The sequence below is a fragment of the Delphinapterus leucas genome, chromosome 8 (assembly GCF_059928025.1).
Source record: "Delphinapterus leucas isolate spDelLeu-1000000601 "Yukka" chromosome 8, BTC_Dleu_Yukka2, whole genome shotgun sequence".
In the NCBI taxonomy this organism is placed as follows: domain Eukaryota; kingdom Metazoa; phylum Chordata; class Mammalia; order Artiodactyla; family Monodontidae; genus Delphinapterus; species Delphinapterus leucas.
The window spans coordinates 78,398,205-78,470,293 of NC_143136.1; the positions used below are offsets into that span (position 1 = coordinate 78,398,205).

At 37.5% G+C, this 72,089-nt stretch overlaps 1 protein-coding gene across 4 annotated transcripts; it reads left to right on the forward strand.

Moving 5' to 3' along the window:
- Positions 1-444: 444 nt before the first annotated feature.
- On the forward strand, positions 445-51,571 carry STAM2 (signal transducing adaptor molecule 2). Of its 4 annotated transcripts, XM_022569724.3 has the most exons (15): positions 594-664; positions 1,816-1,984; positions 28,986-29,070; positions 29,999-30,074; positions 30,185-30,283; positions 31,416-31,562; positions 33,120-33,189; positions 33,726-33,912; positions 37,179-37,273; positions 39,312-39,394; positions 39,529-39,616; positions 40,599-40,653; positions 44,496-44,649; positions 47,215-47,384; positions 48,869-51,571. In XM_022569724.3, exons 2-15 carry the CDS (start codon positions 1,894-1,896, stop codon positions 49,098-49,100), a joined length of 1,632 nt encoding a protein of 543 aa, XP_022425432.1. In that variant the 5' UTR covers positions 594-664; positions 1,816-1,893; the 3' UTR covers positions 49,101-51,571. The 4 variants fall into 4 exon arrangements, with proteins under 4 accessions (XP_022425431.2, XP_022425430.2, XP_089772947.1 ...); XM_022569723.3 differs by lacking the exon at positions 1,816-1,984 and having other exon boundaries at positions 445-664; positions 39,315-39,394; XM_022569722.3 differs by lacking the exon at positions 1,816-1,984 and having other exon boundaries at positions 446-664.
- The last annotated feature ends 20,518 nt before the right edge of the window (positions 51,572-72,089 follow it).

Below are 72,089 nucleotides of genomic sequence, written 5' to 3' on the forward strand. Positions count from 1 at the left end.
TCTCGAAACCAGTGAGGCTCCATCCGTTTCCAGGGCAACGGGACTGTGACGCGAACGTAGCCGCGGGCCCTCAGCCGCGTGGGACTAGCCCATATCTTAGGAAGAAACTAAACTGGAGGGAACTTCGCCGTCGGAACCAGCAGCCCTACGCAGGGAATCCCACAACACCTCGCCCCCTGCAGAACTGCCGCCGGCATTGCAGCTTCCGGTCCTCTGGCGTCGCCAAGTTATAGGCTCGACAACTTCCGGCCTTGAAGGGCCCCCCTCCATGGCTTGCCGGGGTCCTAGCGATGGAAAGGTGGCCTCGGCGGCCGCCTGACCCCTACGGGGACTTCGGATCAGGGTTGCCGCCTCCTCCCGGAGGGCGGCGGCTACAGGGCCGCTGAGAAGATGCCCGCGGCTGGTGGGACCTCATACCGGAAGGAGAGGTCGGGGCGGAGCGCAAGGGCGGAGCGCGGACCTGGAGCTGGTCCGTCAGGCAGGAGTGGGGCAGGTGCGGTGGCGGAAGTGCCGGACGCGACTGGAGCCGAGCCGTCTAGGAAGCCGGGGCTGTGGGTACCCCAGCCCGGAGCAGCTGCAGAGACTCATCCTGACCGCAGCAACTCGGGCTCGGGCGCCGGCGAGATGCCTCTGTTCACCGCCAACCACTTCGAGCAAGATGTGGGTAAGTGCTGGGTCGGGGCCCCAAGCCGTTGTTTGTTGTGCTAGAAAGTGGGCGGTGGCGACTCCGGGGACTGGAAAGCCTAGCAAAGCGGGAGGAGGGTGCGGCGTCGCCGCTGCCTGGCAGCCGGGATTTTTCTGGGGGCAACCTCGGCGCGTCCCTAGCTGCCAGGGGAGTGTCCCCAGCCCACCTGAGGTTGGGGACCCCGAAAGAGGACCGTTCCCCTTGCCGGGCACAGGAATAGGGAGGAGCCTGGGGTTCTCTGGAGACCGAACTAATTGAGCAGTTGCGGAGTTGATGACACAGAACTTCCAGCTCCCTCTAGAGCTGGTTGAGTCTTGTGTCCCCCCCCTCCCCACTCCCCCGCCCCGCGGTTAAAAGTGATGCAGCAGACCCTGTTGTCCAGGGCAGCTCAGCACTTACAGAGACTTTAACTTGCCCCGGTTAAATAGGAAGAACCTATTTTATCTCGCTTATATATAGATGCGTCCAACCCCTGATCGCACGGCTTCAGGATTTATTTATGATAGTTGGAAGTGTTACACTATCCATGGATAGTGCAAGTTCTATAAGGTGTTCTGCCTTAGGGTATGAAAAGGAAAACCCCAGGATTTCAAAACAGTCCAGAACACCTGTTTTACTTCTTGGGGGGTCGTCAGTGACTATGGAGTGAGAAAAAGATGGATTGGGTATGAGAACTTAACTTGTGGCTTTAGAAAAACAGTAAACCAAGCTGGCTAAAATAAATATTTTTGTAGCAGTAGTTAATTCTAGGTAGAGTTTTAGGATTTAGTGGAATGAAAAAAACGCATGGCTGCAAATTGCCAGTTATACAGAATATTGCACCTGTTTCATAGTTACAATTTTCTAATTATGGGGAAAGTTTAGAAAGTGCCCTATTTTGGTATATTATGTGATTCCGAAAATGTGTTCAGAAGTCAAATATGATGTATAAGTACCTTCCTTTCGCAGAGAGCTAAAAAACTTTATAGATTTTGACCCTTAGATAGTCTTCAAATATGTATTTCCATAATTTCATTCAACTTTTTTCTTGGTAGTTTAACATTGCTGACTGCTATAAATCTAGGAAGCATAATGTTGAGGTTCACAGCGTCTGCTTTTGGAACACCTAATGATGTCTTCCTTTGCTGCAGTGAGACCTTCACTTTTTATTGTTGTGAAGACTTTAATTTTGTCATAGTGGAAAAAAAAGGCAAAATAGAATAAGACAAATGATTTTCAAACTTAACAACTGTGGAACTCTTCAAGGGAGATCTTTCCTGGAAGCCCATTGTTTTCTGATTGACAACTTCTCTGGTGAAAGTAAGCCAAGTTGCTTTTCTAAACCTCCCCCTCAGTGTCTCCTGAGGTTCCTACATGGTTTAGTGGATCACAGTTTAGTTCCACTGTAGTAAAAGAAGCACTGCTGTTCAGACATAAAAAAAAAAAATACTGTGTATAGATTATTTCATGGCCTGTGCCATCAGCCAAAGCTTCAAGTACTTGTTAAGTCAAGTATGAGTTAACTCAAGTATGACTGACTGAAGTCAGTTTCCAAAAGGCAGTTTAAGATAAAATAGAAAGTTTGATTGTAACCTCTTTTAGGCAAGTGGTTGGAATTAATAGAAAAAGTGGCATGAAATACTAAGGATTTCAAATTGGCTTTATACATCTATCATAGAAGAAGAATTATATATTGCACTTTTCAAAACTTAAAGCCCCTGTTAATTTGAAATACAGTAGTTAATATGACGATCAAGTCATTGTTTAACTTGAGATGCCCACAGGAATGGTCCTTTGCAGTGTCATTGTCCTTTTCATCTTTCTTTGATTCAGTCAGATTTTTATTACCATTGTTTCTTTTTTGTCATAGCTTTGTTTACCTTTCATTCAACAAACAGGCTTTGAGTGATTACAAAGTGTGTGTCAGACAGTGTGTATCAGACTTTGGGAGCACAAATTTAATAAATAAACTGGGTTCCCTCAAGGAACTCTCAATCTAATGGAGGACTCGTACACACATAAAAAGATAATTGTATTTTTTACACCATATTACGATACTAGAAATACAGGAGATGCTTTACATTCTCCCTCTATTTAAAACAATCATCTTCCCTGAAGAGAAGACAAGGACCTTCAGGCAGACACTTTATTTGTAAAAGTGTTGACACGATCCTCTCTCTTCCCCTGCTTTCCTGATAGCACTTACACCTGCAGGAAGTGACCATCTCTTACTATATGTATGGTTTGGTCATTTTTATAATTAACTGTAAAGTTGAAACTACATTCCTTTGGTCGATGCAGTCTCATCAGAGGGTGAACAGCGTTTCTGACATCATTCATGTGGGGAAGAAATCCTTTTCTCAGACCCTGAGACTCTGAGAAAAGGCTGTAGTGACTCAAGATGTCTAGGAAGGCACTCATAAGTTGATGATGGTATATGACTTGTCAAATGGTAGCCGGTCAAAGGCTAAGAGGTAAGGAACTCTGGCAAGTTCCTGTTTTTTTTCTTGGAGTCAGAACCTACAAATCCTGAAAGGTATGCTAGGTATGGTAGCATTAGAACTCTTTAAATATTTATTGGATCGCTTCTCGGCCTTTTGATCGGCTAAGATCAAGTGTAAATATTTATTGGATTTCTTCTAATATGGGTTTATTGTTTGTTTTGTTGAATAAAATTCCTTTGAAGCTGTGCTGAGAAAAAAAGAGAAAATATCCACACACATCCCCCCTCACCCCGGCCCTGATTCTTATCTTGAAGGGGAGTGTAGGTTTCCTAAGGTAGAGAGCCGGTTTGGGGCAGCCTTTTTAGGAGATCCCAAGGAGAAAGTAAAACATGAGGGACAGAGCCACAATAGGAAGATTTAGTGGTAGTGTTAAAAGGGCAGACAGATGTCATTTCCTTATATCCTGTACCGATTTTTCCAGTCTCACTACATTGATTCCTGAGTCATGGCTGTCTGTTCTGCTCCATAACCCCAGTTCTTATTTGCGTGTCTTTTTTCTCCTTACTCAAGCCAGGCAATCTTTCTTGCCAGTTTCTGTCTCTGTGCCATTTACTACTATTCACTGATAGATTTTTGCTTTTTTCAGCAATACTTGGTATCTCCTTTCTTACAGATAAACTTACTTGTGTCCCACAGAGCTGAGCTCAAATTCTACTTCTACAAAAACTCTTTTCACACAGTGGATTGAAGTATGAACTTTATCTTAAAAGGAGACTTTTCCAAGTAAAATTTGAATGCATGTATTGCTATGTCTTTGGCTTGTGTTTAGTCAAATAACTTGACAGTGAGTAGCTTGGAGTTTTTGATAATGGAATCGTTTTCTCCAATGAAATTTTACAAGAAACCCTAATATAAAAATAGATATTGGGCTACCCTGGTGGCGCAGTGATTGAGAGTCCGCCTGCCGATGCAGGGGACACGGGTTTGTGCTCCAGTCCAGGAAGATCCCACGTGCCACGGAACGGCTGGGCCCGTGAGCCATGGCCGCTGAGCCTGCGCATCCAGAGCCTGTGCTCCGCAACGGGGGAGGCCACAACAGTGAGAGGCCCGCGTACTGCAAAAAAAAAAAAAGATATTGATGGCACTCTGGTAATACAAATTTACTTTATACACTTAAATATATTACATTTACATAGTCATTAAGGCAATTCTTGAACACATGAGGTTGTTGCAAAAAATTAAAATTAAAATAATTTTGGTTTTAGGTGAGAATGACAGCTGTAACAGCCAGTTTTTTTCCTATACTTTCTTTTGCTTACATGGTACCAAAAATTTCTAATACCTAGTCCTAATTAAAATAGTTACAAATTTTAATTAATATATTTTGTAATTTTTTAAACAATGAAAAATTTTTAGCATAAAGTACAGAATATAACATAAACTCCTATTCCTGTCAGTCACCTCTGTCAAGTCCTAACATTTTGCCACACTTCATTCTTTTTTTTTTAAAGAAAACATTCAAAATACAGTGGAAATTATTACTTTTATTTATTAGCTACCTGATACTATTCTTTTTCCTCTCTTCTCAGAGTTAAACACTCTAAAAAGATAAAAAAGTCTATTTTATAATATATACTATACATACAAATATACTATATGTATTGTTTTGCATGTTTTTAAACTTCATAAAAAATAATATTCTCTGTAGTCATTTGCAGCTTGTCATTTAGCATTTTTTGTGAGAGTTATTCATGTTGATGTTTGTAGCTTTAGTTCATTAATTTTAAGAGCTATGTGATATTCCACATTTTTTTAACTCATTCTCCTATTAATGAACATGAAGTTTTTTGCAGTTTTTTGCTATCACAGACAACACTGCAGTGAAAGTTATTATCCACGTTTTCTTCTTCACAAGAGTGAGAGATTCTCAAGGGATTGTATCTTGAAGAGGAATTCTTTTTAAAAAATGCATATAGTGCAAAGTTGCAAAATGTTAAATAATACAGAATTGTTCTTCTAAGTGTTTGTGGGAGATTTTACTCCCACCAGCAGTGGAAGTGAAGTCCCTGTTGTTCCACAGTCTCACTGACGCTGGGTATTGTGAGACTTTAAAATTTATGCCAATTTGATGGGTGTGAAATAGGGCATTGTTTTCCATTTATTTCAGCTTCATTGCAGTTGAGCATCTTTTCATATGTCTCTTGGTCAGTTTTCTTTTTGTATAAATTGCCTGCTCCTTACTTTCATGTACTTATTATTCTGTTGGATTATTTTTTCTTATTGATTTTTAAAGTTTCACATGCGTTCTCTACTAATCTTTTGTTGTTTATGTGAATTGCAAATATATATCCTTGTCTGTTGCTTCTTTTTTTCTTTTTGTGCTGCCTTTTACTATTAAGAAGATTGAAGTTTCAGTTTAGTAATATTGTCTTTCTCCCTTGATTTTATTTTCTTGTTCAAGAAAAGCTTTCTCTCCTCCTTGAGTCTATAAGGATCTTGTTATGTTTTCTTCTGAAAGTTTTATTGAAGTTTTGATTTTCACAGTTAGGTCTTTAGTCCACCTGGACTTGGTCTTTATGTAAGGTCTAAGGAGAGATTTGATTGGATAGTCAATTCACAGTAGACAATTATCAGTTGCCTAATCACCATTTATTGAATTATCTATCCTTCCCCCACTAGTTTGGAGCACTTTCTCCTTCATATAGTAAATCCCTTTCCTTGTATGAGGTCTGTGTCTGTGCTTTCTGTTCTACACTGTTCTTTTTATCTATCCTGTACCAATACCACATTCTTAACGTCATTGGCCTTTATAGGTGGTAGGGCACGCCCCCTGTCTTGTTTTTCTTCATTTTTATACTCTTAGCTGTTTTTTGCCTTTTTTCTTTCATATGGGTTTACTATCAGATTAGTAAAATCATAAAAGGGAATTTCTTTTATGTTCTTTTAGAATTTGAGAAGACATTGTAGTTTATATTTTTGATTCATATGCACTGATGATGTTGATAGTTAATAATACACTTTTTATTTCCTGATAATAATGTTTAGTTCTAATCTTACTTAGATTATATAGTTGACCCTTGAACAACTAAGGGGGTTAGGGGTGCTGACCCCCTGTACAGTTGAAAATCCATGTGTTAACGTTTGACTCCCCCAAAACTTAACTACTAATAGCCTACTGTTGACTGGAAGCCTTACCGGTAACAGTCAGTTAACATGTTTTGAAGGTTATGTGTATATCTACATATATTTTATACAATTCATGACATACTTTTTTCTTAATTTTTTTGATATTTCTAGGCTACCCGGTTTGTCTGCAAGTTTTTTCTAATTGTTACAAATCTCCAAAAATTTTTCCAATATAGTTATTTTTAAAAATCTGCATATTAAGTGGATCTCTGCAGTTAAAACCCATGTTATTCAAGGGTCAAGTGTAATTGTAAAGTTAGGTAAGAGAGCAAGAGGATGATTTTTCTACAAGTAAGTATACACATACTACTATTGTCCCTTGAGGTGGAAGGGAAAGGGAAAGAACTTTTTTTTTTAAAATATTATTGCCTTATTAGGCTCTGTAACTTTACTTGATAGTGAATAAATGTTTATATTGAGTATAGGGATTGAACCTAAGAAGGTCTATATGACAGATATCAGACATTGCCCCCTGAAAGTTATTGACATTTTGAAGCTGCCACCTACTTATTTTTAGCTCATATTACTTCAACTTCATATAAAAAATTTGTTGGTACATGGTGGTGTAATTTTAAGAATTTTAGCCATTCTAGTGGCATCTCTTTGTGGCTTTAATAAGTATTTATTTATCTAATCTTTAATATAGTTATTCACTAAATTAATATCCTCTTTTTTGAAATATCTGTTTAAGTTTTTCACCCATTTTTCTTTTCACTTAATTTTCACAACTCCTCTTTTAAGCATGGCAGCCATTTTAATTTCCATTTTACAGATGAGAACATGGATTCAGATTTGAGTCAGAGCTGAGGTGAACTACCTAGCAACCTTAAGCTAATATGTAAGTTTCAGAGCTGGGAATAGAGAAGGTGGGCCTTCAGTGTTAGTGGGTGACGTGTGTACTCCACATGTGCATAATGATTTCCTCAGTCTGCAGAGGTTATGTGGTCATCTGCCCAACCTAACTGCTTTTGATTCTCCATCTGTGATGTTTTGGCGTGTTAGTGGCTACTTTGAGACTCATTTTTCCTTTTCCCCAGCTCTTATTGTGTCTTGCACGTGAAGCTTCCAGATAGGTCTGTTAAAATAGAAATTATACTTACTACACTTATTCTTCTGCCCTGTTCCGTAATGTAAGGGTGTTTGTAGAAAAGAGCATGCCTGTTCTGTGGAGTTGTGAGGGGGTATGGCTCTCAATGAACAGGATTACAGAGGGCATCTTGGGAATATCAGACAAGAAGAAAGTGAACTTGTAGGAATGTAAAGGCTGGCTCTAGACCTTTTACCTTTTAAATAGATGATTTACAATATTAGAAGGAAGTAAAAGATGATTTTGATTTTGTTTCTTCCTTTTTCCTATCTGCCCAACTCTCTAAACTCTTCCTAGTCCCCCCACAAATGTTGGTGGTAACATGTGAAATGAAAAAAGAGTAGCAGTCACTCTTCTGTATTCCACCAGAGCAAGAAGTTCTTAAATATGTACATTGTGTTATTAAATGATGCGGTAAATGGAGTTAAGTGTGGCATTGTGTCTGATTCTTTTCTTATAAACAAGAGTTGATCTTGCATTTGTCCTATTCAGTATGTTTAAAATGTTCATGCATAGAGAAACTGAAAACTAACTTGTTGAAAGAGTTAATTTAGCAGTTTTGAACAAAAATTGCACCCAAGAGGCAGATTAATAGAAAATATGCCCTGAGCCAGACTGCCTAGACTGAAATCCCACTTTTACTATTTAGTATCTGTATGATCTTGTGCTAGTTACTTTTCTGTCTCAGTTTGCTCATCTATAAAATGGGGCATCTTCATTGGATTCAATGTAAGTAGTTTAGCGTACGTAAAATACTTTGAAACTACTGTTATTTTTTTCTTTTTTAATTAATTATTTTATTTATTTTTGGCTGTGATGGGTCTTCGTTGCTGTGCGCGGGCTTTCTCTAGTTGCGGCGAGTGGGGGCTACTCTTCATTGCAGTGTGCAGGCTTCTCATTGCGGTGTCTCCTCTTTTTTGCAGAGCACGGGCTCTAGGCATGCAGGCTTCAGTAGTTGTGGCACACTGGCTCAGTAGTTGTGGCTCACAGGTTCTAGAATGCAGGCTCAGTAGTTGTGGCGCACGAGGCTTAGTTGCTCCGTGGCATGTGGGATTTTCCCGAACCAGGGCTCGAACCTGTGTCCTCTGCATTGGCAGGCAGGTTCTTAACCACTGTGCCACGAGGGAAATCATTGTTATTGTTTTTTAATTAATTATTACCTATCATTCATTACTCAGAGCTGTAAGTAGGCTTTCATTTTAGGAAAAGTAGAATTTATGTTATTGTTTTCTCCAGAGTAAACTGAAGATTTGTATCAATAAAAATTTTACCCAAACAAATCAAAGCATTAAATTGGGAGGAGGATTAAATGAGAAAATGTATGTTGAACCCAAGTACTCTAAAATGCTAAGTGTGGTTGTTGTCATTGGAGTCAGAGAAGCAGTGAAATATTTATAATCTGTCAGTTTGAAGTATTGGGTGTTTAATTTTAATTTAACTAAATTAACTTTTAGTTAATTTTAATTTAACTACAGAAGAATTGTGTGGTCTAGAAATTTAATAACAAATATGTATTTAATAGTGTAAACATGTAAGATTTATAAACTAGAAAAAATTGGCTGTTCTATATTTTCAAGTAATTATTTAGTTTATAATGAATTGGTACAAAGAAAAAGCATTTTTATATCTTTAGTAAAAGCTGTCAGCTGTGGTTTCCTGTTAGATACCAAAATGAATTTTACTTATTTACTTGCTTTCCATTTTCTAGTTTATTTCTTCTGGGAAAAAAAAAATTCTTTTTTTTTTTTTGTGCCAGTTTTCCCCTGTTCTTCTACTATAGTTTTAAGGTATAAAAATAGTTGTTTAAAATTAATACATAAGAAGTAATTTTTTCTCTAAGATCTAAGCATTGCTTTAGTCATAGCCCAAGATATTGATATATAGTATCCTAATTATAATAAAATTTTATGTTACCTTCTGTTATAGTCTTAATTATATGTTGTGATTGTTAATGTCCATGTGATTGGCTATTATGTTTGATCTAATACAAATACAGTGTATTCAGAGAACACACTGAGTCTGTTGTCCTAGATTATTTCTAGGTGTTGGTAGTTTTGTGCACATTTGAAGAAATATTTAAACTCTGCTTTAATGTACAGGCAGTCTTCACTTTACATAATTCCAACATGCATGAATTTAGTTACCATGTGTAATTAATTAACAACAATTCCCCAACAACAAGTCTTTAATAACCTGAGCATAGAGCCCAACTGAGCCTGCTTAGATTTTGAACTACAGAACTATGAGCTAATAATGGGTGGTGTTTTAAACCACTAATTTGCATTTGTTACATAGAAAGTTTAAAAACTTAATATACTGAGACTCTTCAGTTTTCTTAAATCTTTTTTCACTGTTCTTCAAATTTGATAACTTTTGTTGACTTTTCTTCATGTTCACTAACTTTTTTTTTTTTTTTTACATGTTCAGGTTTGTATCTGAGGTTATATTAACTGTATAATACTGAAACTTTCTTTTTTTACCAAATGACAACCATTTCCTCCATTACTCAAAATTGTATATGAACACATCCCATAGTAGTTGACAGTTAGGACTTTTGACGTAATTGCATTCATTCACTTGCTCATTCATTCATTCTTCAAACATTGAGTAGTCATTTTAATTTACCATAGATTGTGCTTATGTGTTTCCTTTCCCATGATAAATTAACTTTTGAGTAAGGATCACTTTTTAAAATTTTCATTTATTTTTTGGTACAGCAGGTTCTTAGTCATCCACTTTATACACATCAGTGTATACATGTCAATCCCAATCACCGAATTCATCACACCACCACCACCACCACCCCCGCTGCTTCCCCCCTTGATGTCCATACGTTTGTTCTCTTCATCTGTGTCTCAATTTCTGCCCTGCAAACTGGTTCATCTGTACCATTTTTCTAGGTTCCACATATATGCGTTAATATGCAATATTTGTTATTCTCTTTCTGGCTTACTTCACTCTGTAAGACAGTCTCTAGATTCATCTACGTCTCTACAAATGACCCAATTTTGTTCCCTTTTATGGCTGAGTAATATTCCATTGTATATATGTACCATATCTTCTTTATCCATTCGTCTGTCGATGGGCATTTAGGTTGCTTCCATGACCTGGCTATTGTAAACAGTGCTGCAATGAACATTGGGGTGCATGTGGTTTTGTTTGTTTGTTTGTTTTTGTTTAATACAGCAGCTTCTTATTAGTTGTCAATTTTATACACATCAGTATATATATGTCAATCTCAATCACCCAATTCAGCACACCACCGTCCCCACTCCCCCGCGGCTTTCCCCCCTTGATGTCCATACGTTTGTTCTCTACATCTGTGTCTCAACTTCTGCCCTGCAAACCGGTTCATCTGTACCATTTTTCTAGGTTCCACATACATGTGTTAATATACGATATTTGTTTTTCTCGTTCTGACTTACTTCACTCTGTATGACAGTTTATAGATACATCCATGTCTCAACAAATGACTCAATTTCGTTCCTTTTCATGGCTGAGTAATATTCCATTGTATATATGTACCACATCTTCTTTATCTATTCGTCTGTCAGTGGACATTTAGATTGCTTCCATAACCTGGCTGTTGTAAATAGCACTGCAGTGAACATTGGGGTACATGTGTCTTTTTGAATTATGGTTTTCTGTGGGTATAGGCCCAGTAGTGGGATTGCTGTATCATATGGTAATTCTATTTTTAGTTTTTTAAGTTTCCATATTGTTCTCCATAGTGGCTGTATCAATTTACATTCCCACCAACAGTGCAAGAGGGTTCCCTTTTCTCCACATCCTCTCCAGCATTTGTTGTTTGTAAATTTTCTGATGATGCCCATTCTAACTGGTGTGAGGTGATACCTAATTGTAGTTTTGATTTGCATTTCTCTAATAATTAGTGATGTTGAGCAACTTTTCATGTGCTTCTTGGCCATTTGTATGCCCTCTTTGGAGAAATATCTATTTAGGTCTTCTGCCCATTTTTTGATTGGGTTGTTTGCTTTTTTAATATTGAGCTGAATGAGCTGTTTATATATTTTGGAGATTAATCCTTTGTCCATTGATTCATTTGCAAATAAATTTTCCCATTCTGAGGGTTGTCTTTTCATCTTGTTTGTAGTTTCCTTTGCTTTGCAAAAGCTTTGAAGTTTCATTAGGTCCCACTTGTTTATTTTTCTTTTTATGTCCATTACTCTAGGAGGTGGATCAAAAAAGATCTTCCTGTGATTTATGTCAAAGAGTGTTCTTCTTATGTTTTCCTCTAAGAGTTTTATAGTGTCTGGTCTTACATTTAGGTCTCTAATCCATTTTGAGCTCTAATCCATTTTGAGTTTATTTTTGTATGTGGTGTTAGGGAGTGTTCTAATTTCATTCTTTTACATGTAGCTGTCCAGTTTTCCCAGCACCACTTATTGAAGAGGCTGTCTTTCTCCATTGTATATCCTTGCCTCCATTGTCATAGATTAGTTGACCATAGGTGCATGGGTTTACCTCTGGGCTTTCTATCCTGTTCCTTTGATCTATAGTTCTGGTTTTGTGCCAGTACCATATTGTCTTGATTATTGTAGCTTTGTAGTATAGTCTGAAGTCAAGGACTCTGATTCCTTCAGCTCCGTTTTTTTCCCATAAGACTGCTTTGGCTATTCAGGGTCTTCTGTGTCTCCATACGAATTTTAAGATTTTTTGTTCTTGTTCTGTAAAAAATGGCATTGGTAGTTTGATAGGGATTGCATTGAATCTGTAGATTGCTTTGGGTAGTATAGTCATTTTGACAGTATTGATTCTTCCAATCCAAGAACATGGTATATCTCTCCAACTGTTGGTATCATCTTTAATTTATTTCAACAGTGTCTTATAGTTTTCTGCTTACAGGTTCTTTGTCTCCTTAGGTAGGTTTATTCCTAGGTATTTTATTCTTTTTGCTGCAATGGTAAATGGGAGTGTTTCTTTAATTTCTCTTTCAGATTTTTCATCATTAGTGTATAGGAATGCAAGAGATTTCTGTGCATTAAATTTGTATCCTGCAGCTTTACCAGGTTCATTGATTAGCTCTAGTAGTTTTCTGGTGGTGTCTTTAGGATTCTCTATGTATAGTATCATGTCATCTGCAAACAGTGACAGTTTTACTTCCTCTTTTCCAATTTGTATTCTTTTTATTTCTTTTTCTTCTCTGATTGCCGTGGCTAGGACTTCCAAAACTATGTTGAATAAGAGTGGCGAGATTGGACATCCTTGTCTTGTTCCTGATCTTAGAGGAAATGCTTTCAGTTTTTCACCATTGAGAATGATGTTGCTGTGGGTTTGTCATATATGGTCTTTATTATGTTGAGGTAGTTTCCCTCTGTGCCCACTTTCTGGAGAGTTTTTATCATAAATGGGTGTTGAATTTTGTCAAAAGCTTTTCTACATCTATTGAGATGATCATATGGTTTTTCTCCTTCAGTTTGTTAATATGTTGTATCACATTGATTGGTTTGCATATATTGAAGAATCCTTGCATCCCTGGGATAAATCCCACTTGATCATGGTGTATGATCCTTTTAATGTGTTGTTGGATTCTGTGTGCTAGTATTTTGTTGAGGATTTTTGCATCTATATTCATCAGTGATATTGGTCTGTAATTTTCTTTTTTTGTAGTATCTTTGTCTGGTTTTGGTATCAGGGTGATGGTGACCTCATAGAATGAGTTTGGGAGTGTTCCTTTCTCTGCAATTTTTTGGAAGAGTTTGAGAAGAATGGGTGTTAGCTCTTCTCTAAATGTTTGATAGAATTCACCTGTGAAGCCATGTGGTCCTGGACTTTTGTTTGCTGGAAGATTTTTAATCACAGTTTCAGTTTCATTACTTGTGATTCGTCTGTTCATATTTTCTATTTCTTCCTGGTTCAGTCTGGGAAGGTTATACCTTTGTAAGATTTTGTCCATTTCTTCCACGTTTTCCATTTTATTGCCATAGAGGTGCTTGTAGCAGTCTCTTAGGATGCTTTGTACTTCTGCGGTGTCTGTTGTAACTTTTCTTTTTTCATTTCTAATTTTGTTGATTTGAGTCCTCTCCCTCTTTTTCTTGATGTGTCTGGCTAATGGTTTATCAGTTTTGTTTATCTTCTCAAAGAACCACCTTTTAGTTTTATTGATCTTTGCTATTGTTTTCTTTGCTTCTGTTTCATTTATTTCAGCTCTGATCTTTATGATTTCTTACCTTCTACTAATTCTGGATTTTGTTCTTCTTTTTCTAGTTCCTTTAGGTGGAAGGTTAGATTGTTTATTTGAGATTTTTCTTGTTTCTTGAGGTAGGCTTGTATAGCTGTAAACTTTCCTCTTAGAACTGTTTTTGCTGCATCCCATAGGTTTTGGATCGTTGTGTTTTCATTATCATGTGTCTCTCGGTATTTCTTGGTTTCCTGTTTGATTTCTTCAGTGATCTCTTGGTTATTTAGTAACGTATTGTTTAGCTTCCATGTGTTTGTGTTTTTTACGTTTTTATCCCTGTAATTCATTTCTAATCTCATAGCATTGTGGTCAGAAAAGATGCTTGATATGATTTCAATTTTCTTAAATTTACTGAGGCTTGATTTGTGACCCAAGATGTAATCTGTCCTGGAGAATGTTCCATGTGCACTTGAGAAGAAAGTGTAATCTGCTGTTTTGGGATGGAATGTCCTATAAATATCAATTAAATCTATCTGGTCTGTTGTGTCATTTAAAGCTTGTGTTTCCTTAGTAATAATCTGTTTGGATGATTTGTCCATTGGTGTAAGTGAGGTGTTAAAATCCCCCACTATTATTGTGTTACTGTCGATTTCCTCTTTTATAGCTGTTAGCAGTTGCCTTATGTATTGAGGTGCTCCTATGTTGGATGCATATATATTTATAATTGTTATATCTTCTTCTTGAATTGATTCCTTGATTATTATATAATGTCCTTCTTTGTTTCGTAACATTATTTTAAAGTCTATTTTATCTGATATGAGTATTGCTACTGCAGCTTTCTTTTGATTTCCATTTGCATGGAATATCTTTTTCCATCCCCTCACTTTCAGTCTGTATGTGTCCCTAGGTCTGAAGTGGGTCTCTTCTAGACAGCATATATATGGGTCTTACTTTTGTATCCATTCAGCGAGCCTGTATCTTTTGGTTGGAGCATTTAATCCATTCACATTTTAAGATAATTATCGATATGTATGTTCCTATTACCATTTTCTTAATTGTTTTGGGTTTGTTCTTCTAGGTCCTTTTTTTCTCTTGTGTTTCCCACTTAGAGAAGTTTCTTTAGCGTTTGTTGTAGAGCTGGTTTGATAGTGCTGAATTCTCTTAGCGCTTGCTTGTCTGTAAAGCTTTTGATTTCTCCATCGAATCTGAATGAGATCCTTGCCGGGTAGAGTAATCTTTGGTGTAGATTCTTCCTTTTCATCACTTTAAGTATATCATGACACTCGCTTCTGGCTTGTAGAGTTTCTCCTGAGAAATCAGCTCTTAACCTTATGGGAGTTCCCTTGTTTGTTATTTGTCATTTTTCCCTTGCTGCTTTCAATAATTTTTCTTTGTCTTTAATTTTTCCCAATTTGATTATTATGTGTCTCGGCGTGTTTCTCCCTGGGTTTATCCTGTATGTGACTTACTGTGCTTCCTGGACTTGGTTAGCTATTTCCTTTCCTGTGTTAGGGAAGCTTTCGAGTATAATCTGTTCAAATATTTTCTCAGGTCCTTTCTCTCTCTCTTTTCCTTCTGGGACCCCTATAATGCGAATGTTATTGTGTTTAATGTTGTCCCAGAGGTCTCTTTATTTTATAAATAAAGACAGTCCCAGGCTGTCTTTATTTCTTTTCATTCTTTTTTCTTTATTCTGTTCCGCAGTAGTGAATTCTACCATTCTGTCTTCCAGGTCACTTATCCGTTCTTCTGCCTCAGTTATTCTGCTATTGAGTCCTTCTAGTGTATTTTTCATTTCAGTTATTGTGTTGTTCATTTCTGTTTGTTTGTTCTTTAATTCTTCTAGATCTTTGTTAAACATTTCTTGCATCTTCTTGATCTTTGTCTCCATTCTTTTTCCGAAGTCCTGGATCACCTTCACTATCATTATTCTGAATTCTTTTTCTGGAAGGTTTCCTATCTCCACTCCATTTAGTTGTTTTTCTGGGGTTTTATCTTGTTCCTTCATCTGGTACATAGCCCTCTGCCTTTCATCTTGTCTATCTTTCTGTGAATGTGGTTTTTGTTCCACAGGCTGCAGGATTGTAGTTCTTCTTCCTTCTGCTGTCTGCCCTCTGGTGGATGAGGCTATCTAAGAGGCTTGTCAGGTTTTCTCCACTGATTCTTTCTGCAGTCTTCAATCTGTTTTAAACCCATTTAGTGAAATATTTTAGTTGAGATGTTGTATCTTCAGTTCTAGGTATACCACTTTTTTAAATAGATCTTTATTGGACTCTAATTGCTTCACAATACTGTGTTAGTTTCTGTTGTACACCAAAGTGAATCAGCCATATGCATGCATATGTCCCCACATCCCCTCCTTCTTGAGCCTCCCTCCCATCCTCCCTATCCCACCCCTCTAGGTCATCACAAAGCACCAAGCTTATCTCCCTGTGCTATGCTGCTGCTTCCCACTAGCCAACTATTTTACATTCGGTAGCGTATGTATGTCGATGCTACTCTCACTTTGCCCCAGCTTCCTCTCCCCCCATCCCCCCGCCATGTCCTCAAGTCCATTCTCTATGTCTACGTCTTTATTACTGCCCTGCAGGTTCATCAGTACCTTTTTTTTTTTTTTTTAGATTCCATATATATGCGTTAGCATATGGTATTTGTTTTCCTCTTTTTGACTTCACTCTGTATGATAGACTCTAGATCTATCCACATCACTACAAATAACTCAGTTTTGTTTCTTTTTATGGCTGAGTAATTTTCCACTGTATATGTGTGCCACATCTTACTTATCCATTCGTCTGTCGATGGACATTTAGGTTGGTTCCATGTCTTGTCTGTTGTAAATAGTGCTACAGTGAACACTGTGGTACATGTCTCTTTTTGAATTATGGTTTTCTCAGGGTATATTATTCTATTTTTATAGTTTCTATTTTTCTGCTGGGCACTCATCATCTATTCACTTATGACCATCGTTTGCTTTAAGTTCTTGAAAAAAATATATAATACCTGCTTTAAAGTACTTTTTTGCTAATTCTAACATTTGGATTATGCTTTTTTGTTTTTTTTTTTTTTTTGCTGTACTCGGGCCTCTCACTGCTGTGGCCTCTCCTGTTGAGGAGCACAGGCTCCGGACGCACAGGCTCAGCGGCCATGGCTCACGGGCCCTGCCGCTCCGCGGCATGTGGGATCCTCCCGGACCGGGGCACGAACCCGTGTTCCCTGCATCGGCAGGCGGACTCCCAACCACTGCGCCACCAGGGAAGCCCTATGCTATCTTTTTTATTGATTATTTTTATCTTGATTGTGGGACACTTTTTTGCACATCTAGTGATTTTTTTATATTACGCTGGTCACTCCTTATTCTTTGTAAGGAGGCTAGATTATGTTGTCTTCCTTTAAAAGAGTGTTGAATTTTGTTCTGTCAGGTAGTTATATTATTGGAGAATCTTTTAGGTTTTTGTCTGGCTTGGTTTTCTTTGTGAGGTAGGCCTATTTCAATATTGTACTAAATTTTCCGGTACCTTTACTCCTAAGGTGTTTTAGCCTTTCGGGGGTTTCAACTGATAGCCTGAAATGTTCTCTCTACTCTAGTTGGGTGTAGTATTAGTCTTCTTGGGCTGCCATAGCAAAATACCATAGACTAGGTAGTCAAGCAACAGAAATTTGCTTTCTCACAATTCTGGCAACCGGAAGTCCAAGGTCAAGGTCCCAGTAGGGTTGGTTTCTGGTGAGGGCTCTCCCCTTGGGTTGCAGATGGCTGCATTCTCACTGTGTCCTCACATGACCTCGTCTTTGTACGTGTGAGGAAAGACAGTGAGCTCTCTGGTGTCTCTTCTTATGAGGACACTAATTCTCTTGGATCAGGACTTCGACCTTATGACCTCATTTAACCTTAATTACTTCTTTTGTGTCTAGTCTCCAACTACAGCAATGCTGGGGGTTAGAGCTTCAAGGTGTGAATTTTGGGGACACAGACATTCAGTCTGTAACAGGAACTTTAAAAGACTCCTTGCATTGCACAACCTTTCAGCCTCATAGTAGGTGATCTGTGCTAGACCTCATAGAGCCTCACCCTGTGTGGATGTGGGTGTGGGTGTGTATAGCACAGCCCTTGAGCAACGAGGACCCATGATTAAATCCCTGTGCTCAGAAATCTGCTGTCTCCTAGCTGCTTTATTTGAGCTAGTCCTCCTCGTGTTGGGACAGGAAAGTGTTCCCAGGCAGAACACTGGGGCCATCGAGAGGCTCACTTCATATTTCCCTTCCCTCAAAGACCTCAGATGTGCACTGCTTGTTATTCATTTCCTGAACACAGTTGCTTTGTATATTTTGGCCAGTTTTATCCTTGTTTTCGGTAGAATAGCAAATCTGGCACCAGATATTCTGCCATGCTTGAAAGCAGACAAGTCATGAGTTTTTATTTTCAAACATAGTAGGAGAAGCTTTAAAGATCTCTTTTGGGCATTCTTGTTTTTCATAGTTAATTTTTTTTTTTTTATTACTGAAGAAGCCTATTTTATTAAAAGTTTTATGGGTAGACTTAGACTTCCCTGGTTGCGCAGTGGTTAAGAATCTGCCTGCCAGTGCAGGGGACACGGGTTCAAACTCTGGTCGAGGAAGATCCCATATGCCACAGAGCAACTAAGCCCGTGCGCCATAACTACTGAGCCTGCACTCAAGAGCCCACCAGCCACAACTACTGAAGCCCACACGCCTAGAGCCTGTGCTCCGCAGCAAGAGAAGCCACCGCAATGAAGAGTAGCTCCCGCTCGCCGCAACTAGAGAAAGCCCGTGCAGCAAGGAATACCTAATGCAGCCAAAAATATATATATAAATAAATAAGTTTATTTTAAAAAAATGTTTTATGGGTAGACTTGAATTCTTTTTAATGCTGTGTGTTGAACATAATGGACTTTGTAGAGGGTGACTCTTTTGTTCTTATAGGTATTGATGGACTGATTCTTTATGATATTGTTAGAATCTTTCTGAAGTATTTCACTGTGTATTTGAAGCTCTCTATATACAGTAATCAAAACCTGGTGATGAAATGTTATAGCTTACACCCACCAAACCCTAGAAATTTAGCATTTAGGCCCCAGGAGGGCTCTTTTAACTCTCTCCCCCTATATGAATTTGACATAGGATAATGTGAGATATGGCCCCAACACTGGGCAAAGTGACATGCTATAAAAGAATGGTTCCTTAATTATAATAGTTAAAATTTTTCCAGGAGTTTAAAATACTCCTAAGTACATAATTTAACTGTTACTTCGTTCACTTGAAAAATGAAATCCTTTTTGGCAGGCCATTATAAAGTCTTTAGATTTTATACTTTTTGAAAAGAGTAATTGTGAGTCCTGTATTTGTTGAAAGTAAACTATGCTGGATAGAGTAAGTCAGGATTTTTCCATTTTCTGTAAGGATTACATCAAGTAAAAACAATTCTGTTTAGATATTTTTGAAATTGTTAGAAGGGTTTTGAGGGGTATTGAAAAGGCTTCACATTTAATTATGTATCACATGGCCAAAATTGAAAAAGCAATCATTAAAAGTTGAGTTCTAGCAGAAATAGGTAGGTTATTGGATGGTCCAAAATCGGACTCATTTGCATGTGGGGGGTGGGCATGAGTGGGTGTGAGTGTGTGTATTTGTACTCATACACATATGTACTGGCAAAATTTGGTAATTGATTATGCTGGCTTCTCAGATCAGAGAGGAAAGGATAGATTCTTAGATGTTGGAACTACTGAAAATAATTTATAAAAATACTTTTCTGTCCATGCCTCACTCCATGTGCCAAATGAAATTTCAGAAAGATTAAGGATTTGCCTGTAAATAATATATATACAGAAAAATATACGGGTGAATATTTAATCTCAGGTAGTTATAACATTGCCAAATGACATTTAAAAAAAAAAAAGATCAATCTGTACAGCAAAAACAAAACCCCATCGATTATAAGCAGAGAGAAGAGTTGAGCATGAAGCTGGCAAGTCATATGTAATATATGTGATTTGTTCTTCAGACTCAAGGTAAAAAGTTAGTCACCTATATATCACTGTACAAGAAGTCCTTTGCCTCCCTCTCAGGCATTCCCTTCCGCACTTACCTTGTCTACCTGTTGAAATTCCCAGAGGTATTGTCATTCCTCTTTAGTAAACAAGCAGAGAACTGGAACCTCCCTCTTAAGCCCCCGAGTGCTGTTGCCTGTTGTTGCCACAGGGTGTTGCTATTGAAGCTTGATCCTGTGCAGCCCCTTGATGTCTGCTCAGAGGTGAAGCTCTTAACTGGTCCAGAAGTTTGCACAGACTTCACTGGGGGCACATGGGGCCTCTTAAAGGCTTTTAGAGTTCATATAATCAGAAGTTCTGCTATTGTTTCCCACTTTACAGCCATTGTACCAGGGTTATAGGATATGAAGGAGCAATGAGCATCATTCATTCATTAGACAAATATTTACTCAGCACCTGCTATGTGCACCAAATACTGTTTTATGAATTGGAAATAATAATAGTGAACAAAACAAAACAAAAAATTCCTGCCATAATGCAGTCTACATTCCTTCTGAGGATTGGGTGGAGGAAGAGTAACAGTGGCAGAGACAGACAGTAGATAAGATTAAGTGTGTATGCTATGACACATCTTACAGAAAGGCCTATGCATGAAGTCCTGACCTCTTTTAATTATTTTGTATTTATTCTATGTGGGACATCAATATGAATGGTAACAGTAAGTGTATCAAAGAAGAGAGGCTGAGTACTTGATGTATTTAAAATTATAGTTTGCTGATGACTTCTCACTAGCTTGTATAGGCACTTTGTGGCCACACTGTATACAGTGGTGCATCATGCAGCTATTAAAAATGTTAGTATAGGGCTTCCCTGGTGGCGCAGTGGTTGAGAGTCCGCCTGACGATGCAGGGGACACGGGTTCGTGCCCCAGTCCGGGAAGATCCCACATGCCGCGGAGCGGCTGGGCCCGTGAGCCATGGCCGCTGAGCCTGCGTGTCCAGAGCTTGTGCTCCGCAGCGGGAGAGGCCACAACAGTGAGAGGCCCGCATACCGCAAAAAAAAAAAAAAAAAAAATTAAAAAAAAAAAATGTTAGTATAGACATATATTTATGAACATGGAGAGATGTTTATTATAAGTGGAAATGCAGGTTAGGAAATGATACATTTAGTATGATCACGGTATCTTATCTGATTGGTAAATTAGGGGGTAACTGGCCCTACTGATGCCCTTTGTCAGCATAGCAGCTAGCTAGTCTTTCCACAGCCATGAGTGATTTCTTCATGGAATAAGTTGTGCAGGGGCTCACCCCTGAGGGAGAGCTCTTTTTCTTTCTAGTGCTAACATGTCCACCTCTGGGGCTATTTAGCAAGCCCATTTGTCCAGCACACCTAAAGCTTCTATTAGTAATGACAGTAATATTTTATTCTTTGTTTTGTTTCTCAACTTGTTCATTTGGCAGGGAAGTGGTTATCAGTTTTTGGGTGCTCTCTTTGGACACCTTATACTTATAAGCCTATTTTGTTTAGTTTTACACATATTTTTATTATTTTTCCATATACATATATAGGAAGAAGTCTGGGAAAATATGCATCATAGTTTTCCAAGAGGTTTGTAGAATTAGAAGATTTTTGCTTTCTTTTTTTTCTTGTCTGTACTTTTGAATTCACTGGAATTATTAGATATGTAATTAAGAAATAGTTAAGCATTTTAAACCTCTGAAAAATATAGCCTGGTCTGACTTTCCCTGTAGAAGAGTTAGTCATCTTTTTACAAGGAAAGAAGCTGGACCTGAGTAGATATGTTTCCACCTACAGAGCTTGGTGCTTGAGTCTAGAACTTATGGTAGGCAAAAATATATTACTTTTCTAAAGTCTCTGACTTGTCATTTCATCACATATGTCAGAATAATTGCCTTTTATCCTTAAATTGTGTTAGGCAATTTGCATGATTTTTTTTTTTTTGCGGTACACGGGCCTCACTGCTGTGGCCTCTCCCGCTGCAGAGACCGGGGCATGAACCCGCGGGACCTGCATCGGCAGGCGGACTCTCAACCACTGCACCACCAGGGAAGCCCCCAATTTGCATGATTTTTAAAAGTTTGTTACAGCATTTAATTGAGGTCAACTGGATTCTGTATTTTTCTTTCCTACTTGCAAAGTATAGCTGTTTGCTAATAAGCCTGTTTATTTTTTTGGTTTCTTTTAGTATCCCTTGCCTTTAGAAAAGGAGCTACTCTAGATTCCTACCATCCTTCCTGTTTATCATAGTGATAATAGTACCCTTATATGTATATAGTACCCAGGTTTGTCTGTATTTGAAATCATAGGATGTATTTATTGAAAGGGGAAAAGACATAAAGAAAATGTTTCTAAAGTGCTAGTTTTTATATCCCCACTTCTCTATACTAGTAGAAAAAAATTGTATTGTTTCTCTTGATATTAAAATTGTAAAAGAGTAAACATGCTACATAATTAAATTATTATAGTTTGACCATGCTTTTTAAAAATTTACATTTTTAATTTTTATTTTGATCATGAAATATTTCAGACCACAAAAAAAGATACTGAGAATAAAATAAAGAATTTCTGCATACTAACTTTGCAACTTAATAAACAAAAGTTTACAAATACAATTAAGTCCCTGTGTACATTGTTTTAATTCCCCATCCACCTCCAGTTTGGTGTTTATCATTCTTGTGCATATGTTAATATATTTACTGTCTGTATATGTATATCTAAAGAATAGAGCATACTTTTAAATGTTTTTTTAAAACATAAAGTTTTAATTTTATATGAAACATTCATATATTGCTAGTAAGAATGTAAAATGATACAGCTGCTTTGGAAAACTGTTTGCCATTTCCTAAAAAAATTGAACAGTTACCATACAACTCAGCAGTTCTCATAGGTATATGCCAAAGAGATATGAAAACATATATCCACACAAAAACTTGTACACAGATGTTCATAGCAGCATTGCATTATTCAAACTTAGCCAAAAAAACCACAAAGAAAACCCCACCCAAATGTTCATCAGCTGGTGAATGGATAAATAAAATGAGGTATATCTGTAGAATGAAATATTATTCAACATTGTAAAAAGGAATGAAGTACTGATACCTGCTTCAACATGGATGAGCCTTGAAAACATTATACTAAGTAAAAGAAGCCAGTTACAAAAGACTGTATATTTTATGATTTCATTTATATGTGAAGTCCAGAAAACGTATAGAAACAAAGTAGATTAGTGGTTGTCTAGGGGGAGAATGGGCTGTGATTTCCCATGGTTAGGGATTTGTTTTTAGGATGATGAAAATGTTCTAAAATGAGATAGTGGTGATAGTTGCACAACTCTGTGAATATACTAAAAACATTGAATTGTACACTTTAAATGGTGAATTGTATTGGGATGTGCATTATATCTCAATTTAGCTGTTCTAAAAGTTCATGTGAATGTTATATATAAGCTTTTTAAACTCAGCATAAGCCAAACAAATCATCATTTTGAGATTTACAGATTTTTGGACAGTTCAGTTCTTTATAACTCATTTTCACGTTCTGTTATATGAATTTACTGTATTTTCTTAATCCATTTTCCTTTTTGCTCTTAAAAAAATGCTTCAGTGAGCAGTTCACTCCATGTTTCCTTATATTGTAACACATTTTTAAGGCTTTCTTTGAAGTAAGAATTTGGTAGAATTATTGATCATTTGAAATTTATTTAGTATTTAATTATTTAGAAGACATTTTATTGGTGTACCTCAGCACATTTAATTATACAACTTAAAATTGAAATTAATAAAAGTACTCATTGTCTGAAATCTTTCTGTGCAACTTTTATATTTGGCAAAAGAAAAGGTAAGACTTCTCAATCTTAACTACTGCGCCTTTCTTGGTATTTTTATTTTATTTTATTTTACTGTAGTTGAACTGAAGTATAGTTAATGTAAAATATTGTTAGTTTCAGGAGTACTACATAGTGATTTGACATTTGGGTGCATTATGAAATGATCACCATAATAATAAGTCCAGTAACCATCTGTGCCCATATCAAGTTATTACAGCATTATTAACCGTATTCCTAATCCTGTATTTTTATCTCTGTGGCTTATTTATTTTAAAACTGAAGTTTTAAAATATTCCCCTGATCTATTGCCCCCCAACCCTGCCAAATCCCTCACTTCTGACAACCACCCACATTTGTTGAGTCTGTTTTGATTTGTTTCATTTTGTTTTGTGTTTTAGATTCTATGTATGAGTGAGTTCATGCAGTATTTGTCTCTTTGAGTTATTTTACTTAGCATAATATTGTTTATATCCATCCATGTTGTCACAATGGCAATTTTATTTTTTTCATTTTTTTAGAATATTACTGAGTAATATTCCATTACATACATGTATATACACACACCACATCTTCTTAATCCATTCATCTTTTGCTGGGCGCTTTGATTGCTTCCATATCTTGGCTTTTATAAATAATGCTGCAGTGAACATTGAAGTACATATATCTTTTAGAATTATTGTTTTTATTTTCTTTGGGTAAATACCCAGAGTGAAATTGCTGGACCACATGGCAGTACTATTTTTAATTTTTTGAGGAACCTCCATACCATTTTCCATAGTGGCTTACCAATTTACAGTTTCACCAGCCATTCACGAGAGTTCACGTTTCTCCGCATCCTTGCCAACACATGTTATTTGTTGTCTTTTTCATGATAGTCATTCTGATAAGTGCGAGGTGGTATCTCATTGTGGTTTCGATATGCACTTCCCTGGTGATTAGTGATGTTGAGCATCTTTTCATGTGTCTGTTGGCCATCTGTAAGTCTTTGGAAAAATGTCTATTCATTTCCTCTGCTCATTTTTTAAATTGGGTTGATGGCTTTTTTTGACGTTGAGTTATATGAGTCCTTGGTGTATTTTGGATATCCCTTATCAGATATATCATTTGCAAATATCTTCTCCCATTCAGTAGGTGGCCTTTTTGTTTTGTTGATAGTTTCCGTCACTGTGCCAAATCTTTTTAAATTTGATGTAGTCCCATTTGTTTATTTTTGCTTTTTTTTCCCTTGCCTGAAGAGACATATCCAAAGAAAACTACTAAGACTGATGTCAGAGAGCATTCTGCCTATGTTTTCTTCTAGGAGTTTTATGGTTTCAGGTCTTAACATTTAGGTCTTTAATCCATTTTGACTTTATTTTTGTATATGGTGTGAGAAAGTAGTCCAGTCTGATTCTTTTGCATGTAGCTCTCCAGTTTTCCCAACACCATTTATTGAAGAATTTATTTCCCCATGATATATTCTTGCCTCCTTTGTCATGGATTCATTGATCATGTAAGTGTGTTGTTCATTTCTTGGCTCTTTATTATGTTCCATTGATCCATGTGTCTGTTTTATGTCAGGACCATACTGTTTCGATTACTGTAGCTTTTTAGCAGTTTGAAATCAGCTAGTGTGATATTTCCAGCTTTGCTCTTCTTTCTCAAGGTTATTTTGGCTATTTGGGGTCTTTGTGATTATGTACAAATTTTAGAATTATTTGCTTTAGTTCTGTGAAAAATGCCATTGGTATTTTGATAAGGATTGCATTGAATCTGTAAATTACCTTGGGTAGTATGGTCATTTTAACAATATTCTTCCAATCCAAGAACACAGGACATCGTTGTTTTCAACTTCTTTCTTCAGTTCTTGTAGTTTTCTAACTATGGGTCTTTTACCTCATTGGTCAGATTATTCCTAGGAATTGTATTCTTCTTAATGCAATTGTAAGTGGGATTATTTTCTTAATTTTCCCTTCTGATAGTTTGTTGTTAACATATAGAAAAGCAACATATAGTATATTATTTGCAAACAGTGACAGTTTTATTTCTTCCTTTCTAATTTGGATTCCCCTTATTTCTTTATCTTGTCTGGTTGCTGTGGGTAGGACTTCCAATACTCTGCTGAATAAAAGTGGCAAGAGTGGACATCCTTGTCTTTTTTCTGATCTTAGGAGAAATACTTCCAGCTTTTCACCATTGAGTATGAGGTTGGCTCTGGGTTTTTCATATATGGTCTTTATTACTTTGAGGTATGTTTCCTCTATACCCACTTTATTGAGTGTTTTTATCACAAATGGATTTTGAATTTTGTCAAAAGCTGTTTCTATTAAGATGCTCGTATGATTTTTATTCTTCACTTTGTTAATGTGGTGTATCGTATTGATTGATTTGTGGTTGTTGAACCATCCTTGCATCACTGGGATAAATCCCACTTGATTGTGGTGTATGATCCTTTTACTGTATTGTGGAATTTGGTTTGCTAATATGTTTTTGAGGATTTTTGCATCTATACTTATCAGTGATATTGGCCTATAATTTTCTTTTTTTGTGTGATTTCTTTGTCTGGTGTTGATATCAGGATGATGCTGGCCTGGTAGAATGAGTTTGGAAGCGTTCGTTCCTCTTTAGTTTTTTGAAATAGTTTGAGAAGAGTAGATGTTAACTCTTCATTAAATATTTGATAGATTCACCTGTGAAGCCCTCTGGTCCTGGACTTTGGTACTTTGGTTTCTTGGAGGGTGTTTTTGTTTGTTTGTTTGAATTACTGATTCAATTTTATTACTGGTAATTGGTCTGTTCATGTTTTCTTTTTCTTCCTGATTCAGTCCTGGGAGATTGTACATTCTAGGAATTTATCCATTTTTCCTAGGTTGCCCCTTTCACAGGCATACAATTGTTCATAGTAATTTCTTATGATCCTTTGTATTTCTGCATTGTCAGTCATAACTTCTCTTTTATGTCTGATTTTATTTGGGCCCTCTCTTTTTTTCTTGTTGAGTCTGTCTAAAGTTTTATCAATTTTATTCATCTTTTCAAAGAACTAGCTCTGAGTTTCATTGATCTTTTCTATTGTTTTTTTAGTCTCTCTTTCATTTATTTCTGCTCTGGTCTTTATTTTCTTTCTTCTATTAACCTTTGCGTTTTGTTGGTTCTTCTTTTTCTAGTTCCTTTAGGTATAAGTTTAGGTTGTTTATTTGAGAGTTTTCTTGTTTCCTGAGCCTGGCTTCTGTTGCTATAAACTTCCCTCTTAGAATGGCTTTTGCTGTGTCCCAAAGATTTTGGATCATTATGTTTCCAGTTTCATTTGTCTCCAGGTACTTTTTAAATTTTTTCTTTGATTTTTTTTCAGTGGCTCATGGTTATTTAGTAACATATTGTTTAGCCTCCATGTGTTTGTGTTCTTTGCAGTTTTTTTCTTGTAGTTGATTTCTAGTCTCATACCACTGTAGTCAGAGAAAGATGCTTGGTATGATTTCATTCTTAAATTTATTGAGAGTTGTTCTTTGACCTAGCATATAATCTCTCCTGGAGAATGTTCCATGTGCACTTGAAAAGAATGTGTATTCTGCTGTTTTTGGATGAAATGTTCTATATATGTTTGTTCCATCTGCTCTATTGTGTCATTTAGGCCAGTGTTGCCTTATTGATTTTCTGTCTGTATGATCTGTCCATTGATGTAAATGGGGTGATAAAGTTCCTTACTATTATTATATTACTGTCAATATTTCCATTTCTGTTTGTCAATATTTGCTTTATGTATTTAGCTGCTTGAATGTTGTGTGCATAATTTACAATTGTTGTATCTTCTGTTGGATTGATCCCTCTATCATTATGTAATGTCCATCTTTGTCTCTTGTTACAGTCTGTTTTAAAGTCTGTTTTATCTGATATACATATTGCTACCCCAGCTTTCTTTTTGTTTCCATTTGTATGGAACACATACCTTTTTCCATCCACTCACTTTCAGTTGGTATGTATCTTTCCATCTAAAGTGAGTTGTTTGTATGCAGCATGTATATACGAGTCTTGTTTTTTAATTTATTCTGCCACCCTGTGTCTTTTGATTGGAGCATTTAGTCCATTTACATTTAAAGTAATTATTGATAGGTTTGTACTTACTGCCATTTTGTGAATTGTTTCTGGTTGTTATCGTAGTTCTTTTTTGTTCCTTTTTCCTTTGATCTCTTGTGATTTGATGACCATCTTTAGTGTTACATTTGGATTCTTTTCTCTTTTTTGTATGTATATCTATTGTAGGTTTTGGGGTGGGTTTTTTTAGTAAATCTATTTATTTATTTTTGGCTGCGTTGGGTCTGCATTGCTGTGCACAAGCTTTCTCTAGTTGTGGTGAGTGGGGGCTATGCTTCATTGTGGTGTGCAGGCTTCTCATTGCAGTGGCTTCTCTTGTTGTGGAGTACAGACTCTAGGTGCATGGGCTTCAGTAGTTGTGGCACACAGGCTCAGTAGTTGTGGCTCGCAGGCTCTAGAGCACAGGCTCAGTAGTTGTGGCGCACGGGCTTAGTGGGATGTGGGATCTTCCTGGACCAGGGCTCAAAACCATGTCCCCTGCATTGGCAGGCAAATTCTTAACCACTGCGCCACCAGGGAAGTCCTTATTGTAGGTTTTTGATTTGTAGTTAGCATGAAGTTTATACATATCAACATATAGATATATATCGAGACATATACATATATATATAATCATATGTATATTTTTTGACTTGATGACTTCTTTTTTTATTAACTTATTTTATTTACATACTTGGCTGCATTGGGTCTTCGTTGCTGTGCACAGGCTTTCTCTAGTTGAGGCAAACGGGGGCTACTCTTTGTTGCGGTGCATGGGCTTCTCATCGCTTTGGCTTCTCTTGTTGCAGAGCACGGGCTCAAGGCATGTGGGCTTCAGTAGTTGTGGCACACGGGCTTAGTTGCTCCACGGCATGTGGGATCTTCTAGGACCAGGGCTCGAACCCATGTCCCTTTCATTGGCAGGTGGATTCTTAACCACTGTGCCACCAGGGAAGTCCCGACTTGATGACCTTAAGTTCAAAAACATTCTAACCCCCTTACATTTCCCTACATACACTTTTAATTTTTTTATGTCATATTTTACAATTTTTCATTTTTTGTATCCCTTAATTACTCTTGTGGTTGTAGATGAATTTACTATTTTTGTCTTTTAACCTTCCTACCAGCTTTGTAAGTAGTTGATCTACTACCTTTACTGTATATTTGCTTTTACCAGTGAGATTTTTCCTTTCATAATTTTTGTATTTCTAGTTGTGGTCTTTTCTGCTTAGAGAAGTCTCTTTAACATTTCTTGTAAAGCCAGCTTAGTGGTGCTGAACTCTTAGCTTTTGTTCATTTGTGAAACTCATCTCTCCTTCAAATCTGAGTGATATCTTTGCTGGCTAGAGTATTCTTGTTTGTAGGTTTTTTCCTTTAATCACTTTAAACATATTGTGCCATGTTCTTCTGGCCTGTAGAGTTTCTGCCAAAAAGTCAGCTAATGGTCTTACAGGAGTTCCCTTGTGTGTAACTGGTTGCTTTTCTCTTGCTGCTTTTATGTCTTTCTTGGTATTTATTGTTATGCAAGACATCCTTATTTTTGTGTGTGCTTATCTCTTATAGAAAAGGCCACAAATGAGTACAACACTACAGAAGATTGGAGTCTTATTATGGACATATGTGACAAAGTTGGAAGCACTCCTAATGGGTAAGATGCCCAGTCATGCCCACTGAATGTCTAGGAACTTAATAATCTGTGTCTCTTATCCTGATGTAACTTTGGAAGGAAAATGGGATTTTTACTACTTCCTTTTGGGGGATAAAAGTAAAGACATGCTGGTGGCTGGATTTATGTGATTAACCTCATCCTGAAAGAACAAATGAAAAGAATTGACCAAAAATTTGAAATATTAAAACACATAATTAAAGCCTTGTTACAGCATGGACACACGTTAACAATGAATAGACTTAATTATTTAGGGAATTCCCCTGTGACTTAGACATGTTTAATAATGAAGTAGGTAAATATAATAACATAAAACATATATACTAAAAAGACCTTTCAATAATGAATAGGTAAATGCAATAAATCATAATGAAAAAATGAATATAAATAATGGTGCTTTGGGGATGGAATGGAGCAGTCAAGCTGAACTGATTATACGTTAGAAGTTTAGAAGACTGATGAAAGCATTTGTTTTAACATTACAGCTTTTCAAAGTGCATTCATGCATGTTTATACTTAAATCTTTTGAGACTGTATATCTTGCTAGTTTTTTTTCCCACAAGATAAGAATTTGCTGTGTGAAAGCTCAGTCTGTCTTGAAGAAATGAAAAGGTAATTTATATGATATTGTTCTCTTGTGTTGACTGACCTTTTTGGAAATGATTCGGCTCTTCATTTTTGATTTTGGAATGTACAACCTTTGCAACAAGTTTTCTTTTTCTTTTTTTTTTTTTAAGTTCTACAAGTCTATGAGCAAAACATTGTGTAAGATCATTTTATAGATTGAGTCCTTTAATGAAGTGACATTTGCAGGTGTATATATAAGGTATTCTGCTACCAAATAAGTTTAAATTTAAAAGTAAATGTTTGAATTGAAATTCTGAACACTTAACCTTCTTCATTTTTTTAGAGCAAAAGATTGCCTAAAAGCCATAATGAAAAGGGTAAATCATAAGGTTCCTCATGTTGCTCTGCAGGCGTTAACTGTAAGTGAAAGTCGTGTTATTATTTGACCCAAATTTTAAATGTGTATTTATTTCAGTTAAGTAAGATAATATCTCGACATTTATATATTGATTTTTATTTTAATTAATAGCTTCTTGGGGCTTGTGTGGCAAACTGTGGAAAGATATTTCATTTAGAAGTATGTTCCCGTGATTTTGCAACAGAAGTACGTGCTGTGATAAAAAATAAGGTAAATTTTAAAAAGAGAAGAAATTTGTCATTAAAAAATATATATGCTGTGTTATTTTAACTATATAAAGCATTAATAGAGTTGTATAGTAAGGGAAATCATTTTAAATAGATTTGAAATGAAAAAAACTTTCTGTTCTAAAATTTGTTGTTTGCATTTGTAGCACCAAAAACTGTTTTCCTCCCCAAATCATATATATTAGTGATAATAGCTGATCTTTATTGAGGGTTAGCAGTCACTGCTTTAAGCATTTTATGTATGCTACCTTTTTTAAAGCTCTTAACAACCCTTAGAAGTTAGATTCCCTTATCATTCCTATTTTATAGATGCAGAAACAGACTTAAGAGAAGTTAAGTAACTTGTCTAAGGTTATGCAGCTACTAAGTGGCATAGTTGATGTTCATATTCAGGTTTCTGTGACTTCAGAGTCCAAACTAGCTACCATTCTGTCCTGATTCCCATTAGAGATGGTGAGCAAAGGGGCCCTTTATTTTAGAGCAGGGTGGAGAGGGTCTTCTTGATGGGGTTGTTATTAATTTATTTCTGTTAGAAGCTCTGAAGCACTATTCTCAAGCTATTAGTGGCAAAAATATCAGAATTTTAGTTTAGTTGATATGAAAAGCTTAATCTAATATTGAGAATATTAAGAAAACATAAAAGAAATAACCTCTGAATATAATAGATTCATTGTCATTGTATAAGGCATAAACGTTGATGTTCAAAAAGGGTAATTTTCTGGGCTTCCCTGGTGGCGCAGTGGTTGAGAGTCCGCCTGCTGATGCAGGGGACACGGTTTCGTGCCCCGGTCCGGGAAGATCCCACATGCCGCGGAGTGGCTAGGCCTGTGAGCCATGGCCACTGAGCCTGCGCGTCCGGAGCCTGTGCTCTGCAACGGGAGAGGCCACAACAGTGAGAAGCCCGCATACCACCAAAAAAAAAAAAAAAAAGTAATTTTCCAAGAAACAACTGTATATTAAAATGTAAATAAGCATTTATCAAGTGCTCATTTAGGCTAAGGATTGCTAGACTTTTGTTGATGTTCATAAAATTAGAGAATTTTGGTGGTAATTCTCTTTGTTAAATAATTCAAGTACTTATTTTAACAATTTTTTTCTTTGCCTTTCTTTAAAAGGCTCATCCTAAAGTATGTGAAAAACTGAAATCTTTAATGGTGGAGTGGTCAGAAGAATTTCAGAAGGACCCTCAGTTTAGTCTGATATCTGCAACTATTAAATCTATGAAAGAAGAAGGAATTACTTTTCCTTCAGCAGGTTCTCAGGTAAGAGATCATTCAGACTCATGGTTGACCCTATACTATTTCGAAGATATATACCTTGGGTAAAAGCTGGAAAGGTTTATCTTAGTCATCATTGCTCACCTGCACTCTACATGAGTCTGTGTAGCATAGTGCCTTATATTGAGTAGACATTGTAATTGTCAAGTGAATTACTTCTACAAATGAGAACTTTGAGAAGTGAATCATCCATAAATAATCTGTTTAATGCTACTCTGAATGTAGAGTCATGCAAAAGGCATAGATGTGTGAGAGAGTCCTTATGTTCAAGAAATTTATAGTCAATATGGAGGGTAACTATATACATGTGAAAAATAACTAGTTATAATTGACAAATATGGATGAGGGATACACAAGCTAGATGCCAGGAGGGAGAGGTTAACTACAGATTGGGATGGTGAAGAAGGTGAAGAGTAGAATTTTTAGGCTGGAATGTATTTCAGTATGTAGAGAGGAGTAAAGAGGTCATCGAGGAAGGAATGACATGAACCAGTTCATGGACTTGAGAAAGCTCAAGACCTGTTTGTTGAAGAATGAATATGCCTGGAGTGAATAGTGTAGTTTACATATAAGATGGGGTGAACTATAAGATGAGAAATTTATTTGGGGATGTAGGGGGTAGCTTTAGTAGGACAGGGGTGGGAGCAGGGATGATGAGTCACAGAGTAGGTTGTTTTTTTTAGTCTGTGGGAGAAAAACACTGTGTCTTGGCTTTTGCTCTCAGTGCCTCTTCTTTTCCAGGATGTGGGCTAGGCAAAGAGACTAAGAGAAGTACTGTATATTTTTTTTAAATTTTGGACTGTAGACTGAAGACACAAAAAGAACCTTTATAGCTGACCAGGCCTAAGGGTTCAAGGTAGAATTTTGAGATAAAAACCTTATAAGTAACAAAAGTCTAGCATTTTCCTGCTCTGTCCTTTCTGCAGGTCATTCTCAAAAATCTGTGTTAAAGAACTGGTTGATGGTTCAGAATCCTGGACATCTATCTCTGTCTTCCATGCCTTTAACTTTAACCATGACCTTCCTTAGTCCTCTGCTATGCCTGAAGAGCCACCACCATTCAAACACAATGAGTAGTAAAAGGGGGCTTAACGTGTATGCCTAGAGCTGCACCTTTTGTCTGCGTCCTCCCTCCTCTTCTCTTCAGTCATTATCATGGCTTCTTGCTTCTACTGCTCGCATAGCCCTGTGCCTCTAGCAGTATAGCACCTCTCACTGAATGAGAGACCTTGGACCACTGAGATCAGGAAGTGCAATCAGGAAAGATTCATATTTAAGTACTTTCTGTATGCCAGGTTCAGTGTCAGATACTAAGGTTTATGCAAAATGTAAGCTGGTTCGTGCCCTTTGTGATTTTTTAATGTTTTCTTGAAAATTCTGATGTTCTGTTTTAGTGCTTGAAAACAACTACTTAATATTATCACAAAGACCTTCACTTTTAAGTGGAACTTAATTAACTTTTTAATTAGCATGAGCGAATAATCATAGAGCTTGTGTTTTCCTTGAAAAGGTAGTTGTGTTCATTTTACTCATACATTACAGACTGTCTCAGTTGCTGCCAAGGACGGTACGTCATTGAACAAAAACAAAGAAGATGAAGATATAGCTAAAGGTAAATAAAGGATCATGCACGTGTAATTTAGTGTTGCTAATCTAAAAACTAGTGGAGTCTGAAAAGTAAGAGAAACAATTGACGAGATATAAGATTAATTGAACTCATAAGCGTTGTCAGTAACACGTATTTAATGTCCTACCTTTGACGAGATTACATTTCACCTTTTCTTTAATGCCAAAGTTATGAGTCAAGCACAGAAATATGTTCATGACTTGTCCTATATGGAAAGCTACCCATATTATAATGTCACAATCTGTTTGCTGTAAAAATAATAGCTGCTATATATGACAGACTGTGATAATAAGGAATGAGCAAAAACTTATTTTAAAAAATGTCATGGTTCTCTGCCCTGTCCCCTCTCCCCTTCCTGCCCCCACAAAAGCTAATTGTTTAGCGTTCAACTGGACAAATAAGATATTCACTTGATTTATTCTTATTAAATAGTATATTATGTAATATTTCTTATTAAAGTTTTAAAAAATAAGAATTAATTCTGGCTGTCTTGTTTTTTGTATTTTAATTTTTCAAACTAGCTATTGAATTATCATTGCAAGAGCAGAAGCAGCAGCACACAGAGACAAAATCTTTATATCCATCTGCAGAAATTCCATCAAATAATAAAGTTGCAAGGAAAGTGAGAGCTTTATATGATTTTGAAGCTGTGGAGGACAATGAACTCACCTTTAAACATGGTGAAATTATTATTGTTTTGGATGACAGGTATGTTTTAAATATTTCTGGAATATTTTGAAGTTATTAAGTATAATACCCTTAATTTAGAATGCTGGATATTCAGCTTTTGACTTTGGTGTATTTAAATCATACTAGAACCTTTTCTACCTTAGTTATTTTTTTCTCAAACTAGACTGGGTAGTGTGAGTTTCTTATTCTTTTGTTAAATTTGGTAATAAAGTATTCTTTAGATCTTGGATTAAAAATGTATTAAATAATATTGTTTATTATCACAATTGGGAAACAGAAATATTCAGTCATCTGAATGCATTTACGTTAGGAGTTGTATGTACTAAAATTACTGGCAAAAAAAAACTTTAGGAAGAGATATAGTTATATTACCTTTGATCAGTGCAACCAAAAACTATACTCAGCTCCTCCGCAATTCTTAATCTGCTACTGCCTCTCCCTCACAATTTCTCTATCACTTAAAGTTGTAATAAAGAATAGATCTGTCTGTATTGGGCCTAAGTCTATTTTACTTTGCTTTTAAAAGAAAATGATGAAATTTAGCAAGAGTGAGACCTAATAGCTTGTTGCTATGAAGAGAGATTGCAAATGTATTTGGTATCCATTATAAATAACTTAGTAAGGATACATTAGTATATTTTTAAATGGGTAGATACACAAAATCGTTTTACTTTGCTACAGTAAATATTTATTGAGAAAATGTTATGTAAATAAGCTGTGTTTATAATAAAAAAGTGACCGAGGGCACAGTTCTTTCTTCATGAAACCTAGAATAAAGTAAGGGAGTTAAAGTTAGAGGTAATTAGGTGGGATGCAGGTTGTGAATGCCGTAAGAGGTAACATTGGGGTCCAGAAGAAAGCAGAATCACACCTGGTACAAGCATCTAGGAAAGAAGGCTTATCCAGGGGGTCTATTTCAGGTGTTTGGAAAGGAATAGACAAAATTATCATTTCCAGTTTCTGTGGCTGTCCATTTACAAGGTCCAAGAGAATCAATGATCAAACTGTTAAAACTGATAAGAGTTCATCAGGTTGTTGGATATAAGCTCAGTATACAAAAATCAGTGGTATGCTTTAATCACAACTATTTAGAAAATGTAGAAAAAAATGTCATTCTCTATAGTCACAAAAATTATAAATGATTGAGGAATAAATAAACCTAACAAAGGTACATAAGGACTTTATGGAAAAAATTATAAAATTCTTTGAAAGATACAAAGGAATATAAATATATGTAATATATTTATGTAAATATAAATGGAGAGAGATACCATGTTTATGGTGAAGAAACCTTAATATTGTAAAGATCTAATTTTTCCAATGTTAATGCATAAACAGTGCATTTCCAATTAAAAGCCCAATAAGACTTTTTTTTTAGAGAACTTGAAAACATTTTAATTTTAACATTAATATGGAATTGTGAAGGTATACAGTAACATAGAGAAGGTACTTTCCCTGCCAAGTATCAAGGCATATTAACAAGCTGTAGTAAATAAATACATAGACTGTTGCAACAGGATGGAATCCAAAGATAGGCTCATGAAAGATAGCAGCTTGCTGTTTGAAAGATAGGCTATCATAAATCAGTAGAAAAATTGGTGTACTATTAAGTAAATTTTGCTGGGATGAATGGTTTTTTATGCAGTGTAAATAAAATTTGATTCAGCTTCACACAGTACATAAAATTTCATGCCAAACAAATTAAAGAACTAAACGTGGGAGAGGGATATAAAGGAAAACCTGAAACTATTAAACAAATATATAGGAGAATAGGAGTTCAAGGATAGAGAAAGATTTCTTTTTTAAAAAAGTGTAGGGACTTCCCTGGTGGTGCAGTGGATAAGACTTCATGGTCCCAATGCAGGGATTTGATCCCTGGTCAGGGAACTAGATACCACATGCATGCCGCAAATAAAGAGTTCACATGCCACAACTAAGGAGCCCACCTGCCGCAACTGAGGAGCCCATGTGTCGCAACTAAAGGAGCCCACGTGCTGCAACTAAGGAGCCCGCCTGCTGCAACTAAGACCCAGCACAACCAGATAAATATTTTAAAAAATAAAAAAAAATTAAAAAGTGTAAACCATAAAAGGTTGCTAAATTTGATTATAGAAACAGAAAACAACATGCAATAAAAGAAAACTGTAAGCATATGTTAAAAGACAGTGACAGTTTGAGAGAAGGTATTTGCATAATGCAGACAGACAAATGCTAATCAGAATATGTACAGAACTCCTACATATCCATGAAAAGAGACAAATGACCCAGTGGAAAACGAAAAGTGCACAGAAGGTATGAACGAGCAGTTTACAGAAGAGGCATTTTGGATGCTCAGAAGAGCACAGCAGTGAGAGATGATTTCTCCTGTGTGACATCATGTGTTGATTGGACAGTTAACATGTGTGAGCAGAAATGACATTCTCACACACTGCTGAGGGAAAGGAGGATGGTGAATTGCCACAACCACTTTAGGGAACATTTGGCAATACTAGTAACGTGTTCTGTGGCCCTGCAAGTGCATGTCTGTGAATAAGCTAGAGAATTGTTGCATGTACGCCCTAAATCTAGAATGATTATTGCCCCAATCCTCATAAGGGTGAAAGACTGGAAATAACCTAAATGTCCGCCTGTATGGGGATGGATAAATCAAATATGCCATGTTTGTGTGATGGATCTTTGAAAGGAATAAGCAAGAGCTGAAAGTATTGACATAAAATTTAAAAGATCTATAATGACTAGTATTTATATCTATAGAGCTGACTATAGATATCTATAGGTATATAGATATCTATAGATATATAGATATTTATATCTATAGAGTTTACTATATAGATATTTATATCTATAGAGTTTGCTGTATAGATATTTATATCTATAGAGTTTACTATATAGATATAGTAAAAGAATAATAAATACACTTGAAGGAAGGTGACATACCAACTTGATAGTGGTGGTATGAAAGATGGATGTGAGTTTGGGACTTGGGGATGTTGATAAAGGAAACTTCAGTGTTATTTATAATGTTTTGATTTTTTTTAAGGCCCAGAATCAAATATGACCAGTTGCTGATTGGTTCTAAATTTAAGTATGGGAGTATGGATGTTTTGTTTTATTTGTGCTTTTTTATAGTTCCTATTAAGTTTAAGAAGAACTACATTTAAATATAGTGGGATTTGAGCTGGTATTTTCAAAGTAGGCTAAATTTAATTTTTATCTTAATTACTTTTGACATTAGTGTACTGAAATGTAGAGTAACAAGTGACATTTTTGTACTGTATTTTCAGTGATGCCAATTGGTGGAAAGGAGAAAATCACAGAGGAATAGGACTCTTCCCATCTAATTTTGTAACCACTAATTTAAACATAGAACCTGAGGCAGGTAAGTTAAGTCTGAGGGAAGGTTAAATCTATTGAAGTTTTTTTAAACTTGAATTTTGTGGTTCAGTTTGAAATATAAAGTAGATTGGCATTTAACTCTTGTTTTAAATCATTTATTTATAAGCAGTACAGTTTAACATACTGCTTACCAAATTAAGGCATTAACTTATCCCAGGTCAATTCCAAGAGTTATTTCCTTATCGTTATATTTTAAATCCTTTGAGAGCTAATGTACAGAGGTACAATTAAGGCATAAAATAAGCTGTGCTTGACCATGTAAATATTTAAATCAATGTAATTATAGTTTTAAGAGGCAGTATGTGTTTGTTCAGTACAAACAAATATTTGTTTTATTCATCGCTGAAGCACAGTATCAAAGCGGGCCGGGGGTGGGGTGGTGGTTGGGAGAACTGGTTGACAAGTGCTGAGTGTGATTACAGGGGTTAGGAGTACGCCTAAGTTTTAGACTTTTCCTCAGCTTGATTTGATCCTAGCGAACTCAGAACAATAACAAAGTCATGTAATCAAGGCAGTAGGTCCCTAGTTCAGATCTTTTGAACTTCACTCAGTTTTGCAGCCATAGACCGTTCCCCTCAGCTGCTGCCAACCATACAGGGAAAGCTTCCATTTGTTAGGCAGGCAGGGAGTTGGGGGGAGCTGGGTGTAAAGAATAGCTGATGATAACACTGATGATGGTGAGGATCAAAAATAGAATTGCTCAGTGGTGTTTAAGCACTCATTTGTCAGGTGTTAAGCCAAATCTTTTGCTTGCACTATTTCGTTTAATGTTCATAAGTCTGTGAGGTAGGTACTTTTGTTACCTCATTTTACAGATAAGGAAACTGATGCTGAGGTTATGTGGCTAGTAGGTGACAGCCAGGATACTAAAGTCAGCCAGTCTGCCATTAGAATGTACTTGTACTAACTGACTCACTGCTGGACATACTGCTTCTAATGCTTATAGTTCTAGAGAAAGAACTTAAATTGAAAGCTCTCTGCACTGTGTGTAACATCATCTTTGTATGGGTGGGGTGATGCATTCAATTAAAATGAAGTGTAGAGAGATGAATACTGAGTACTCTGCCACTATTTATACTTTTTATTCCTCTAGTCTGACTCTCTAAGTAGGTATGAAAATTGGAGACACTAGTTTTAATAACTTGATAGACCACGCTCAGGGAATCCTATACTATGGTGATTTCCCCTTGGCATAGGCTAGAGAGATTGAGCTGCAGTTTTAAAAGGAAAAAATATTTGGGGTTTTCAGTAAGTCCTCATGTTATGCTGAGCTCTGCTCCTTAGGGCATATTTGAAAGTTAGCCAAATATTTGAAATAACTGTTGGGACTTATAAGTTCTTTGGTTATATAAATTTTGATTATAATTTTTTTTACTAAAATTTACTTTATTAAAATATAGTACATTATAGCAGTACTCCAGTGAGCATTTAAATAGTTTTTTGTATATGTATGTTTGTAAGTTATTTTTCAGCCTTCTTTTTCCTAGGAAAAGTTTTTGTTTTGTGTTGCTTTAACCGTTATCAAAGTTAGGTTGAAATCAAGTCTATTTTTTTGTACATATAGAAAATAATTTTTTATAGCAAGGAAAGAGTGTAGAAGGAGTTCATAGATTTAACTCTGAAATTAGCTAATTAGATAATACTCTGTCTACTCTCTCATATATATATATTCACCCTAGTGATAACACTCAGTTCTCAGGAAAGTGTCTGTAATGACAGTTCCCATGAATTGCTTACTTGTTCCTCTATAATGTAAGTTCCATCAGGGCAGGGATTCTTATCTGCTTTATTCATTGGTGTATTTCCAATGCCTAGAACAATGCCTGGCACGTAGTAAGGGCTAAATAAATGGTTGTGGCATGAATGAGTGAACATATGTAATAATTTATATCGATTATGAAATGTGATGATTATTTAAAGGGTTTCCATTTTCTTATGGATAATCACAGGCTACTTATAAATTAATGACTAAAATACCAAAGTAAATACTAAGGAACTTAAAGTTTACTTTGTTTCCATAGCAGCTGTGGACAAATTGAATGTAATTGATGATGAAGAGGAGGAAATTAAGAAATCAGAGCCTGAGCCTGTTTACATAGATGAGGTAGGATCCTTCTTTTGTTTAATGGTTAAACTGTTGAGACTTAAAATGTATTATCCTTGAGAACACTTGGAAAGAGTAATTTTTATTATCATTGAAATTAAAACTCTTTGTAAAGTGTCCTGTTACTTTTTTAGGATAAGATGGATAGAGCCCTGCAAGTACTGCAGAGTATAGATCCAACAGATTCAAAACCAGACTCCCAAGACCTCTTGGACTTAGAAGGTGAATATTAGGGATTAATGTCATTTAATGTTTTAGCTATTTATAATGTCTTAAATTTCTTCTGCCTTGGGTTGCTTCCAGAGTTTAGACATCTCTGGTGGGAAATAGACTGGTGTAGTAAATGAGTAAACATATTACTTAGAAGATGTTGCTATAAAACTGCCTATCCTGTCCAGTGAAGAAGTCTTTGCTTTTCTGTAATATCACTAGTGAAATTTGCAGTCCAAAAAAGGACAGAATTAGAAATAACAGCATATTAATTGAGTCAAAATGTTCAAAACTCTTATTCCTCTTTTAATTCTCTTGTGTCATAATTTTAAATGTCAAAATTATACATGATCTGTGTTAACTTTGTAATGCAGTTATTTGATGCATGCTGATGTGTCTTTTTAGTCTCTAAGAAATCTGAAACAATTAAAACAAATGTCTTTATGCCTTTTTTAATCCATTGGGAGAAAAATCTCTGTGATAAATGGATAAATGTTATTAAATTTTTTTATGGAAGAAAGCCTGGTTATGAATATATAATATTGTGCTATTGTATCAGTGTTTACATTTGGAGATATATAAAATGTTTTATTTTGAAATGGCTTAAATAAATGAAAAATGTTCATATCTAATCTGTACTTAATTACATATTTTATACACTGTGACTCAAATTCCTTTTACTTTAGCTAATAATAGTTTTCTAGGTATTTTTAAGATTTTTGAGGTAACTCCAAATTTCAGTCTGCAAACTTAGTACTTCCAGAGAACATGGTGGGATTTCTGTTCTGATTTTGACTTTGCCTTGGTCACATGATATTAATGTTGGTGCTGAATAGTATTAAATTTGGTCTTTTATAGTCCCTTCTCTAGCATAAACTTAGTTCTCTTTGTATTTTGCATGGTGTTGCATATGGTGCTCTGTTGTTCAAAATTGTTGAAATTGACTTAAACTTGTTTTTAGTTTCAAGATTTTAAAATATTTTTGTATTTACAGATATCTGCCAACGGATGGGTCCAATGATAGATGAAAAACTTGAAGAGATCGATAGGTGAGATTCTTCATGCAGGAAATAACAAATATAGTTTTCCTAAGTTTACTTGTTTTTGGCAGAACTTTAAGCTAGGGAGTTTTTGTGGAACTGTTCCAATCTTTTGAAATTGTTTCTCAGTTTCCAAAACTCTTACAAACTAATAGCAGAATGGTACTTTTGATTTTGGTGCAGTTTTTTTCATGGCAATATATTACATGCAGAATGATAGACTCCAGCTCTTACAGTGCCAGTCTTCCTTTTCCTACTTGGGCTGGAGTTGAGAGATAATGAGTTGTGAAGAATAAAGCACAAAAATGGGAATAGGGATCTTAGGCAAGCATTGTTTTGTTATATAATGAGAAGTAGTATTTGTAAAACTTTCAAATGAAATTTCCTATGTGTTTGTGACTCTAAATCCAGTGTATATACCTTCTGTTCTCATTTTTTGTTCCCTGTATTTCTGTATCTCTGTTGTCCTTTTAATTTCATTATCCCATCTAGTCTTACACTTCCTTAGAAATAGTAGCCCTGCAAGACGGACTGTCAGGGTTTTGAACTTTTAACTTAGTTTTGCTCCTTCTCTTATTCCTCAGAGCTTTCTGTCTGAAGTCAGAGGGGGCAGCCATAGTGAACGGCAGACAAGGAAGAAGGCTTTAGTGTTCCACCATCCTCCCTTTCTGTTTACTGAACTTGTGTACAAAACAGCACAAGAACAGGAACTACTTTACTTCTTATCTGCCTTTACCAGAGAAGAGTAGTAGCAGCAAGATTTTTTCTAGTCACTGAAGATTATATTCTTTGTTCCCTGAGACTTTTTTTTTGTAAATTTGTTGTATTTTCTACAGAAATGAAAAATAAATCCCTGTCGCAGTAAATGAAATGATGGTAGCAGTTTCATCACATTTTATTGGTCTTATTTTGGAGAAAGCATTGAATATCTACCTATACATCTGTTACTTTGGTTTCATTGAAGGCATGTTAATGGTCAGTGAATAATCAAATGGGAAAGATTAAAAAGAAAGATAGTATTATCTTAGGTGTGGTTAGGGGTGCAATTATTATAAACCTTTCTGGAGCCTAAACATAGTCTATATCTTTTAACCCAGCAATACTAAATACATAGGGATATATGCAAAGATTTACCTCTTAGAGTGTTCTTCACAGTGTTATTTATAACAAACTTGAAAGTAACTAAAATATCTCTTTTTTTTCCCCTTAATTTTTATTTATTTATTTTTGGCTGCATTGGGTCTTTGTTGCTGTGCGCGGACTTTCTCTAGTAGCAGTGAGCAGGGGCTACTCTTTGTTGCAGTGCTCAGGCTTCTCATTGCGGTGGCTTCTCTTGTTGCAGAGCACGGGCTCTAGGCGCGCGGGCTTCGGTAGTTGTGGCTCATGGACTCTAGAGCGCAGGCTCAGTAGTTGTGGCACAGGGGCTTAGTTGCTCCGCGGCATGTGGGATCTTCCGGGACCAGGGCTCGAACCTGTATCCCCTGCATTGGAGGTGGATTCTTAACCACTGCGCCACCGGGGAAGCTCTAAAATGTCTTTCAATGTGAAATTGGTTTAAAAAGTATTCTACATCCATACATTCTGCAATAAAAAGCATTACCACTGATAAATATCTATTGACATGGAAAGATGTCATGCTATATAATGGAAAAAAAACCGAAGATATGACAGTATAATTTTATTTTTGTTGATAAAAAAGAATATCTTCGAGAAAAAGGTCTAGAACAATTAAAAATTAGAGTGATATTTTCTGATACAAGTTAATTTTTTGAGTGAAAGCTCACCTGTTAACCAGTTCTCTCTTCAATTTCAGTTCCTGAATGGGCCAGCTGGCATTTTCCATTCCATGCCCGCTAACTGCAGATGCATCTCCTGTTCTGGAAAATGCTTGCTGTTCTGCAACAAATTTTTATTGACTATTTACCTTTGTCAAACATTCAGAGATGAATAAAATATTGCTTCTTCCCTTGAATGGATCATTGTCAGTTTGTTTTTCCTTAAAAGAAAAACAACTTTACTGTCAGAATTTAAAATTTTACATTTCATTTCTGTCTGTCATTGTACAGAATGAAATTTGGTAGCATTTATCACACTAGGAAATTATATTGTGTAAACAATATAAATTAACCCCAAAAAAGTGTACATAGAGTTATTGAAGAGAGATCCATAGCTTGAACTTAACTATGTTCCAGGCTGTTCTAACGTTCTTTCCTTCTACCTTCCGAAAACCGTTTTCTACCACCTTAATCAAATTACCCTCTTCATTCTTCCCTTGTGTACCCTTCTCGTTCCTTTCACTTGCCTTAATTCACACTGTCCCACTGACCTGACTTAGTCTTCCTTTTTTTGCTTGGCCTCTCCATCCTTCCTCAGGTGCCAGCTTAAGTCCCAGCTTCTCCCTAAAGCCTTTTCAGTCAAATTAATCCCCTCCTCTAAACTCTTCTGTTCCCTACCTATTTCATTTAATTTTGCATTCAAATGTATGCTGTCTTACATCATTTGCTATTTTTCAGGTACTTAGCCTTGTCTCCCTAGTAAGTTGCAGTCTTTCTGAAGGAGAGGACCACACCTTCTGCCTAATTTCTCTGTCCCAGGATAGTGTTGGGCACAGTTTAGTAAAAATTTGTTTCTTTGGTATTATGTCTCAAATCCTGGAAGGTGATCTCAAATGTGCTCAGTCATCCTGCCCTTCTATGTTCTTCTGGTATTCATCAGTATACTGGGTTATGTGGACCAATTGCCTATGGTTACTTCTTAGTCACAAATTTGTCAGCATGGACACTAATTTCTGGAGCTTCCTGTATGATTTATAACTGGTATTTCTGAAAATAGAGTTTGACCTCCTTTATACAGTCACACATGCAAGAGAGGAAACAGCACTTTTTGTTTGTTTGAGACATAACAGTCTCTGATAGAGGAAAGGTGACAAGTCCTGACAGGACTCAATCCAGGTCATGTATTTGGGAGCCCTGTGTCTGGCTGCCTGTGTTTGCCTCTTGTCTCTCGAGTCTCTCTGTGTACATATTTAAAAAGCTACATTTAATAAACAGACTTGTGGGTGCTTTAGGCCAGATAAAGTGGCCGTTCAACTTTTATGAACTTGTCAGTTGCAAAGGGAGTTCTTTATTACTCCCAGGGTAACAGGCAAAACTGTACCAAGTCAAAAGGATTTGCATTGGAGTTCCTTGGGCAGATTTGAAGATGCAAATTTGAAAATGTTCTTATTTGGACCTGGTTTCACTCATTTTTTCAGAAGAAACCAGCAAACAAGCAGTAGAGACTAGTTCATTATATTGTTTTCATTTGCATTTTCAAGGATAATTATTCTTTTTTTTTTTTTTTAGTTAATCCTTTCATGAGTATGAGCAAATGAAAATGTGTGTGATTTTGTTTGTGAATATACTTTTATCTCAGTCATATTGTATTTCATAGCAGGCTCTGGGCCTTGCCTGAGGACTTTCTTCTACTAAGATTTTTTTAATTAAGGCTTGGACTCTTCCTAAATTTAGAAATTACTCTTCTTTGTAATTGAATTTCCAACAGAGACCTGTAACATAAGAAACAACATTCTCCTAGCACCAAAATTATGAATTGATTGCATTTTACGAGGTGTGGAAAGGAGTTCCCCTAATATTATGAAGTCATATCAGCCTAGACATTACATGAATTAAATAATTCCTCCTCCCATTTTCCCTTTTTGAATATACATTCATATATATAAAGAACCTTTTAAAATATGAGTAGAAAATGTGGTAAATTTTTAAAAATACTTTATGTTGCTAAAAATTAAAAATATGCTTAAAATGCTTAAAAACTTTGAAGAGTATTAAAGTGCTTCCCTTCTATGTTAGGAAGCATTCAGAATTGTCTGAGTTGAATGTAAAAGTCTTGGAAGCTCTGGAACTATATAACAAGTTGATGAATGAAGCACCAGTATATTCAGTCTATTCAAAGATCCATCATCCAGCACATTACCCACCTTCATCAGCTGGAGTTCCAATGCAGGTGAGCATTTTTGAGAACATTTTTCAAAATTTAAGAAAAGTTTTAAATTTAAAAAAAGAAAGCTTTAAAGCATAGTATTAAAATTTCTATGGTCTCTGAATAACATTATAAAATTCATCTTTGTCAAAAAATGTTGGCTAAACAATTAGTGTTCACCAGGACAATTACAAAGACACTATTTCACAAATACATTTTAGTTCATTTATAACATAATGAAGAGACCATTAAATATATGAGGGGAGTTCTGTTCTTCATAAGCTTTTGTAAATATAAAGCATAAATCCTTTATGTAACTGTAAATCCTTTTTGTAAGTATAAAGTATAAATCCTTTGATTTAGGACAGTGCCTGGCATGTCACAAGTTCTACAGATGAGGTACTGATGCTGTTCCTGTTGCTCAGCAAGCAAAATTTAACATTTCTTTTAAATTTCTGTTAAGATTTCTTTGACTTACATGATTATTAAAAGGCTTCATTAAAGAACTCATTTTGTTCTCAGATCATGCTTTATATTTTCTTAGATGCACAACTTAAATTGTGCATGCATAACATATATGATGCAGGCATATAGATGCAGGTTCCGTGAGCCATTCGTGAACACCATCTTTTCCGGAACTTTACACCTTTTCTGTGTTTCCCAGCTGAACTGAATATTTATATTTATCAATATCCATTATTCTGAAACCTTTTTGAAATTTCAGCCAGTTAGTGGTTGAATTCAGAATGAGTTTGGATGAACAAATTTCATATTAATTTACAAAAACTGGTATGTAAATGAGTGTGTGAAGGAGACACCAAGGAGAAAAGATAGAATATGGATGCATAATCTAGATGACTTGACACAACATAATTGTTAAGTAAAAAAAACGAATAGTTACCATGGTAACTCACATCAGACAAGATGCATTTATCAAATATGCCATGCCCTGAACTTCTGAAAATGATGAAAGAGTCATTACATATGAGGATAGAAAGAATTTCTGGGTGCAAAAGACAGCTGGAGTTTATTCAATATTGCTTCTGTTTTCAAAGAGTTATCTGCTGCTGCTATGAACACGGAACAAAAAGAAATGTTTGCGCCATTGTGTTATGGGACTGTGTGTTGTATTTACTTCTTTGTGTGTCTGGAAAGGGTTATTTATTATTCCTATGTCAGGTTTTTCTGTTTAGTTGCATACTATTTACAGCCTGTGTTTTGCTAAGCATAACTCATTTCTTTAAAAAGCTAGCTTTCTGTCTAGTTTGATTCTTCACATGATGCTATCTGTACTATTCGTGCATAACAGCATTTGAAATATTCAAAGTTCCTATTCTAATTTGAAAAAAAAAAGTTTGTACTAAAAAAAGTTAGCGTAACACACCATTAATTGCATCTGTGAAGGCCACTCAGGAATCCTAACCTGCAGAAGAGGTCCGCTTCCACCATCTCAGCCTGTGGTCAGTGGGCTGTTATGTGTCTGCTAAGGAGGTAATATGATTGTACTTATTAATGTCATAGTTGATTTGGCATTTCTAGCATTCTAAATTTTCATGTCATTGGTCTTTGCTTTAAAAATAGCTTAGTTTAAAACTTATGGTTACCAAGGGGGAAGGGGTGGGGAGGGGAGGGATAAACTGGGAGATAGGGATTGACATATACACACTACTATATATAAAATAGATAACTAATAAGAACCTACTGTATAGCACAGGGAACTCTACTTAAAACTCTGTAATGACCTATATGGGAATAGAATCTAAAAACAGGTGGATATATGTATAACTGATTCAATTTGCTGTACAGCAGAAACTAACACAACATTGTAAAGCAACTATACTCCAATAAAAATTAATTTTTAAAATGAGCTCAGTTTAAAACTGGAGTGATTGATATTTATTAAACGTGCATCGTTTTGATGCTGTATTTGGTAAGCAGATGGTAGATCCTGTATGTTACCCTGGAAATTAAGTAGGGCACATATAAATATTCACAGAGACTTAGACCTTTGCTATTTCTTAAGAGTACATCTCCTTTACCCATAGTTCTTCTTTCCTTTTGTCCTATCTGTCCTGCAGGCAGGATGAAGGAGGCATTGGCAGAGAGGGCCTGCACTCTGCCTTGATACCATTTATTCTTCAACTTGCTCTTTTAAGTTTCATTCTTAAGAAGTTGAATAAGTCACCTGAGATGGGGGTGAAGAAGGTCATCTCTCTGATGGTAACTTGAAGTGATACTGTGCTGCCCTTCAAGGGAGTATATAGTTTTCTGTGGCTCTTCAGCAAGACACGTTACTTAGTAATAGGCAACCTGGGTGGATTCCAACGTGCTCCTTAAAAGTACACCACCTCCCTTCCTTTCAACCCCCTGCAAAATAAAAGAACAAGTAAATCATAAATTTCCATAGATTTGGCACTGTCATTTGGAAGCGCTCCACTTTTTATACTAGGGTGGATAGATTGGTAGAATCAGATTGCTCCCCAAAGAAGTATAACATTTTATTTCATTTAAGTCTTTTAAACTTTTAAATGTATCGCTAGGTAGTTGTTTGGGAGATCAGTGAGTCAACTTTTTCTCTTTGGTTAATAGACATATCCAGTTCAACCACATGGTGCAAACTATATGGGTCAAAGTATTCACCAAGTCACTGTTGCCCAAAGCTACAGCCTAGGACCAGATCAAATCGGTCCAGTGAGATCGCTGCCTCCAAATGTGAATTCCTCAGTGACAACACAGCCTGCTCCAACTCCATATTTAAGGTAAGTGTTTGGGAGCTGTGTTAATTTTGTAATTATATGCATTAAATTTTCACAGATTTTCAGAATGAGAATAATTAGACCCTTCTCTTTATAATAATAGTGCCCTCTTTTGCTATTGAGATGAAGTTGTAGAACTTCCCATTCAAGATCCCATGAAATCGGAATGGTGCTGTCTTAGCTTTGTTAACCATACTGAGATGGTGCCTAGACCTGGCTTATGGTCTGGGTCCCCGGGACAAAATAAAGCTAACTGTCCCTTACAGGACCCAAGCCTGTACTTGGGTCCTGTAAGGGTATACTTAGCACGGTGCTCTAATCAGCCTAGTAAAGTAGTCCCAGACATATTTTAGGAGCATGTACTCCTAAAAATCAGAAAACTTTTGTTACTTTGACTCTTAAACAGAAGTGTGTTTGAGCTGTGGAATTTGTAGTCTAAGTTTTCATACTAACTTCTATTCTGAAAAACATGTTTAAATCTTGCCTTCTGTTAACTTTGCTTAACCACACAAAATGTTTATTCAGTACAGTCATGTGTAATGATTTGTAAGGTCTCTTCCCACTCTTAAATTCCATGTGTATAAATTTTAGACATTATCTGGAAATTAAATAAATCTGTTGGTATTGGTGTTTGATTAAGTTAAAATGTAAAAATTTTGTTATCCTGGGTGACACTAGGAATTACAGAGAGAAAAATGAGTATAGACAATACTTGTTTTTGGACGAGTATAGACATTAATCCTACTATATTGAAGCAGTGTATTTGGTGCATTTAAAAATTATATATCTTTTGAAAGATATGCTATAGTAATTACAGGAACAAATGAAAGTCCTGCGATTTGGTGTGACTTTTCAACTTAGTGGGGTTTTGGGGGTTTTGTTTTGTTTTTGTATAGTGTCAATAAGTAAACTATAGGTCAGGACTATTTTGAGGGTAGATTCAGGACACTTTGTGGATTACATGTTCTCCCTGCCTTTATTATTTTTATGTAGGGATTCAGGTTAAGCTATCCCGGGCAGCTTTGGAAGTGCCCTACCAAAGGAAAGTATAAAGAGTGGGTGAGGAATAGTGGTCTCCTCTGTGCTGATCGAGAGAAGAGGGAAGGGAGAAAATGGGCCGAGGGTGTACTTGAGCCGGGGTTTTGTTCTCATTGCAGCTGGCCAAGGACACCAGCATCAGAAATAATCTGCATCTCCTCAAAAGATTTCTAAATGTTTTCCGTGAGAGATTTTGGAGAAAACAGAATTAGATAGGCCGTATAATCCTATATTTTATTTCTTTTTGAGTACTTTCTTCTTCCCAAATATAAAAATTACATTAACAGTATTGGATAGCTGGAGTAGTTAAATCATAATCGGAATAGTAGAGGTATATAAACTTAAAGAGACGGAAAAGACATTTTTATTTTCTCATGATGATTGATCTCTGACCGTAACTTAGATAATGTAAAGTAAATATGGTTTTCTTTTTAAAATTTTGTTTGTAGTGCTGGACAAGACACTGTTTCCAATCCTACTTACATGAATCAGAACTCTCACCTTCAATCAGCTACTGGTGCAGCTGCTTACACGCAGCAAATGGGGATGTCTGTGGATCTGTCATCTCACCAGAGCACTACTTCCAGTTTGCCGCGGTCGGCAGGGTTTGCAGTGGCAGCTCCAGCTCATTCAGTTGCACAGCAGCAAACAGATTACCCTCAGCAGCAGCCTCTCCTTTAAAAACAAACCAAGCGTTTTCTTGAAAGCCTTCCTAAGTGTACTACTTGACCGTTGTGATTGTACTCTGAAAATATTAAAAGAAGAAAAAAAATTTTTCTCAGCTCAAAAGGCCCATGAATAAAGCTCAGAAACGTATTTTACTCTAACAGGCCATAAAAGGTTTTTTCAGTCCCAACTTGTTTGAGGTCAAATTTTTGATGAGAGGCAGCTTCAGGTTCCTTCCAGTTAGTTTTTTCTTACTTTCAAATCTCTCTACACAAATCTGGACAACCAGTAAGTAGCCTTATGACACTAAACAACATGACATAGGAGCATACAAAGAAACCACCATTTACCCCTAAAATATGGTAATTGGGAGAGCACTGAAACGTTTAAGTATTTTTTGTCTGCATATTTTTTTTTCAGAGTTTCCCACCCATCATTATTTTAAAAGGCAAACATGTTTTTGTGTACGCTAGCTTCCCTGCATATTTCCTTTGGCTTCTTAAATTGTAGTTGTGTTTGCAGTACTGTCAGTTTTGCTCTCAGTGGTGTGTTGAGTAGTAATTAGCATATAATTGTCTATGGAAGCAAGAGCACTTTGGGAGGAACAAAAATGTTTTCTGTTATTATCAGTGAAGACCATGTAAATGCAGTTGTGTGATAAAGCATTTAGCCAGTCCCCCAGTCATGCTAACAAGTGGGCTGAGGAATGCCCCACAAAACATTTCCATTCCCTGGAAAAAAACGATTTCTTTTCCTACAAGGTTCCTTGGCATTTAGAATTGCCACTAATGACCTTTTCAAGTGATTTTGGCCATTCTCTAATGAAGGTATGGTCAGTTTTTTTGTTTGTTTTGTTTTGTTTTCCTGTAGTGTGGTGTGCAGAGATGCTGCATTCCCTTTTTACAGAGTATATGTGAATTTAAGCTATGAGACATTCCTAATAATTTGATGTGATATATATACCAAGTGTGGATGATGTGTGTTTTTATTGATGTTGTTCTTTTAAAGAGATGATTTGAGTACCACTGGTATGCCAGACTGTTGAAAATTTTGGCCATTCCTTTCAAAAGTAATCCTGAGCCTGTGGAATAATAACAGGCAATGGCTTTATAGGGAAGCCATCAAGACAGTTTTCCTGAAGCCTATGTTTTAAAGTGAGTTTATAGTGCTAACAGATTCCATATACTTTAGGAGTTCAGTAGTAAACCAATAAGGATTGTTTTCTTTCCTAAAAATTTGCACACTACTGCATCATCTGCCAACTTTTTAGATAACACAACATGCAAATACATATGCTTACAGATATATGGTATTTAGACTGGGGAAAAACAATGGACATAAGTTTTGTTTTTAAAAAGTTAACTTGTGGGAATTCTCTGGTGGTCCAGTGGTTAGGACTCGGCGCTTTCACTGCTGGGGCCCGGGTTCGATCCCTGGTTCGGGGAACTAAGATCCCGCAGGCCGCCAAAAAAAAAAAGTTAACTTGCATGGAAGCAAGATTTCTATATTGTTTTTTAAAGAAAGCCCTTAATCTTTCTACCAAGAATCCGTTTGAAGACAGTACTCTGGAAATTTTTGTCATTTATGTAGTTACAGAAATTTGATTATAAGTATGTTCCTTTTTCAAAGAAACTGTATATTAGAACAAAATAGTCTTAGGTGTACTACTTGGTCTACATGTAAAGGGAAAAACAAGCAGTATTTGAAAGCCCAATTTCTGTCATTGTCTTATTTCAGGTACAAGTAACTGGAAAGAAACTTAACCTTTCATGTCTCTGTTCTGTTTTTTATCCAGTATTTTCCTTCTATGTGAATTCAATTATATACTTACAAAAAATTCTAAAATGGCACCTTACTTTTTTGGAAATGAATCTTCTATTCTTTAAAGAAAACAAAACATAAAATACATTTACAAAGCTGCTCTTAATAATAATTAATGTTTGCATATATATGGAAAATCTTATTTTTCCCCCCAAACAATATTTAATAAAGTTATTTTAATGTTTGTGTAAATAATTCATGTATAATTGTGATCTGAGTTGTAAAAGCTTAATTCTGTATAAAGCTTTGAAGTAGAATAAATACTGCACACCCACTAAATCGGGATCTGCCATTTAAGTTCACCTAATGTAGTTTTGTAATGATATAACATGCAACATGTATATAGTGTATATTGGCATTTAGCAGTGAAATTTTATACATCCAGAAGTTTCTTCTCCCTTTTAAATTAAAAATTATTTTTGCCATACTGTAATGAATTTTGTGTTGCAGGTTGTTGATAGTATAAAAACGTTATTGAATCTGTGTACTGAGATGATATTTTTGGTGTTAATAAGAAACACAGGGTTGTTATTTTTCTTTCTTTTTCGTGATCTTATGGATTGTATTTAAGACCTGTTTATAATTAAATGTTTTCTGCCAAAGGAATTGTCTAACATCAGGTTCATAGGTTTATATAAAAAATAAAAATAACTTCTGCTTTTTCATATTGTATCTTGGTACATTAGAAAGAATTCCTGAAAATTTATAATAAAATTAATTTTCGCTAATGTAGGAAAAATTTCCCCTGGATGTTAAACTGTATAAAGTAGGATATGTTCTTATAGTTTGGGAAATGTATGGTCTATCAGTATTGTCTTGTAATTTGGTAATTTGTTTATAAAATTACCTGAACATTAAATAATTATAATATTTATATCAACTAGGAGTTGATACTTGACTATGTAACAAATTTCACTGTAAATTTTTGAAGATAGTTATAGTTTCATTGTCCAAATTTTTAAGAAAATTGATTATTAGATGTTAAAAAAAATTATGGCTTAAAGATTTAAAAAGCAAGTTTTTCTTAGTAAAAATTGTGTCAAGGCCCCTGACTTCTAAGAGAGGATTTATTGAATTGTCATTATGATGAGAAAGCTGAAGTTATTTTTGTAAATAAGAACTTGTAAATAATATAGCACCAGTCTGTCATGCTTTGTTTCTGTCAAAAGGCATTTTTCTTATTTACTTACATCAGTTTTAGTAAGTAAAGGGAGGACTCAATTCTAGGGATTTGATTTTTTTGTTGTTAATTTGATTTATTTTTGTTTGAAGGTTAAAGATTATTTTTTTTTTACGTTTATTTATTTATTTTTGGCTGCATTGGGTCTTCATGGCTGTGCTCGGACTTTCTATAGTTGTGGCGAGTGGGGGCTGCTCTTTGTTGCAGTGCGTGGGCTTATTGCCGTGGCTTCTCTTGTTGCGGAGCACAGGTTCTAGGTGCGCGGGCTTCAGTAGATGTGGCGAATGGGCTTAGTTGCTCCGCGGCACGTGGGATCTTCCCAGACCAGGGCTGGAACCCGTGTCCCCTGCATTGGCAGGCGGATTCTTAACCACTGCACCACCAGGGAAGCCCCAAGATTTATTTTTTAATAAAGCTTTCTGCAGAAGAATTATTCTAATTTTACCAAGCCAAATTTGAGTTTGCATTTTTAAAAAACATTACTGTGTCAAAAAAAATTAGGTTGCTTACGTAGAGTAGTGGGATGAATAGTGTCCTCCCAAAATTCATGTGCACCCAGAATGTCAGGATGTGACCTTATTTGGAAAAAGTCTGCAGATGGAATTAGGTAAGGATCTTGAGATGAGATCATCCTGGATTTAGGGTGAGCTCTAAATCCAATGACAGGTGTCCTTATAAGAAGAGAAGACACAGAGACAGCGAGCAAGTCATGTGAAGATGGAGGCATAGATCAGAATTATTCTGCCACAAGTCAAGAACTGCCTGGGGCCACCAGAGCTGAAGGAGGCAAGGAAGGATTCTTCCCTAGAGACTTCAGAGGGAACATGGCCCTGCTGACACCTTGATTTCAAATGTCTAGCCTCTAAAACTCAGAAGAAATTAATGTTTTAAGGCACTATGTTTGAGGTACTTTGTTATGGCCGCACTAGGAAACTAATGAACTTGGATAAAAGTGTACAGCAAAATCTGAATACCAAGCATTCCAAACTTTTACAAGATTGGTTAAAATTGTCACAAGAGTTCTGAGACAAATGTTTGTAGCCCAATCTTTTATTATCTTTTCCAAACTATAATGAAGTTGCATGGATAAATGAAACTAAGACCCCTGATAATCCCATAATCCCATTTTTAGTGATTTTTTTTAAAAACATATACATTTCAATTGCTTTCTTTATGCCAGAGGTGTTAACAAGATTGTAGCTTATGCATTTACTATTCACTCTTCTCCTCTATCTTGAGTAGTGGGTATTGAACGAAAGGAGAAATGTTCAAAGGCAAGCAGAGGAACAGAAGAAGAAACCAGAAGACTGGATTGGATATTCCCCAGAAAGGCTACTGAAGAATGGAGTTGTGTTCTTATTTTATACCATTTAATATACTAATGAGGAAAAGAAAGACTTTCCAATATCTTTACAGCAAGTCAGTGACCTCTACTAATTACATGTGGTCTAGGGAGCCTGCTACCTTTAAAAAAATATTGAGGTGAAATCATATAACATAAAATTAGCCGTTCTGAAATGAACAATGGCATTTAGTACATTTATAGTGTGCAGCCACCACCTCCCAAAATTAGACTTTTTGTGTCTTGCTGTTTTCACTTAGTATAAAGTTTTTGAGGTGCATCTCTATATATACCATAATATATGACGTTTATATACCACAGTTTATTCATTCATCTGTTGATGGATACCTGGGATGTTTCCACCTTTTTGCTGTTGTGAATAGTACTGCCATGGACATGCATGTACCTGTTATTTGAGTACTGATTTTCAATTCTTCTGGATCTATACATAAGAGTGGAACTATTGGGTTATGTGGTAATTCTATATTTAATTTTTTGAGGATCTGCCAAACTTCCACCAACAGTGCATGAGGGTTCCAATTTCTCTACATCCTCACCGACGTTTATTTCCTAGTTTTAAAAATTATAGCTCTCCTGGTAAATGAGAAGTGGTACCTCATTGTGGTTTTTGTGTTTCCCTAATGATTAATGATGTTGAGCATCTTTTCTTGTGCTTGGCCATTTGTATATCTTCTTTGGAAAAATATCTGTGTGAGCCCTATGCCCACTTTTTAATTGGATTGTTTGTCTTTTGTTATTGAGTTGTAAGAGTTCTTTATATATTATGGATACTAGACTCTTACTATATACATGACTTAGATCTAGTTTCTTCCATTCTATGGGTTGTCTTTTCACTTTCTTTTTTTTTTTTTTTTTTTGCGGTATGCGGGCCTCTCACTGTTGTGGCCTCTCCCGTTGCAGAGCACAGGCTCTGGACGCGCAGGCTCAGCGGCCATAGCTCACGGGCCCAGCCGCTCCACGGCATGTGGGATCTTCCCAGACCGGGGCACGAACCCGCGTCCCCTGCATCGGCAGGCGGACTCTCAACCACTGCGCCACCAGGGAAGCCCTTTTCACTTTCTTGATGATGTTCTTTGATGCACAAAAGTTTTTAATATTGATGGAGTCCATTTTATCTATTATTTTTTTGTTGCTTGTGCTTTTGGTGTCATATCTAAGTTCATTACTAAATCCAAGCTCATGAAGATTTTCTCCTGTTTTCTTCTAAGCGTTTTATGGTTTTAGCTCTTATAATTAGGTCATTGATCCATTTTGATTTAGTTTTTGTACATGATGTGAGGTAGGACTCCCAACTTCATTCTTTTGCATATGGGTATCCAGTTGTCCCCATTTGTTGAAGAGACTGTTCTTTCACCAGCTGCTTTTTGACACTGCTATAACATACTCTAATGGTAATCAGTTCTAGAACCTAAGTCCTCCAACTGCAATGCATCAACCACATAGCTGTATAGTTTGCAGTTCTAAGAGGTGACAGCCTTGTCCTCATCTGATTACTTCTGTCACATACCAAAAGGGGAATCAGTGCTATCTTGTCAGCATATAGCTCCCCACGGTGAACAGGTAGCCCATGAACAGATATGTTGGGTGTCACTGTAGAGGTGGTTTTTAGCTGTCACATAAATTTTTTTTTTCTCCAAGTAACTTCAAACAAGTGCTGTGAAAAGTACATTGTCTAAACTTTATAAATGGGACATAGAACCCCAGACAAATATAATCTTTATCATATTTCTTTCCTGGGAAACCCCCCCGCAGGGATTTTTGCCTACATGTGTTTGGTCAGGACTGTGTCAAAAGGCCTTAACGGCAAGTGAGTCTGGGAAAGTGAGTATTTTGTTTTCCAGCCTCTATATAATATAGAGAAGGCAGGAAAGAAGATGATTAGGAATGAATGTAGAGTGAGCCATTCTATAGTATCTGCCACAGAGACAGACCTGTCCAGGTGTGTTTACAAGCTGGTGTTACTATTTGTGTGCCTGGTAAATAAATTCAGACTCAGATTGCTCTGTTACTGTCCCATGGTCAAATAAGCTCTTGTTCAGATTCTCTAATACAAGCACACCATAGTTTTTTAGTCAATAAAGGCTAGAATTAATATATTTACATCTGATTTGATTATTAAAACTGGGACATTTTTTTTTTAACCTCAGGAGAGACAGAGAAGTCCCTGGAAGTGGAGATGGGGATTAAAGATTTAAGCTGCTCCTGTCACTTCTATTTTAAAACAGATTTTAAAAATTACAGGTTTATTAGCATTCATTAATTAATTCATATAATAACATAGCTACTATATGCTGGGGATGCTAAGAACTGAATTTCTAAGGCTGAGTTGTTTCTCGCTTCACCATGCACTAACTGGTCATATAACATCAGATGTTGCACTTTGACTTGATTGTAAACCATTTTCATATACAGTGTCATTGAATTCTCAACACTTGTTAGAGAGGTAGGCAAAGAGGTTAAATAATCTTCACAAGGTCACACAGCTAGTTAAGCGGCAAAGTTAGGATTATGAACCGGTCTATCCGATGCTCACGCATGTGCCTTTTCCCTTTTCCCTTTTCCTTTACACTAGTGTGACTATTGCCTAGAAATGATTTGTATATTAAGGTTATCAGGTAACAGCTTCCTTTCTCACAAATCACTGAGATTGATGGGGTCCCAAAGGACTCACCACATGGATATAAAATGCCTTCAGAAGTGAGAACGCTCATCTAAAGAAGAGCATACAAGTGGCTGGATGTATTTACTGTGTAACTTGTAGTAGTACACTTAGCTCTGTCACACAGGTGGGCTGATGAGACCAGAGTTTGATGCAAACAGACTGGCTCTTTCTGAGACTCTGACAGGGTTCTGTGTTTGCTGAAAGAGTGAAATTCAAGGGATTGCTCTGAGGAAGACAGCAAGTGACAACTAGTTGAGTGATTTGAACTAGGAGAGTAGTTCCGAGTTGAAGCCTGGGGACCCGCCGTCAACATATATAGGCTGGTTTCTCCAAGAACCAAAGTTGCTGAGAAAAATCATTCAACCTGAGCTTGGGGTTCCGTTACATTCTCGGTAAGGGCTAAACTCTTAAGGATCACATATTAGGTAGGGTCTTCATGATCTCACCCATGTCAGTCCTTCTAAGCTCCTCCACTTTCTCACATATATGCTAGATTCCAACCCCCAAGCCCCAAATTCCTCAGGTGCTAATTTTGCTTTTTTGTGCCTGCGTTTGGCCCTATTGTTTTCTCTGCCTAAAACGCTTTTGATCACCTAATAAATTGTGTTTTTAAGTGTCAGCCCAAATTTCACTGATTCTGGCTTCCAGACCTTGCTGCCCTTCTGTGGGTAGCATCTTGTAACTCTGTTAGCCTAGTTGCCATGTTGCATTGGAATGATCTGTCTGTGTGTCATATGGATGTCTCTGTGTGTGATACTATAGTTTTACTCACCATGCATTTCCAACCATCTTATTAATATTCCTCCATATGGAAATCAGTAAATAAGATAATAGGGCTTGCGTTCCCGGACTCCTTTGCAGCCATGGGTGACCCAGTGACACGGTTTCAGTCAATGAGATATAGGTCAGAGGTCCTGGGGAGGGCTTTCTAGGATGAGAGAAACACCTTTGAAAGAAAAGGCTTTTGGCTCTTTCCCCTTATGGCTTACAAGGCAGATGCAATGTCAGGAGATAAAGCAACCATATTGTGACTCTGAGGAAGAAAGTTATGATGGCTCAGGAAGATTACAGATACCTGGCTCTGATGGCACCTTTGAGAGCACTACCAGTTCTAGACTCTCTTCCTCTGGCCTTCCTCATATGTGAAAAAAAAAAATCTTTATCTCTTGTCAACCCTATTTGTATAGGTTACTGTTGGTAGGGTTTTGCTATTTGTATCTGAAAGCATTCCTACCACCACTAGGTCTACAAAATCCTTCAGAACTTGGAGTTGTGTTTTACTCATTGGTGTATTCCCAGGGCCTAGCATAGGCATATAAAACATTTGTGGAATGAAGAATAAAAATTGATTTAGCAGAGAGCTGCATAGCACCTCACAGTGCCTGGCATTCAATAAATGTGTGTTTTCTTCTAACTTTTCTTATCCTTGTGCTTGTTGTTTATCATAATCATTCCATTTTAACGTGTGAAATCAGGATGTATTTTACAGTGGATAGGCATGCATTGTAGGACTTCATTTTATTCCCTCAAAGCTATTCAACCAATGATGCATCTTAAACTCCAAGTTGTCTTAGAATCCAGAGAATAGGGCATTATTTTAACTGTCAAGAGACAAAGGGGGCTAGGGTCCTAATTGTCAAGAAGGCCAATAGCTCTTAAAAAAACCTCAGTGTCTCCAGTGCTCATTGAATAATACTCATGGATGCTTTCCAGAACAGCATGCTCATTTCTCCACTCTGAGCTCAGGGACTGAAGCAGCACAGAAGCACAGTGAACATTTCTTTCTGGCTTACGGCAGGAAACAGTACATCACAGACCCTTGCTATGGGCTGGAGGAGGAGCGAGTGGTTATGAAGAACACTCAGTAAATAAAGGAGTCACCTAGAAGGTTGAAAGGTCATAGGTAATTTAGGCAGGTGACATTAATAAGAGACACAACGAGAGGATATGGGGATTAAGGAAAAAGCAAATTCTACGTAATCATCCTGACAATACTGGATATCTCCACTTCCATGTTTATACTTGCTGTGAACCACTGGTATAGATTCATTCATGTTCTCTGCCAACTTTGAATCTCTGTAAGCCTTTGTCCTTCACTGGGGACAGAAAAGTAGGAAAACTAGTACAGTATTTGAATATTAGTTGGAATTTAATTAACATTCAGCACCAATGAACTCTTATTTATTTATTTTTGGCCACACCACGCAGCCTGCGGGATCTTAGTTCCCTAACCAGGGGTTGAACCCATGCCCCCGGCATTGGAAGCGCAGAGTCCTAACCACTGGACTGCCAGGGAATTCCCTAATTTGAACTTTTAGAAGAATGTTTCCTTTCAACATTATAGAAAGAATTAGCATTATTTATGACAACCACCCAAAAATGGCAGAATGAAGACGATGAAGGATAGAGGTGATCAGATTTTATACCTACCTAGTTCAGTAAGTTATCCTTCAAGTGAAGGGTTATATTGTTCTTTGTAATTTTTTACTCTCCCCTTTCCTGGAAGAGGCTTATACATATCTGCCCATGTTCTTGACTTCTGGAGTAGTATGTCTCCATTCAATGATTTTGGTTTTGGTTGCATGTCATGCATTAGCCAATGGGATATGAGCTGATGCAACAAATGCCCACATCTAAGCAGAAGCTTAAAGAGGCATCACGAAATTCCTGTAACTCTCTGTTTTCTACCCTCTTCAGAGCTACTATGTCTCAGATCGGGGCTGCTCCTTTAGCCTGGGCCTGGGAATAGGAAGACAAGAGGAACAGGGCCACTGCCTGGACCAGAACCACGGGCTCCACGGCGTTGTAATCCACTAAGATTTTAGGGTTGTTTGTTACCAAAGCAAAGATGACAAATATGACTGGTAAAAGAATAGTAAACAATTTAAATTAGCTAATAGTTAGCATCTCAGTATAATTCCCCACTTATGAGTCATCTTCACAGTAGTTATATTTCAAACTTAAATTTTAAAAATTTACTTCCATTACCATCTGAATCATTTGTACCCTTTAAAATTGTACCCAGAGAATAGCATTTTCACTGGGTTTTATAGCATATAAGATTTTTTAGGGTTAAGAAAGTGGAATTTTTTTTCCAATTTCTGGAACTATAATAATCTTTAATATCCTGAAGGTCCATGGCTTTACGTGACTTTTGAACAGATTTGCCAAGTTTGAACCAGAGCATTAGGGGAGGGGTGGGGGGAGAAGAGGTAATTGGAGAAATTCTTTAGAACAAGACAAAGTAGATCCTCCCAAGACAAAAACTCAGAAAATTTACATTGGGATTGTTATGCAATTGAGCACATGTGCTACTGTTGTGATTTTGTATGCTCCTAGCTTAAAAATACAAACAATATTCTCCAGGTGCGTGGACCCTAGACAAAGTGTGTTGTAATTTGATTTTTAAACATGAAACCACTTCCATCTTACGATTCTGAGCTGTGAGTTCTGCAAATCATGTTTTTTTTATAACAGTGCCTCAGACAGGATATTAATTGTAGGAAGCACTTTTCAAAATGTATTTATTAAGTGACAGAATAAAGTTTATTAAGAGTATTTGCAGCTGAAAAAGTGATTTGGCAGCATTCAGTGTTTGAGGAAGGAAAGCAGAGTGTAAGGTCATTTGCTCTTGAGCAAGTCATTCTCCTGAGCTCAGATTCCTAATTTGCTAAAAGCTGGGCTTGTTCTAGATGGTTACTAAGTTCCCTTCCAGCTATGAAATTTTAGACTCTTTAAAAATAAAATGTTATCTTGGGATCGTTTTAGATTTACAGAAAAATTGTGAAGATAGTACAGAGAGTTCTACACCTAGTTTCCCCTATAAACATCTTATGGTACTATGGTACATCTGTTACCATTAAAATCAATATACATTATTATTAACCAAAGTCCATACTTGATTCAGATTTCCTTAGCTTTTGCCTCATGTCCTTTTTCTGTCCCAGGATCCCATCCAGGATACCACATGTCATTTAGTCATCATGTCCTCCCAGGCTCCCTTTGGCTGTGACAGTTTCTTGGACTTTCCTTGTGTTTGATGACCTTGACAGTTTTGAGGAGAACCAGTCATATATTTTGTAGACTGTCCCTCAATCGAGATTTGCATGATATTTTCCTCATGAATAGACTGGGGTTATATGTTTGTGGGAAGAAGACCCCAAAGGTAAAGTGCCTTTCTCCTCACTTGATACCACGGGTAGGTAATGTCATCCTGCTCACCGTTGATGTTGATCGATCTCGAACACCTGGCTGAGGTAGTGTTTGTCAAGTTTCTCCACTTCTTCTTCCCAAGTTGCACTCTTTGGAAGGAAGTCACTATGTGCAGCCCATACTGAAGCAGGGGCAGCTGTGCTTTCCTCCTTGAAGGGTGGAGTATCTAATAAGAGTATTTGGAATTCTTCTGCATGGAAGGTTTGTCTCTTCTCTTCTGTTTATTTATTTAATCATTTATTTTTATCACTATGAGCTCATGGATATTTATTTTATACGTTAGGATATATTCCAATACTACTTTATTTTATTGCTCAAAGTGTTCCAGCTTTGGCCTTTGGGAGCTCTTTCATTTTGCTCCTGTGCCCCTTTGATATACTCCCAATCATTTTTTTTTTGTTTTTAGCACTTCTCTACTTTCTGGCACTTTAAGATGCTCCAGGCTTATGTTATATATTTCCTGCCCCACTCCTAAAATCAACCATTTCTTCAAGGTGCCCCTTTATTAGAGAATAGTATTAGAAACCAAGACCTGGGTCCTAGATGCATTTGTTGCTGCTGAGATATAGTTATTTCTAGGCCCTCAACTGAAGGCAAGAAAATATGTGTGTATACTAACCTGTATATATACACATATCTATAAACATTTCTATATGGAACCATCTGAATCTATATCAAGCTACACTTGAGCTCATACCAGTGTCTCTGACTCTAATCCATTACCACATGGATCACCCCAGCCTTCTCCTGTTGCTCATCTGTAACCTTCCACTCCAACAGTAGAAAAGCTGGCTCCCAGTACTGGCCATCTGTTTACCTAATTGTCCAATTCCAGTATGTATGTATAGTGACTTCTGAATTGTTAACCTTTCCCCATCAGGAAACAACTTTGTCAACTGCAGTACAGTGCTTATGCACAGTTCCTTTTGCCTTTAGTCTTACAGACTCTACTCATTTCCAGAGTTACTTAGGCCAGTACCTTTTCCCCCACGCCCTTCAGTGAAGTTGTTTCATATATTTATAATAATAAAAATTAAAAAAAATAATATTCTTTTGTCACGTTCTGCATCCCATCTTGGAATCGCCAAACTTCCTAAATGATTATTTTTTAAAATTTGCACACATTAAAGTTCACTCTTGGTGCTGTAAAGTTCTATAGATTTTGACAGATGCATGGTGTCAAATATCCACCATTACAGTATCATACAGAATAGTTTCACCACCCGAAAAAATCCCATGCTTCACCTATTCAACCTTCCCCGTCTCGAACCACTGACCTGTTTACTGTCTTTATAGCTTGACTTTTTCTAGAATTGCATATAAATGTAATCATTTATGTAGCTACAAATGTAGCCTCAGACTGGCTTCTTTCACTTAGCAATATGCATTTAGGGTTTTTCCATGTCCTTTTATGGCTTGTTCATTCTTTTATATCACTGAATGGTATTCCATTGTATGATTTACCACATTTAAAAAAATCCATTCACCTATTGAAGGACATCCTGGTTGCTTCCCGTTTGAGGAGATTATAAATAAAACTGCCATAAACATTTGCATGTTGGTTTTTGTGTGGACGTAAGCTGGACTGTTGGTGTGTTTAGCTTATTAAGAGACTGACAAACTGTCTTCCAAAGTGGCTGTACCTTTTAGCATTCCCATCATCAATGAATAAGAATTCCTGTTGCGGGCTTCCCTGGTGGCACAGTGATTAAGAATCCACCTACCAATGCAGGGGACACAGGTTCGAGCTCTGGTCTGGGAAGATCCCACATGCTGCAGAGCAACTAAGCCCATGCGTCACAACTACTGAGCCTGCGCTCTAGAGTCCGTGAGCCACAACTACTGAGCCTGCGTGCTGCAACTACTGAGCCCATGTGCCGCAACTACTGAAGCCCACACACCTAGAGCCCGTGCTCCACAAGAGAAGCCACCACAATGAGAAGCCTGAGCACCACAACAAAGACCCAATGCAGCCAAAAATTAAAATAAATATAAATTAAAAAAAAAGAATTCCTGTTGCTTCTAATCCTCACTAACAATTGGTATTGTCAATTAAAAACTTTTTTTAACCATTCTGATAAGTGTGTAGTGGTATTGTATTGTCATTTTAATTTGCATTTTCCTATTGACAAATGATGTTGGGTATCTTTTCATATGCTTATTTGCTATCCATATGCTTATTTTCTACCATCTTTGGTAAGGTGTCTGTTCAAATTTTTTGTCCATTTATTAATTGGGTTTTCTTATTGTTGACTTTTGAGAGTTGTTTGTATATTTTGTTTACAAGTTCTTATCAGATTTGTGTCTTGCAAATGTATTCTCTCAGTCTGTGACTTATTTCATTCTCTTAACAGAGTCTTTCACAGAGCAGAAGTTTTTAATTTTAATAAAGCCAAACATACCAACTTTTACTTTGTTGGATCACATTTTTGGTAGTGCTGTTTCTAAAACCTCATCACCAAACCCAAAGTCATGTAGATTTTCTCCTATTTTTTCTCCTAGACATTTTAAAGTTTTGCATTTTACACTTAGATCTATGATCTATTTTGAGTTAACTTTTTAAAGTCTGAAGATTTTTCAAAATAGAGGCTTTGAGATAATCCATATACCATACCATTCATCCATTTAAAGTGTACAATTCAGTGCTTTTTAGTGTATTCAAAGGTATGTGCAACCATCACTCTAATCAGTTTTATTAACATTTTCTTTGCCTCAAAAATAAGCCTTGTACACTTAGCTATCACCTCAATATCCCCCCAGCCCTAAGCAATCACTAATCTATTTTTAGTCTCTATAGATTTCCTTATTCTGGACATTTCATGTAAATGGAATCATACACTATATGACCTTTTGTGATTGATTTCTTTCACTTAGCTTAATATTTTCATTTTTTTTAGCTTAATATTTTCAAGGCTTATCCATATTGTAGCTTGTATCAATACTTAATTCCTTTTCATTGTCAAATAATATTCCATTGTATAGAGATACCACAGTTTGTTTATCCATTCATCAGTTGGTGGACATTTGGGTTGTTTCCACTTTTTGGCTATTATGAATAATGCTGCTATGAGCATTCTTGTACAAGTTTTTGCGTGGACATATACTTTTGTTTATCTTGGGTATATACTCAGGAGTAGAATTGCTGGGTCATTTGGTAACCTTATGTTTAACCACTTGAGTAGTTGCCAGACTGGTTTTCAAAGGAGGTGCACCATTTTACATTCCCACCATTAGTGTATTATATTTCGAATTTCTCTGTGTCCTTGCCAACACTTATTATCTTATGTTTTCATTATAGTTATCTAGTGCATGTAAAGTGGTATCTAATGGTATGTTGTTTTTTCTTTGGCCGCACCATGGAGCATGCGGGATCTTAGTTCCCTGACCAGGAATCGAACCCGTGTCCCCTTCAGTGGAACATTGGAGTCTTTTAAAAAAAATTAATTTTTGGCTGTGTTGGGTCTTCTTTGCTGCATGCGGGCTTTCTCTAGTTGCGGCAAGCAGGGGCTGCTCTTCGTTGCGGTGCGCGGGCTTCTCACTGCAGTGGCTTCTCTTGTTGCAGAGCATGGGCTCTGGGTGCACAGGCTTCAGTATTTGTGGCACATGGGCTTCAGTACTTGTGGTTCACGGGCTCTAGAGCTCAGGCTCAGTAGTGTGGCACACAGGCTTAGTTGCTCCATGGCATGTGGGATCTTCCCAGACCAGGGCTCGAACCCGTGTCTCCTGCCTTGGTGGGCGGATTCTTAACCACTGCGCCACCACGAAGTCCCGGAACATTGGAGTCTTAACCACTGGACTGCCAAGGAGATGTCCTCATGGTTTTGATTTGCATTCCCCTGAAGACTAAAAATGTCAAGCATCTTTTCATGTGCTTCTTGGCCATTTGTATAATTTGTATATCTTCTTTGGAGAAATGTCTATTTAGATTCTTCACCTATTTCAAAATTGGGTTATTTGTCTTTTTATTACCGAGTTGTAATATATATGTGTGTGTGTGTGTGTATATATATATATTAGATACAAGTCCCTTATTACATATATTGAATATGATTTGCAAATATTTTCTCCCATCCTGTTGTCTTTTCACTTTCTTGATATTGCCCTTTGAAGTTCAAACATTTTAAATTTTGAAGCCCAGTTTACTTTTTTTTCTTTTGTTGCTTGTGCTCTTGGTGTCATATCTAAGAATCCATTACAAAACCCAAGGTCATGAAGATTTACCCTTATGCTTTCTTCTAATAGTTTCCCATTTTTATGTAAAACTTTCTCATTTAGGTCTTTGGTCCATTTTGAGTTAATTTTTGTACGTGGTGTGAGGTAAGGGTCCAACTTCATTCTTTCAGTTCTGGTTCTGGGGGCGGGGACAATGGTGTATCTCTCTGAGTGACACCCTCACTTTAGGAGCTGAGTGCTTGGTAGGGAGGGGCAGTAGGCCGGTCTTCTGGCTTGTCTCTCCATAAGTGATCAGGGCCCCAATATTCTCAGTGGCACTGTGTCCAAGGTAGAGCCCCCATCCCACAAGTGAGGGCTGGGCTAAAGAAGGGAGCCCCCACCTCTCTGCTATATTTGATGGGAACTTAGCCTCAGCAACAGGTGGCTGCTGCAGGATGATAAATGCCCCATGACCTGTCCCTCTCAGGAAAATAACCCTCCATCTGGGAGCTGAGGGGAGAGGGAGCCCTGTGTTCTCAACTGTACCAGTGTACAGGAAGTTTCCCTCTTGCTGAACTGGATGGAGGTGGTGGTGGAGGGGAAAGCAGGTCTTAGTTCAAATACCACAGGCTCACTTTTCTTACTGAGTTTTAGTAAATTTTCTTGAATAAAGGTTTCTTCATTGGCTGCATACCCTCAGGACCATTTCCAGAGATTAAAGAATTTTTTAGAAACTATTTTCACCATTTCTGCTGTAAGGTAGGTACAGAGAACCCCTCACTGTCATGCTGCTGTAGATTCTTTTTTGATAACTCAAAGTAGTAAGACTGTGGGCAGTGGAACACCAGAAAACTCAAATCCCAGTGCCCACATAGTAATTCATTCTGTAAGTATTGAGTAGGTATCAACTAGGAAAATGGCTGAGAACTAAAAATGGATTGAGTTGACAGTAACTAAAGCAGGAGTTATGCATTGGCAGACACACCATTACCCATATACTTTATGAAATATCTACTATATGTGAGGTATAAGAGTGGAAGATAAAAAGCTAAAAATCTATTTTAGAAATTAGACTTTCACAAAAAGAGAACAAGTAAACCAAGGCAGTCTGCACTAAGTGCCCAGAGAATAAATGCTCCAGTTTTTCAGGGGCACAAGAAACTACCCAGACCTGGAATGGTCAGGGGAGATTTCTGTGGAGGGAGAGTGTGCTGAGCTAGGCTGGGAAGAAGGGTAGCATTCAGCCCAGTGTGGGTTGGGGGAAGGATACATTCCAAGGCAGAGGTGCTGAAGTGGGATTGTATTTGGTATATCTGAGTAATAATGAGTAGAACTGTCTGCTTGCCGGAAGGTCTGTTTAGAGATCAAGTTGGAGAAATGAGGTGGCGACCAGAAAAGCAGGGGCTTGATTGTTGGACCATGGAGTTTGGACCCTGTCTTGTGGGCTGCTGAAAGCAATGAGTGCTTTTTAGAGAAGAGTGGCTTGGGCAAAGAGATTTTAGGAAAGTGGCTTTGCTTGTAGTGTGTAGATAGAATGGAGTGTGTGTGTGTGTGTGTGTGTGTCCAGCAGGGAGCCAGGAGGCAAGGAGACTAGTTATTAGGCTGTTACAAAAAATTGAAGGTCTGGATTAAGTGAAGGGGGTGGGAATGTAAAGAAAGTGTCTGGTGGATGGTAAAACATAATCAGGACCTCAATAAGGCCAACCAATTGTTAAAACAAACATGGCAGTTTCCCTAAAAAAAATACTAGAACCCAAAGTGACATGGGCTGATTTAGCAGTTTGAGATACTATGCAAATTTTATTGATGGATTTCTCTTGCAGTTACTGTAATTAAACGGGGTCTCTTTATTTTTGAATTCGCATATGTTTTTCTTCCCTCTTCTTATTACTTCAAATCCCTCTTCTCCACAATTCGCTTTTAATTTGATCTCAAATTAATCTCTAGTATGTTTTTGCAGGAGGAAACCAAGGGTTGCAACAACGGCAAAGATTGTGTATGATTTCAAAGATGAGTTTCCTCCCTTGAAAACAGATGTCCGCGTAGAAGTGGGAGGCACGTGGCCAACTCTTGCTTTTTAGCAGGTCTAACATGACCTTCAAAACTCCTTGGGGTATGCTGGTCTCCTGCGGGGCTGCATCCCCGTCAGACTCAGGTTGTCATAGTCTCCCGCGGCTGCCTGGATGTGTATGGCTTGGGGTTCTGAAGCTAGAGTTCACAAAACAATACAAAAACACCGACAAAAACCAAACCACAAAACCCCATGCCTTACCACCGTGGGCAGATGAGTGAAGTCGCGGAAGAAAGGTTCGACTCTTGCTTGCCCTTTTAAAATTCCAGTGCAGCAAACACACACACACGCGCGCGCGCTCACACACACACACACACCCGGGTCGGCTCTTCCCACTCACTGCCACACTGCACCAGCGTCCCTCCCAAAGTCCTGATTCATGAACCGTGCCACCTTTGTCTCATTCTAAACTGTGCAGACTATTTTAATCCTCCCACCCCCATCCCAGATTCCCCCCCTCCCTTTCTCCTCTGGAAAGCTCTGATGTAAGGCGCTCGCTAGGTGGGAGAGCGCTTCTCCCGATCGGCTCCGGTAGGCGAGATTCCGAGAAGCCCCCTCCACAGGACCTGCGCCTGCGGGGTCCGCTGCCCGGGACCCCGCTGTGGGCGCGGGGGAAGCGTCTCGGTCGCTTTAAGGTGTTGCGCTCTCGGAAGGGCGGGCAGGGAGCCCGGGAGCCGGTGCGGTCCCGGGAGCGGGTGGGGAAGTCCTGCCGCCCTCCCCTACCTCCCGCTTCCGAACGTCCGGGGGCCTCACCGCCCTCCGCCCACAGCGCCCGGGCCTGCCATGCGGCTGTGAACCATGTCCTCCTCCTACGCCAAGAACGGGACCGCGGACGGGCCGCACTCGCCCACCTCGCAGGTACCGCCCCCTCCTCCCCCCCTCCTCCCCCCTCCTCGGCCGCCCTAGAGCGCCCCGCCTTCGCGCCCGGCGCGCGTGGCCCCCAGTCCTGGGAGTCTGAGGCCCCGCTCCCTCGCCCCTCCCCCCGCGTCCCTTCCTCCTCCGCCCCTCCTCTTTCTCCTCCTTCTCTTCCTCCTCCTTCTCACCTCGTCAGGGTCTCTGCGCTCCCGCTCCGGAGCCCGCAGCCTTCCCCAGCCCATGCCGGGGACTCGGACCCCGCACCCTGAGAGTCTTTGTTAATGGATGTGGTGGGTGCTCGCGGGCTGCTCTTCTCGGGCGCCTTTTCAGCCGTCGAGGCTTGAGTGGGTGGGTGGGGTGGAGGCTGTATCTGGGGACCGCGGAGGAGACTTGGGTGCGGGCTCTGGGGGACCCCGGGGATCTGGTGTCCGGAGGCGGACTCTAGCCAGGGGTGGTCGCCCGGTTCCACACTGCCGTCCTCACCGGGTTCTTTCTGGCTCCGTGTGTCGAGTCCAGGTGGCCCGAGGCACCACGACCCGGAGGAGCAGGTTGAAAAGATCCGATGGCAGCACCACTTCGACCAGCTTCATCCTCAGACAGGTAGGAGGCGGTCGCAGGGGAGCAGGTTGGGCAGTAAGCCGAGCGCGCGGCCCCCACGTGCCGGAGCGGCTGGTAATGTCTCAGCGCGTCGCTTTTCGGCCGCGGGCTGGAGCTCCGGCTGGTCCTTCACTCTCTGTCCCGGGTTCCCAAGTCTTCGGGTCCTGGGAAGTTAGTTTGTGGGTGTGGACACAAGCCGGCGGGGACCTAGTTTAGGTCAGGGACGTTGAATTTAAGACTGGAAGTTATTTCTTTTTGCACCTTCGATGCGTGAGGAAGCGTCTTAGTCGTGTGACTGGACTTTGAGCGATCAGAGCCCCTGGGGCCGGACAACTGCTGTGATTCGGCTGAGAGTTAGAGGGCTCTTCTATTTTGCCCTATTTTGAATACTCTCCTTTGTCATCTCCGAGCTCTGGTCAAATGAAAGACATTTGGAACAGAAAGTTTGGTCTCGCTTTGGGACCTATTTGGTTTGCTCAGTTAGGGAAAGACAGCGGATCTGGTTTAAATCGGAATAAGCGAAGGCCGGCCCTCAGTTTCGGGGGTCTCGGTGGTGCTACACTTAGTGTTTGTTTTCTTAGGGGTTTTCTTCTGCGTGGTTCTAGTGCGTGTTGACAGTGCTAAAAATCGCCGGTTCAGCTGAATGCTGAGGTGCCTTTTACCTTGACACAGGAAATTGCTCCTTAATTTGCTGCAAAGAAACCACCCCTACATAGCTGCTGGGTGCTAGAGAGATCATGCAAAAGGGAATCACCTTGATCTCTCTTTGGAACAGAAACTGTCGAGGTGTGTGAGTTCGGGGTACCCTGGGAGGACTTTGGTCATCGCACCACGACGTTTTTATCCCAAGGCTCCGCTGTGGGCTGCTGGAGTGACATTGGGAAGTTTTTTTCCCTCTGGGTCACTCAGATCATTGTGTTTTTAACCTATGATGGCAGCTGCACTGTGTTTCTCTAGTGATTGTTATCAATTTAAACAGATTATCCATGACGAATTGGGTATTAGACTCAGAATTGGACTCAGACCTCTCCTAAAAAGTCCATAGAGCATATTTACATAATATTGATTACATAGGCATTCATTTTCTGCAGAAATAGAAATTATTCCTACGACTCTTTAATTCAGTGAGTACTAAGCATGTACATTTAAAAAAAAAATATATTTTGGATTCTGAATTCATTCGAAAGTATATTCTACCCTTTTTGCAGTGTTTAGATTATTTATGTATTTAATAAAGCAAAGACATTCTTCATCTTTTACAAAAATTGAGTTAGGTGACTGAGATCTTGTTTATGTTATTTTGTAGGTGCCTATTTTTGGTAGTGTTTTATTATTGCAACTTCTTAGAAATATTAATTATACAGCAGTGTATTCCATGAGCTGTTTGACTAAAACTTTTGAGTTCAGCTACACCATCACTTCACTAATGTTTTATTCTTCCAAGCACAGAGCCGTCGATATCCTTTGTAATATTCTTATTCTTTCTTCAATTTAAATGAAAAAGTGAGATAATGCATGTATAAGTTCTTGTTAAGTGTGCTGGTATGTGTTGGCTTAAAAATGTAAAAAGTATTCATGCTAAATAATTTCGAGAGTAATTTAAACCATTGCAGATTTTTGGAACAAATATATTTCATAAGTCTTTCTGAAAATAGGCTAGGATTTGTTGGTGTAATAAGATGGCCTAATTTAAATTCAGAAGCTAGCTGTGATTGTATTATATACACAATCTTAACTAACTTTTCTGCACAAAAATAATACATAATTTTTGTGAGCACTTACAGTTCGGTAAGCATCCTATATATGATCTTGTTTAAATGGCATAATATAAACTTCTATAATGGCTACAATAAAATAACTGAGGGATTTTTATTTATTTGACAAGAGATGAACAATGATTCCAAATGTAACTTTAACAGTGTATTTTGAAATTAAATTGAACAGTTTTCACCCAAATGCCAAAAAAGTATTTTTTTAAAAAGCACAACAGCTGTTTATGTTACTAGAGACTCATTATTTGTAGAGTGACCAGTGGTTTATTGTTTTCAAATTCTTGATGCATTTCACAATCTCTGTGATGCCTTTGCACATGATGAAGATAGTGAGGATACCAATAAAAACAGTGCTGCTCATTTCTCTGCTATATCATTTACAGAGATGGGAGGGGGAAGATTTCACTTACTAAAAAAAAAAAAAAAAGATTGTGTTGAATCAGATGGGTAAATCTGGGCTGGTGGTAAAGAACAGAGGACAGCTGGCGAACTCATCAAATAGAACAGTGTTTATTCTTTGAGCTGGTAAAAAAATTTCAGTGTTCATGTGTGTATATGCACAGATGAATATGTGTGCACACACATACACATGTACACATGTGAGTTGGCCTGAAAATGAACAGACTGAGACAGAGAGCCTGCCTCTCCCCTGAGGACTGTTCACAAAGTCCCTCTGGCATCTTTGACCTTGTTTCCTGGTCTCCTAGATTGCTGCCCTCCACAATTTAGGAGGGATGGAGGTTTTGGAATGAATCCAGGGAGCAGCTAAATTATTTCTTTGAGGAAAAGTGAGAAGATTAAGTATTTTGCCACTGAAAGGAGAGAGAGCTAGGGGTGACCCAGTAATGATCTTCAAAATGTACACAAAGATGGGACTTCCCTGGCGGTCCAGTAGTTAAGACTCTGAGCCTCCCCTTCAGGGGGCTCAGGTTGATCCTTGGTTGGGGAACTATGATCCCATATGCTGTGCGGTGCAGCCAAAAAAAAAAAAAAAAAAAAAGTACACAAAGACGTTCTTTGGAAATGTGATGGGCTGTTGTCAGTCTTCACTGAGGATGAAACTCAAGAATTGGCTACAATTAGAAAGGAATGATGCTTTCACAGCAGGACTTTCCGAAGAGTGTTGATATCATTGGAATGGCTTTCCAAGTAAGGCTGTAGAATTTTGTCTCAGGAGATTACTTTTGACAGGCTGTTTATGAATAGATTGTTTTAAATTTTTAGGAAACACATTAAATATTTGCTATGTGCCTAGCACTGCACTAGATACTGTGGAATAGGAATGAAAAGAAGAATGAGACACAGCTTCTGTACCCAAAGGATTTTATGATCTAGTTATGGAGACATAGATGTATACAAATAATACGGTGAAATGGAGCAAGGAATTAGGGTGTCTGCAGAATGCCCATGTGTACTGAGTATATGAAATACCCATGGGTGGCACTGTGCATACAGGTTGTGTGGTAGAATGCTACAGGTTACTCTCACTGGGGTTACTCCCACCTTTCTCCCCACTGGCTTTCGAAGGAAAATCTGATCAGAGTGAGATCAGTTTGTTGACCTCTCCTTGTTAAGTCTGCCTTTATGAGAACTGCAGAGCCTTACAAGGCCTGGCTACCAGCTTCCAGCCTCATCTTAAGCCATGATCTCTAAGCTCTGGACACAGATCTTGAACACACCACCCTCCCTCCTGCCATAGGCCCTTTGCACATGCTGAGTGTCTGTGGAGGGCTCTTGTTCTCCCCTCTGCCTAGCTGATTTTTTAATCTTCCTTGAGACCTAAGTTTAGTCTTCACTTCTTCTTCTAACCTCCCTGTTAAGGTTAGTTCCTTAGCCACTTACCTCACCCCAGAGTGCATTGTGCCAGTTCTCAATAGTACCATCACTATTTATTTAACATTTCATTATTTAACATGTAATTAGATTTTTTTGTTAATGTCTGTCTCCCTATCCAGATAACAAGTTCCCCTAGGGCAGGGACATGTCTGTATTTGGTCTCCTTTTTGCCCTCAGCACTTAGCATAGTAGATGTTCAGTAAATACTTATTTGATTGAATGAAGGAGTGGATGAATGGAGGACTAGCTTGATGTATTTTAGACATGAGGTTCTGCTCCAATATTAAACTCTTTGTTTAATCTGGAGAAATTGCCTCCTAATAAACCTCCCTCAAATTTAGTGACTTAAAGCAACAACATTTAAAAAAATGTCTGTGTACTGAGCAGACACAGTTCTTCTTTGTGTGGTGTTACCTGGGTACTGGGAAGGCTGAAATGTCTAAGACAGCCTCACACGTGTGGTTGGTGGTTGGTGCTGGCTGC

Coding starts and splice junctions, on each gene's coding strand:
- STAM2 (XM_022569724.3), top strand. CDS start 1,894: ATGATTTTCAAACTTAACAACTGTGGAACTCTTCAAGGGAGATCTTTC. Junction 1,985..28,985: donor TGACAACTTCTCTGGTGAAA/GTAAGCCAAGTT, acceptor TATCTCTTATAG/AAAAGGCCACAAATGAGTAC. Junction 39,395..39,528: donor AGCCTGTTTACATAGATGAG/GTAGGATCCTTC, acceptor TTACTTTTTTAG/GATAAGATGGATAGAGCCCT.